Here is a 69853-nt window from a genome sequence, read left to right on the forward strand (position 1 = left end):
TGACGAATGATACGTGGGGGTGAGGGTGACGAAACCGAGGTATGTAGAGTCAATCCAATTGAGAAACAATATGATATGGTGGTGCACAGCACCATCATCCTCGATAGTTTGCTGGATGTGAACACTTGGTTGTTTTTTTTTTTTTTTTCGGAAGTTGTGAACACTTGGTTGTTGATATTGACAATTCATGATGCATATCTTCCAACTCCCAAAGATCAACAATAATCAACACGTGGCTTGACCGAAACTTACTACTAAATTAGTAATAAATTAAATTAAAATAAAGGTGTTCTGTAGTGAAATTTGACTGGACCCCCACAAAGTTAACCCAAATTGAGTAGTCAAACTCGTGGACAATTAAATTTTTATAATTTTTGTAGAGTTTTTTAATAAATTTTAAAAAATTTAAAATATAAAATGTGAAAAAAAAAATTATTAATATAAATTGTAATTTTAGTAGGGACATCTTTATTAATTTTTAAAAAATTAAAATATAAAATGTAAAATGTAAAAAAAAAATAAAAATTAATGAGGCAAATTGTAATTTTAATGGGACATCTTTATAAATTTTTAAAAATTTAAAATATAAAATAAAAATATAAAAAATTCAATGAGGGAATCTGGCCCCACTAATCCTATGTTGAGTCCCCCTACGTATGCTATACGCCTTTAGATATATAAAAATGAAATTACCTATCTAATGAAAAAATATAAACAAGTTTAATAATAATTTAATATCATTTCTTCCTTACATTTAACTAAATAAAATATTTGTATTCTGTTTAAAATTTAGAATGTTAGAACCGTAGACCGAATTGAACCTAATCAAATCATGTAGTTTGATTCAATGAAAATATTCCATTTTGGTTCTAAAAATTAAAAAAGGTTAACTAATATCTAGTTTTGATTTGGGATTCAAAAGTAAGAAACACAAATATTAATAACAAATAAATCATATATCCTAACAAATAAATCATAGATGGTATAATATATTTGTTGAGAGTGAGAATAAATTTAAGAATGGGAGTTTAAAAACGACATAATTAAGTTATAAATAATAAAAAATTTGAATAAAAACATGTGCGGAGGTTAAGCGGCACTTATTAAAAATAAATTGTGTAATTAAGTTGGTATACAATGGATCTCAAGCAAAGTCACACTCCCACTAATTTGTAAGAAAAACAAAAACATGATAAAAGCAAAAAGGAACTTTGAACCATTAATAAAGTTTCAGCATCCTTTCTTCTCATTTCCTTTCCACTCATTTTCCTCGGCAACAAATTTTTATAATCTTCATTTTTTTTTTTTAATCCTTTCATTTCCTCCTCGAAAATGGAGAAGATGATAATATAAAAAATATACACCAAATTAGTCTGCGTGTATCAACCGTGTGTGTATATATTACTATATACATACATATATATATATATATATACACACACCTGTGACGCGTTATGGCTGTACTTCATCTATATATATTCTCCGATATAGCAACAGACTCTCTCTCTAGACTTTAGTATCTCTTCTTACTCACTTCTTCACTCTGGTCTCGCTGATCGGTCGATGAACAGGTGATCCACTGATACATAGAGAGGGAAAGTGAGTGATCGAGAGAGAGAGGAGGTGAAATGGGGAGCTACAGGATATGTGTTTGCTTTACGAGAAAGTTCAAGATCACGGAGGCAGAACCACCGGCGGACGTGAAAGAAGCGTTCAAGAAGTATTCGGAAGGTGGGTCCCACATGACGGCGGAGCAGCTCCGGCGGTTCTTGATGGAGGTCCAAGGCGATGCCGGAGCTACGATCGCCGACTCTGAGCGCATTGTGGAGCAGGTTCTGCATAAACGACATCACATTGCCAAGTTCACTAGGCACTCTTTCACCCTCGACGATTTCCATCACTACCTCTTCTCAGTTGATTTCAATCCCCCAATCGGATCTCAGGTATAGCTTATATATATATAGATACACACACACACACACACACACACACACACTTCAACTAGCTACTTTGTTTGGCTGCTGAGAAATAGTAAGAACAGAAAAGTGAAAAAAATATCATAATTGCCTAATTGACTTGACTTAAAATGTCACAACATTCCAAATTTCCAAGATTCATTACTGGTGATCTATACATACATTTGAAGTTTAGGCATTTCTTTTTCAATGGAAATAGTGGGAAGACTATAAAGTCCTCACATTTCTAATTATTATTCTTCAAAAGTGGAAATAATAGGAAAAAATGGAACTAACAGAAACAGAGTGAGAATGAGTTAATTGTCACCAATTTGACTCGTGCAATTGAGTGTCTGATTTGGGTAAAATGGTTCATCTTCTGTTTTTGGAGTCCTTGAAGCCTTTCATGAGTTTTTCCCTTTTATCTTTTACCAAATCTGGAAGCCAATGTTCCAAAAAAATAAAAATAAAAATAAAATTTAGTATATAAATAAATAAAATAAAATTGGTAGCTGACATTTGTGGTTGCTAGCTTTTGCAATGCTGGTTAAGACACGAGATCTCAGCTTTGAAACTCACATATATGACAAATTTGGTACCTACCAAAAAAAAAATCTGGAATCTGATGCGTAACAAGCTGGCAAAGCCTATAATACCATTTTATTTTTAAATGATCTTTTATATTGTAATGAGAAATTCAGTTTTCTTTGTGAAGCCAATTGGAATTGGACACAGAATTAAATTTTGACAACATAAGCAAAATAGTTGAGAATAGCATAAAGATCGCATTTTGGTTATTTGCTTGTTACATCTATCCCTCCCTAGACCCGTAGTGGCAGGAGCCTCGTGCCACTAGGCCAGCCCTTTTACTTGTTCCCTATGTTTGCACTTTTTATAGTGTTATAGTTCTCTTCTTTGTCAATGCAGAGTGAATTGAACAATATATGGAGACCGTGTTTCCTAACAATAAACAACTTTTCATTTTAGGTTCACCATGATATGAGTGCTCCATTGTCACATTATTTCATATACACCGGACACAATTCTTACTTGACTGGAAACCAGCTCAGTAGTGACTGCAGTGATGTCCCAATCATAAAGGCACTGAAAAGAGGTGTGAGAGTGATAGAGCTTGATTTATGGCCTAATCCCACCAAAGATGATGTGCATGTTCTACATGGAAGGTATGCAAGGTCTCAAAAACATGTAAACTACATAAGTATTATCTTTCAATGAATGCTTTCTTGTTCTTTTTACTCTCTAATTACTTGAGAGATGTATGGAATTGACTAATGACAACTTAGATTATTATGATATGGTGTGTTTTGAAAAATTCACTTAAAATAAACTATGTTTTGTGCTTCAGAGGTTCTACTTTTTGTTCTGAAAATGTCATGACAAGAACAAGCGAGAAGAGATCGTATCTATGTATATTCTTTAAACCAAAATGCCACATTCACTTGACAAGTACTACAATCTGATCTTTATGGAATTATTACATATGTTGTTGTGCCATAGATATTTAAGGTTCCTAATCCCAGTGGATTTTCTATACAAATTATATAGATTAATTAGTAAATTAGCTGCAGTTGACATCTGGACTTGTAATTCACTAACCATCAATGCTAGTCATGAACGCTTTACCAAGCTCTGAAAAAGAGAAAGCAATCGAGAAGTTGTATAGTTTTTATTTTATATTTTTTCCTAAATTAGTTTTTGATAACTTAATTTGTTACCGTACTTACTGAACTCTGATAGGGTTCAATTAATTCTAGTTTTTTTTCTTTAATTCTTTTGGGAGATTTTTTTAAAAATTATGTTTTTGTGAATATAGGACCTTGACAACTCCTGTGGAACTCATAAAATGTTTGAAATCCATCAAAGAACATGCCTTTTCAGCATCTCCATACCCTGTCATAATAACTTTAGAAGACCACCTTACATGTGAGCTTCAGGCTAAAGTAGCTCAGGTGATTCTTCGTTGTCTTTCATGGATTTGAACCACCTTTCTTGATTTGAATTACATATCTTATGCTGGTGCATGCTTTGTTTCCAGATGGTTGATCAAACATTTGGAGAAATGTTGTACAGGCCCGAGTCGGAGTATTTAAAAGTATTCCCATCACCAAAAGATTTAATGAAACGTGTTATTATTTCAACCAAACCTCCAAAAGAGTACCTTGAAGCTAAAAGTTTTGAAGGAAGTAACTCACAGAAGGCAAAGGATTCTGATGAAGATGAATGGGGCAAGGAACCATCGGATCTTACAGCTGATCAAGAAAGCGAGGATAAGGTGAGCTGAAAAATGAAGTTTGTTATGTCTTGGCTTTAATTCCAAAATCCTAATTCTTAGGCGTCTGCTTATTGGTTTTTGCTTTGCTGGATTGCAGAGTGATAGTGAAAAGAGTGACCACAGTCAGGATGATGAAGCCATTGATGACTGTCATATAAATTCACGTCCAGCAGAACCACCTGCATACAAGCAACTAATTGCTATTCATGCTGGAAAACCAAAAGGTGGGTTGAAGGAGGCTCTCAAAGTTGAAAGTGACAAAGTTAGACGCCTTAGTTTGAGTGAACAAGCACTTGAAAAGGCTGCTGAATCTCATGCAATAGATGTAGTAAGGTATATTTCAATGACCATCATACAGTGTACATTACACCTGGATTTATGTACCTATTTTATGGAAAAGTTGGCATATTATGCTTTTGCTGATAATTTTCTGACTATCTCTAATGATGTTCTTTCTCAAAATCTAGGTTCACCCAGAGAAATTTTCTGCGGGTATACCCCAAAGGTACTCGATTTAACTCCTCGAATTACAAGCCACTAATTGGTTGGATGCACGGAGCTCAATTGGTTGCTTTTAATATGCAGGTTTGGTTCTTCACAATTTCCCAACATGTAACGTAATGTTAATATTTTGCATATCAAACTTCTTTTTCTTGTTGCTTTATTATCTTTCTTTTTTTTTTTTTCATTAATTTTATTTTTGTGCTTATAAAATTTTATTCCACTTCACCATCTGCCAAAACTATGCAAAAAGTACTTGTTGCTTGCCTGTGCTAAATTAATAGCATAAGCAATTACATTGGCCTACAGTGTATTTTCTTTTGAGAGGATCTTCACTTTTTCAAAAGTAGATTACCCTAGACTTCCCAAGTTTTAATGCTTATGAGCCATTAAGGATCAATTATAGAATATATTTTCTCATTTTCTTGGTAAGCTAAATGTTCTGGTTGGTTGTTGAAACTGCTTTAAAACTACTAATTGAAACAAAATGATAAACAAATAATAATAATAAATGATAAAAACCCGTGTTAAATGTAATTCTTCTTTTTGTATGGGGTTCTCTTGTCATTTGTTAGTTTCAGGTTACAGAAGTGGGTCAATCCACCATAAGATATAAATCTAAAACTCTCAGGAAACATTTGAAGTGGATCATAAACAGAGCTTGTATTGTATACTGAGGCGGGTTTCCATAAAATCACTCATCTTTTAATTAGTTATTCGAGTGAACTTTTCTTTTTCTTTCTTTCTTTTTCCTATTCCTTTTTTTTTTTTAGAAAGAAGATAAATTTAGTCAGAACAACTGCAGTAGAAAGAAGTGAATTTCTAATTACTATATTTTTTTTTATACTAGGGATCAACGCGAAGCTCATGTCTCTTCATCTTGAGTATGAATAAATTAATTTAATACATTTAGGATTAGGTTCTATTCTGTATGCTATGACTGGTGATATTGTTTTATTTCATGAAAAAAAAAAAAACAAAGGACAAGAATGATGCTCAAAATTTTAGATGGTCAATTATAAGGACTAAAATTTAAAATATGCGGAATGTAATTTTGCAAACTAGGAATTTGTAGAAAAAAGTGGAGCTCTCTGGACAAATAGACTAGATTATTCACAGAGGGAGGGATTGGTGATGATGCTACTAGAATTAAAATTTTATATATTAAATGGAGGATTTTTCTTGTGTGCTGTATGATTAAGGTAAACTTTTAAAAAATAGAAGGTAAATCCTACAAAGCAGTTGTTAGACCAACTATTGTTTAGGTATAAAATGTTGGTGGTTAGATTACAACATAATCATAAAATTAGATTGGTTAAATTGCTTATGTCAAAATGGATTTACATAAGACAAGAAAGGATAGAATTAAAAACGATTATATTCATGAAACAATTGAACTAGCAAATATTAGTGATAAAATGAGGAGATATCGGGTTTAGCATGTGAAGGAGGCAGGGAAAGGGCCCGAAGACCTTTTTTTAGTATTGTTACCACTTTAATGGGGTGTTGGGAGAGGACTAGGGATACATATTTTTGCATTTTATCATTTGATAAAGTGGTAGTTCTTAAATTGTTCGCTCATCAATATGCGCTTTTATCATTGCACTAGGCTATAGCCTACTAGGATAGTGGAAGCAAGCTCAACAATTAACATTAACAAGGGTTAAGCTAGTAATATAAATATAGTATTGCTAAACTGAACTTGTGTCCCTAGTTAAGTAGGATGGACAAAACAAGATTGATTGAGAACGAGGTATGATTGGCACACATGACCTGCACTTTTTATTTTGGGGGGATCAAATTTTTATAATTTTGTTAATGCTTTAATTTAAGGATATTTCAGTACTTAATTATTTTAGGGTTTTTAGAGTTTGTTAATGTTTTGCATATATAAAGGCTATTATGTTATCAAACAAGTCAGTTTTGGATTATTGGCATATTATCATGATTTCAGAATTCCCTCTTCTTGTTCTCCTCCCCCATTATTCTTAGTCTTTCCTTCTTCAAGCCTCATCTCAACTGTTGTGTTCTTATCCCCTTCTTTCATCTCATCTTCTGTCTTCTCATCCCCTTCTTTCTTTCTGTTCTACTCAACATGGTTTCAGAGTATTTTGGTCCTATTTTGGCCTTGCATGAAAGATTCATATAGCTCAACCAATTGGTTGGGTTATGATTTAATTGAATTAAAAAAAAAGAAGAAGAAGAAATTCTCCGTCAATTACAAAAATTAACAATGTGGAAACATTGGTTGCTAGTTGAATAGAGCAGGATGCTATTACTGCACCACTTTTTGTTTTAAAAGTGAGTTCCTATACTTCAAGAAATTCTAAGTTCAAAAGCGATGATATCTCATTTATATATATGTATATATTTTTCTCATTCAAAGTCCGACTTGTCACTGTTCCAATGGCAGGGATATGGTAAGTCACTCTGGTTGATGCATGGGATGTTTAGATCCAACGGGGGGTGTGGTTACGTGAAAAAACCTGAATTTTTTATGAGCATGGTTCCGCACAATCAGGTGTTTGATCCTAAAGCAAAGTCGTCAGTGAAGAAAACTTTAAAGGTGAGAGCAGACCACTAAAGCAAATGTAACTCCACATTTCCCATAATTTACTCTTCACACAATTTCTTGTGGTGACAGGTAAAAGTATATATGGGGGATGGATGGCATTTGGATTTTAAACAAACTCATTTTGATTTGTATTCTCCGCCTGACTTCTACACCAGGGTAAGTCTGCAGTACTTCACTAAATTCTTTCCTTCTCAATTACACTAATTACTTTCGGTGTAAGCTAAATAAATCATGTTTAGATTGTATAACTGGTGTATATATTGATCAACATGGGACATTGAATAAAATAAGCTTTAGGCCATATTGCACGGATATATGGGACATTGACTTAATATCAACTTCTATTCCACTTATCAACTTAATATCTCGAGTCTTGACTTACTAATTCCCCAGATTATTCATCTGGAAAATTTTCTATGCGATTCTAAAAAGTGCCAAAAATGTTTTTTTAAAAGCTATTCATTGTCTTAAATTAAAAATTGTCGCTCAGTCATGATTACCTTCGTGCATGTGAATTGATATTTGTAGTCCGTAGCCAGTCAAATCCTTGCATTTTGATAGAAATGCAATCTGCTCCCCTGTATTAGCCTTCCTGAGCATATTGATCCATGTATTTACTGGTCAATCTGTGGGGCAGGTCGGTATAGCCGGAGTGCCTGCTGATGAGATAATGAAGAAAACAAAGAAACAAGAGGACAATTGGACACCGGTTTGGGGTGAAGAGTTCACATTTCCCTTGACTGTTCCTGAATTGGCTTTACTTCGAATCGAAGTACATGAGTACGACATGTCTGAGAAGGATGATTTTGCTGGCCAAAATTGTTTGCCTGTTTCTGAATTGAGGGAAGGAATCCGAGCAGTCCCCCTCTTTGACCGAAAAGGAGAAAAGTTTAACTCAGTGAGGCTTCTCATGCGGTTTGAGTTGTCTGAAACTTCTTATATTTAACTGCATTTTCATCTATTTATTTGGTTAGGATTTCATGCTGGGGCTGTATATATGTGTTAGTTTTAGAGCTGTTATTTTCATTTGTTGCATGAGATTTTTGTATTCATACCTTGTATTGAAATAAATTTTGTATATTATCTTTTGAAAGGTGGAGCTATGCTCTCCATGTATAATACATTTGCCTCGTTTATTTTTTCTCTCGACTGCGCTATATGTTGACTTATAAGATACTTCTCAGAAAATATAAAGTTTAATAACTGTTAAGTGCTATGAGTGTTTTAGAAGAACCATTGATCAGTTTTTAGCTCGGTTTTCGACATTAATCGAAATCTGGTGATATACTTCAATCACGTATACATAACAACGCCATACTTGGATGTGTATTTCTATTACTACTTTATTAAAGACAAAACTCAAACAGAAGAAGATTTTGATAGAATATTTGCTCAATTAAGTTATAGAGATGGTTAGATACATTTGAAAATGTTGAGACAAGGAAAAAAATTGTTCATATAGAATGTGACTAATTCATAATTGAAAGTGACAAACAAACTGTAACTGAGAAACTTCGTGCCTCAGTCTTACAGCCTTCATTCTTCCTCTATTCATACGAACAATCTCTTTCTATCTTCACTCATTTATACATATATGGGGGGTGTGTGTGTGTTTGAAGAGTGTACACATATGTGTTTGTGTGTGTGTGTCAAGGTATGCTTGTGTTTGAATATTACTCGGAGAATGACACCATGAGAATATATTGTTGTGAGATTTATATATACCCACTCGCAAACGCACGAATCTTTGTAGATAGGGATTACTTGTAAAGGTGTCGTAGCCAGGAGACGTGTTAATGAAGTTTGTCAACAAATTTTTCAAATTCCAAATTAACTTGAAAATAGGATAACCAAAATTTGATGATTTATTCTAGATGAACTAAGTAGAAAAATAAAATAAAGAATAATGATTAAACAAGATATAAAAAATAGGAGAGAGAACTAGGGGCATAACTTTACCACTAACGTCGCACCACCGGTCAATTGCATCAATTTATTGGAGATATATATATATATATATATATATAACATGCATAAGGAATTAATCATGGTTACACGCACATATTAATTTAGCTAGAAGATAATATAAATTAAAGCTAAGTATGAACTATCTTCGATTAGCATAAACCATCTACCTAACTACTTTACTCAAGGGTGTAGTATGGTTTATCTTTTCTAGGTATAATCCATCAAAACCCTAATATTATATTGAGAGAAAAACCATTGTATAACCATCTCATTTACAACTTCAAGAAGTGAATGAGTTGTGTTCAATCACAAGATTCAAATATCAAAGACAAGATATAAAAATATTTGTAATTGAATTAAAACTTTAAAACCGATTTTTATTGAAAAGTCAAGTAAAAATCTTATAGGTTACACAATCATGCCTGAAAATAATTATTCTCCAATAAATGAATACAATCAAACCAGTGGTGCTAAGCTAGGGCTACATCACAACCCTAGCAAAGCGTTTAGCTGAGCATGACTGGAATAGATTTCTTCATGGTTGAGGAAGACGTCTTCACCGCCATGGATTGATCCCTTCTTTCTTCTGAATGCTTCTCTACTGATCTCAGCCTCAAGCTCCTCTGTATGATGCTCACAATGATGTAGAGAACTCCCTTTAAATAAGAAAAGATTAGCCCCAAAGTTCCCTTCATATAGAAGACATATGGAAAATCTGTCAAACAATGACTTCAAAATTCGTACAAACTTCCAGCCCAGTTTTGACAAGGTAAATAGCTGTTTTATGAAATCCTTGTGAAATACAAAATTGTAGATTTTCGAATTTCCTTTAAACCCAATCGAGAATTAAGCTGTTTTGACACTCAAGGAGAAAGATATAGATAAATTACCAAAATGGGTTCAAGTTATCAATTTTGGAGAGAGTTTCCAAGTTGGAGAAGGATTTTTCATTTTCTTTTTCTTTCCATTCTCATCAACTTGTGGCTTCTCTTAGACTCTTTTCTAGGTCTAATTAGACCTGGATCTTCATCATTGCTCGGTCCCACGAATGTGGTCTTCTCAAGCTCTAAATCACTGGTCTTGATTGATATTACAATTAAAGCCCTGAAATAAATAAAAACAATGTAAAATCACAAATAAACTAGTGTGAGTCGTACGCAACGGAATATGAAAGTTTTGATTATTTAAAACAGATCTGTGTCTTTTCCAACTTTGTGTATTTTAGCAATTAATAAATCATGCAATATAAAATAAAACAAAGTAAAGTTGGAGATGACACTAGGATTTTAGCGAGGAAACCCCAGTTGATAAAATACGTCAACTGTTTGTATGAGAAAAATCTCTTGGATTGTGCAGTCCAAAGTAAACCGATCCACTATGCTTAAAACAAAGTACACTGAACTTTGACTCTGGCTCACACCCTATCATTCTACAAAACACCAACTACTGACATTCCTCTGACTTTCTGATTCCCCGTCCAATATTAACTTGACCTCAATCTTATGCTTGATATTTGTAGAAGAGTAGCAGGTAGATTAGACAACACTCCTAGAATGCTCCAACCCTTTCAAAGTGTGATCGCTTTTACATCTGTTTTTCAATCATCTGAATTCTATATAGAAGTAGATATGTTTTCGTCTGATCGATGTAGATACAACTGTATGATCACGATCAGGATTTGAACACCACAACTCTAAACTCTCTATGTGTTTGTGTGTATGTGTTCTAGAAAGATGACAGAAAAATCAACTCTAATTTTCTGCAAAAATAATCTTCTTAAGGCTTTTAAGAATAGTAAATTTATAAATCAAAAGCCGTTTTTAAACCTATGTGTATAGCACGGTTTATATAGAGGTTTGCAAAATCCTATTCCTTCTAAAAATAAAAGAAATTTTGTGTATAGGACTTGGAAGGAAAGTTGAATAAAAAAGGAATTAAACAGAACAAGGAAACTGAAAACCTTTTGCAATCAGGACTCCTTGAACCGGTTCCCAATCTTGGTATCAATTCCCAAAGGACAGAATGAAGTTTTTCAAATCTTAACTTCTAGAACCGGTTTCCAAATTCAGGTACCGATTCCCACTTGACAGAATCCAATTTGAACTTGGATTTTCTGTTTTTCGAACTTCCGGAAAATATACCATATAGGTATTTGTGTCCTAAGTGGGAAACGATGTCCTAATATGTTATTCTTTCCTTTTTGATGATCAACAGTACTTTCCTCTTCTGAACAACCTTCAAATTCCACAGTCGATGTCAAGTCTAATATGGTAACTGAAATTACAACTCGACTAGGACTTGTTTTGTTAACTAAATATACCAATTACAAAAATATATTTCAGAACTACTACTAAGAGAATAAAACATGCAAGTTAAGGGGCTAAAATGTATAACATTCAATACCTAACACATCCCCAAACTTACATATTACTAGTCCTATAGCAATAAAATTAGAGAAACATAAAGTCCATTTTCGTGGGAATCACAATTGTATTTAGCGAATGCAACAAACCTTTTAAACCCTAGGTTACCCCTAGTGGACTAGTGAAGTCTTACAAGGGTTTCTAGAAATGATACCCACAAACATACAAATCAATTCAATCTTTCGGCAATCAACTCATTCTCATATCATCATAATAATCAAGGGGAAAACTATACAAAAGTACTTTAAAAATTATTAACTGACAATACTCCGTATTCCCTATTTTCATACTTCATCCCAATATTTCCCACACAATTTTACAATAAGATTAATGGCAAAAATCAATCCTCAATTTTGTGAAATTGTGAACTAGCAAATCACGTAGTAATATCTTTTCAATTGAGCCCAACTTCTATAACTTAAATTCCTCAAATCCCTTCTCAAGTTATCTTTCTATGACAAACTTTTTTTCTTCTCAAAAACATTATATTGATTGGTCGTGCAATGTCCGGTTTATTAAGCTTTCTAGAAGATTTATGTAACAAGCTTTCAACCAATAACTCCCAAACCTAACAGTCTGAAAGCATTAAGTGTAAAGACACTCCTGAGGACTTAATTATTCAAGTCAACTAGGCTACAAACCTAAACAAACCAAATTAATTTATTTCAATTTCTTCTTCTGTTTTTTTTTTTTTTTTTTTTTTCATCCTTACTCCCCACTTCTTCATGCGAACACTCTATGCTTATGAGACATGAGGCCCGATTACTCCATGAAAGGGTTTGGATTTTTATTTTTTTATATGCCATAGTAATAATCTTCAAAGTTCACCAATTCATATCAATCTATAGTCATCATAATTCAACTAAATATATAAATACCTATAGATAAAATTCTAGTGTGCATGTGAAATCCATCAGGGACTAACAAATACCAGAACTCCTATCATACTAAATAATGGAACCCATATAAGGTAAGGCACAAATATTAGGAATTCAGGACTATCTCAGAAAATAATTTTAAAAATTATTTAAGTGTCTTAATCTCCCAACAATTCTCAAATATATGAATTAAAATCAATATGTCAAAGAAAAAGAATTGATTTTTTTTTTTTTATAAAAAATAAATAAATAAACTAGACTCTAGACTCTATGCCCCCAAACTTGAATTAGACAGTGGCCTCACTAGGCAGAAATCAAAAGTAAGAAAAATAAAAACTATAAAGAAAAGAAAAACAAAGAACAAAATCACTTAGCAGGATATCTAGAAAGGAGGAGGTGGAGCATCGGGATTAAGCCCGTTGTGGATCATAAGCGCTTGCATCATATTTGTAATGTTTCCAAATTTTACCATTTTCTAATTTCTGGAATTTTTTTATTTTTCAAGGGTATTTTCGTCTTTTCTCGTTTTGAGTGTCGGCGACGTAGGGTGTGCCAAGTGTGTCTGAGAGTTGATTGGGACATTTCATTGGGTTCAGGACTCTTTGAAATACAAGGGTTGTCATTTTTGCATTTTTCTATTTTTCTGGCTGGACGGTCCCGTGTAGGATCCGCTACTGGAACTGTTGCGTACAGGGATTTTTAGTTGGGTCCATTCACACCTCATGCATCTTATTTATTATATTTATGTGGATGTGAATTATTAAATATGTATATGTAATTGTGTGGTGTAGAAAGAAAAAAAAATAAAATAAAATAAATGATGGGACTCACATGCATTATAACAAAGGTAATGGCTTAGCCATTACCATTCGGCAAATTCACCACCAGCCTTACTCGTTGGAGAAGAAAAAAAAAAATTCTCTTTTTTTCTACAACTTCTATCTTTGATTACTTTTCAACCGATGGGAAATTTTGAGTGCCGGTTATGGCAATTCGAAAAGCTCGATAAGATCTTCAAGTTTATATAAACAATTTCAGTTTTTGGCCACTCTAAGAATTCTAAAAATTTGGACCCATTTGGGGCTTTTCTACAATTAAGAGGTAGGGGTGCTCTAATTCATATTTTCTTTAATCTTTTTTGAGTTTTCCCCTTTAATTTGATTCTAAGCATGTTTGATTTTAGCAATTTTGCCTATGTTGTTGTGGTGGTATGTAATTAAGATAATGGATGTATTATATGTATTAATTGAACCAATTATTATGATTATATACTTAGTGGTGAAGATATATGCTTAGTATTGATATTTTAAATGCCCCATGATTTTTAATTATTAAGAAAAGTGATGTTGAAATTATGAAAATAGATGTTATGATTTCCCTTAATAATGTGATCATGATGTAGATGAAATGTATGAGATTTATTGTAAATTTTCCTTGAGATATTGCCATGATGCTAGATATATGATGTGTATCTCTATGTGTGTTATGTATAAATAATATATGTGTGTATGATTTGTTGATTGGATATGAAAAACATGTTTTTGTGATTATGTCCTTATTTAATAGGTGTAATTGTAGAAATTTTGTTGACTTAAAGCATGCTATAAATTCATGAGAAAATTCTTCTTTAGTATGGAATGTTGTTAAGGTTTGATGATGTGAAAATTATGGTAAATTGTGAAGTATAAAGCATTCATGCATCCATTGAGAAAGAAAAAGGGGAATTTTTTTTTAAAAAAACCAATGAAATTGTTTTGGGGAAAAGTTTTTTTTGAAAAGTGTTTATGAAAACCTGGACGCCTAGGAGGCGCCTAATAGTCTGTGGTGTTAGTGTGGTCTAGAGAGAGGACTAGGGAGAGACCCCAGTGTGGTTGAGCTAACCAGGCCGGATGCGATACAGTGGAGGTGCCTTGTAGTCGTGGATGGTTAACCAATCCCCCTTTCGTGACGCCTTGGAGGTGACTTGGGTTGGATTATATTAACAGTTTGGAAGTTGAAACGGTATAGTTTCAGAAACGGAAAGTGACATTGCATGGCATGGCACATCATTGGCATACGTGGTGCATTTGGTAATTGGTTGTGATATGTATATTTGTTAATAATACAGTGGTTTTACTCGATTCCCGAGATATAATCTCGTTTTCTTACTTTCTATTCTTTATGTGGATTCACGGGGTCATAAGAGGTGTGTCTTAGACACTTCCTACTGAGCGTTTAGCTCACCCCATCATTTTAACATTTTTTTTTTCAGGTCAAGGGAAGGAAGTGGCAGACGACGTTCATCCACAGGTTTTGATGGGTTAGTGGACTGTTTAACATATTTTACTATGATCTCATTTTATTATTATTATTGTTGTTGTTATTTGTAAACCTTGGGATGACACGTATATTATGTATTGATATAGGAAAGGACGGTAATATTTTTAGTTGACCTCGGGTTTGGGTAAGGACTCAGTTAGCGATTTGGACCCTCGGGTTCGGGTCGTTGCAATATTCATCATTGTCCTCTGATCCTAGCAAATCTCTTGATCTTCAGCCCTAAGTTAGGTATAGTGAATGCCAAGTAGAGAAACAATCCAAGGTATATATATAGGGTATGGAAGGAGGAAGAAAGGAAAGTGGGTATGATGAAGGAATTCTAATGGGTGTAGGAGAGTTGGTTTAGATGGGAAATGGTGGAATGGATTTTAGGAAGATGAAAATTAGTGAAAGGGATGATGCAAGATTGTAATGGGTTTAGGAAGATTTATGGATATATGAATGTATAAAGGTTGGGAGAGGATGTAAAAGTTGGAAAGGTTAAGGAGTGGATAGGAGAGTGGTGAAAGAATTTTTTTTTACTCAGGGCGATGGTCACCCGGGGTCGGGCAAACGATCACCTGGTCCTGTTATCTCCTCTGCTGGGTCGCCACCTGCGTCGATTTTTTTTTTTCCTACCTTCGGCTGAAGGGGGTACTATCGCCTCAAAATTTAAAAAAAGAAAAAAAAATTAATTTTTTATATTTATTTATTTATTGACAAGCTATCCTAGACTATTAAAATAAAAACTAAAATAACCTGTCCTAAATACAAAGAAAAAAATCTAAACTATTCTACAAAATAAAAGCTAAAATAAAAATAAAAATAAACTCACCTAAAACTATCATAATCTACGCTACAAAAAGGAAAATAAAATAAAAATTAATCTACAATGGAAACGATGCCCTCATCTCATGCTAAGTTTAATGTCTCTAGCTAGACGTAAGCCCACTCTCTAGCCCGTATCTAACAACTCGACTGCTTCTTTCATGTTCGGATTTAACCGCCTCTATGCTTCCCATGAAGGTTTGGAGTCTTCTTCCAAGAAAATTTGATGCATACACACAGAGGGATCAATCCCTTTGAGATCAACCACACTCTAGCCAATAACTTCTCGATGAGTGGCCAGTACCTCTAGCAATTTCTCCTCTTGTTCGTAGGATAGATCTGCTGAAATAATTACCGGAAGAGTGTTTTTCAGCCCAAAATATGCATACTTTAGATGAGAGGGCAACTACTTCAGCTCTAGTTCTGATGGAGACTCCAAAGATGTCGTACAGGGTTCACTTGAAAATGGCAGGAGGGGCTCAACAGGGAACTTCCATGGTCGAATGTTGTGCACACTGGCTACATTAAGCATAGTATTCACCTCTTCAACACATTCGTCTATGGCATCAACAAGAAAACAATCACTATTGTCTGAAGGGCATTGACTAACATTGAAAATATTTAAGCAAACTCTCATATTGCCAAAAGATAAATCCATGATGCCAGTCCTACAATTGATGCATGCATTTGCTGTTCCAAAAAAAGAATGACCAAGGATCACTGGAATATGCCTCCTCGGGTTTGGTACCGGCTTGGTATCTAGCACAATAAAATTCACCGGGAAGTAGAATTTATCTACTTTGATGATCACATTTTCAATAATCGCACGAGGCTGCTTGGTTGACCTATCTGCCAATTGGAGAATAACTGAGGTAGACTTCAATTCTCCCAAGCCAAGTTGCAAGTAAACCGAATAAGGAAGAAGGTTTACATTTGTACCCAAATCTAGAAGGGCTCGCTCCACTTGATGATTCCCTATTGTGCATGAAATTATTGGAGCGCCTTGATCTTTGAACTTTGAAGCAGTGCAATGCTGGATTATGGAACTCACTTGCTCAGTTAGTAGTACCTTCTGAAGAACATGACTTTTTAAATACCTCTTCTAAGTACATAGATCTTTCAAAATTTTGGCGTAAGCTGGAATTTACTGAATTGTATCAAGCAATGGGAGATTAAGCTTCACCTGCTTGAATATCTCCATTATGTCCTAAAGTTTGCTTGCCTACTTTGCCACCTTTGATGTTTCTTGTAGTCTATGAAGGAATGGCACAACTGTACGCCTTTGCTCAGGAGATGGCTCAGTAGTTATCTGACCATCTTGTGCTTCTTTATTACACTCCTTATTTTCTTTTAGTTTTCATCATTTTTTGCTTCCTCTTCTTTCACCTTGTTTTCAACTATTTGCCCACTTCTCAGAGTAGTGATTGCTTGCACTTGTTAGTAATGTCATCAATTACCCGCACTCCTCTTGGGTTAGCCACTGGTTGACTAGGAAGCTTGCCATCTTCTTTTCTATTCATGGCTTTAGCTAGTTGGCCAATTTGAATCTTTAACTTGGCAAGGGATTGAGAATGAGATTGCACAAGCTGATTAGTTGGCTCTAACTGCTTTGTTATCATTACCTCGAGCATTGATAAGAATTGTTGAGGTCGACCGAAGGCATGGATAGGAGTGAACCCTGGAGGATTTAAAGTCTAAACTTGAGATTCAAAAATTGCCTTGCACCTGAGGTATTTGATGTGGAGGAGCTAATGTTCCTTTGGCTAGACTTCTCCATGAGAAGTTAGGATGGTTTCTCTAAGCCGGATTGTAAGTGTTTGAAAACATATTGCCTTCTGCAAACTGAGCTGCACTCGGACAAATAGACACATGGTGAGTCGGACTGAAATAGAAAGAACAAACCTCAAAGCCTTAAGCATCAGTTATATGAGGAGTAGAATTTAACTGTGAAGTCATTAATTGTTCAACTCTCTTAGTTAATGCCTCCTACTAGCTCTCGATTTACTTCTGTTTCATTCACGTTTTTTGGTCTTTTTAATATGGTGGGTGGTCTTACTGCAGGAGGTAAGACATGTGTAGAATTATCAGATATATTTTTGAAAAGCTGCCATGCATCCTCTTCACTCTTCAACATAAAGTTTTTGCCACACGATGCATCCACCATATACCTTTGTGCCTCATTTATCCCCTTATGAAAGAAGTTAACCAGCTACCATTTTGGTATGTCGTGATGAGGACACTTTTGAAGGAGGTTTCTGAATCTATCCCAAGCCTCATGAAAAGGCTCCTCAAGCCCTTGAGCAAAATAGGTAATGGCATCTCAATATTGAGCAGTTCTCACCATGGCGAAGTACTTGTTTAAAAACTTCTATATCAACTCTGCCCATGTAGTGACGGAGTTTGCTGGCAAGGAATTAAACCAATCATTCGCCTTGTCCTTCAATGAAAAAGAGAAAAGGTGTAGCTTGAGCACACCATCGTCAAAACTCTGGATCTTTATTGTTCTGCACACCTCTGCAAAGTCATCCAAGTGCCAGTATGGATCTTCTTTTGATAGGTCGTAAAAATAATATAGTAACTGAAAATTACTAGCCTTAATTTCGTAGTGATGGGCTTTCAATTCAGGATACCGAACTGCAGATGAAGAGTTTTATACACCCGGTTCATAATGATCTATTAAACGGCGAATTGCTCCTGCAACAACCCTGTTGTTCTCCCTATCATCCGCCATCTTTTCCTTTTCAAGGCCTCAAAAATCTTTCTTCAAGTGTCTGAGAGTCCTTTCGGTTTCTAGGTCTAACAAAAGCTTAGGGAGTGACAAAGAACGTCTTCCAAACATGTATTGCCACCTGAAATAGTCAATAGAATCAAAATAAAATAAAATCCTAAACTAAGATCCTAATTGAAATTAATTATAGAATTTAATATAATCTGTCAAAAACTAAAACAAGTCCCCAACAATGGCACCAAAAACTTGTTGTGAGATTTATATATACCCACTCGCAAGTGCACGAATCTTTACAGATATAGCTTTCTTGTAAGGGTGTTGTACCGAAGGGACTTGTGTTAATGAAGTTTGTCAACAGATTTCTCAAATTCTAAATTAACTTGAAAATAGGATGACCAAATTTTGATGATTTATTCTAGATGAACTAAGTAGAAAAATAAAATAAAGAACAATGATTAAACAAGATGTAAAATATAGGAGAGAAAGAACTAGGGGCATGACTTCACCATTAACGTAAGACCACTGGTCAATTGCATCAATTTATTGGAGATATATATATAACATGCATAAGGAATTAATCATAGTTACAAGCACATATTAATTCAGCCAGAACATAATATAAATTAAAGCTAAGTATGGACTATCTTCGATTGACATAAACCATCTACCTAACTACTTTACTCTAGGGTATAGTATAGTCTATCTTTTTTAGGCATAATCCATTAAAACCATAGTATTATATTCAGAGAAAAATCATTGTATAACCATCTCATTCATAACTACAATAAGTGAATGAGTTGTGTTCAATCACAAGATTTAAATATCTAAGACAAGATATAAAAATATATATGTGGAAGGAAAAAACCCCCTCCAATGAAGATCATCCACATCATCACACTACAAATTTATATTGTATATATTTGCAAGGGCCCAATCCGTATCAAGCCCAAATTGGGAAAGCCCAATCCGGAACAAGCCTAAGCTGAATTTTCCCTTCTATCAAGATCGCTAACATTGGTCATTCGGCCCATTTATCAAGCCCAGACGATTCAAGATACATACATCCCAAGTTATATGAGAATAAACAAGTCCTACTAGACAAAGGATTCAACAAAGAAAGCAAGTTTTGTGTAAGGAAAGTTTTGCATAGAAAGAATTGTAAAAATGAAAGAATTCTAATTGTAAAGAATGATTGTATATGGAATGAATTAGAGGATAAGTAAGGCGAGTCCTACCATAATTCCACCACCTTATTTCATATAAATAGAGATCTAGACCTCCAATAAAAGCATCGAGCAATATACACTTGTCTTAGAGTATTATAATTGCTTGTTCTGAGTGAGTTGTATTTTTCTTTTTATTTCTTTTAAGTAGAAAGAAATTTTGCACCTATAATATGTAATTGAATTAAAACTTTAAAACCAATTTTTATTGAAAAATCAAGTAAAAATCCTATAGGTTACACAATCATGCATGAAAATAATTATTCTCGAATAAATAAATACAATCAAACCAGTGGTACTAAGCTAGGGCTACATCACAACTTTAGCAAAGCGTTTAGCCGGGCATGACTGGAATGGATTTCTTCATGGTTGAAGAAGACATCTTCACTGATTGATCTCTTCTTTCTTCTGAATGTTTCTCTTCTGATCTCAGCCTCAAGCTCTTTTGTATGATGCTCACAATGATGTAGAGAACTCCCTTTAAATAAAAAAAATATTAGCCCCAAAGTTCCTTTTTTCCATATAGAAGACATATATGAAAAATCTGTCAAACAAGGACTCCAAAATTCATACAAACTTTCAGCCCAGTTTTGATAAGGTAAACAGTTGGTTTATGAAATCCTCGTTAAATACAAAATTGTAGATCTTCGAATTTCCTTTAAACTTTTGCGGGAATTGAGCTGTTTTGACACTCGAGGAGAGAGATATAGACATATTACCAAAACGGGTTCAAGTTACCAATTTTATAAAAAGTTTCTTAGTTGGAGAAAGATTCTTCCTTTTCTTCTTTTTTCCATTCTCATCAACTTGTGGCTTCTCTTGGACTTTTTTCTAAGTCTAATTAGACTTGGATCTTCCTCTTTGCTCGGTCCCACGGATGTGGTCTTCTAAAGCTCGAAATCATTAGTTTTGATTGATATTACAATTAAAGCCCTGAAATAAATAAAAACAATAAAACAATGTAAAATCACAAATAAACTACTACTAAGAGAATAAAATATGCAAGTTATGGGGTTAAAATGTACAACATTAAGCGCCTAACATATATCACTTGCATTGGTTCCTGATCAGAAAGTTCCAAGGAGAGGATATACTATACTGATTTTATTTATTTATTATTATTATTGTTTGTATAAATTCCCGTGTTTATATATATATAAAGTTGCAGCAGTATGATTCAAAGTTAATGGAAAGATCTTATTTTTCCAAATTTTTTAAGGAAATAAATTATATCAAGAAATATCTTGATTTAAGGTGAAAATTTTAGTATTTTGGAATAAAAGTTTGGAGGGTATTTTGGACTTGAACAATAATTATTAATGCATATGTAAGTATTTTACCTAATCCAACTAAAGTGAAAAATGAGTTTTTAAAATAGACAATTTTGTTATTTAAGACTCATAACTCTATATAAGTGTAATTTTTTTTATACTTTATAATCTATACTTTTATCAAGTTTTTAACATTAAAATGTAACTTTTGCAGCAATAACAAGATAGTATAATTGATAAGCAATATTCAAAATTTATTAAGTGATTACCATGACAGCTTGTTTTATATATTGTGAAACTAACATGTATTAATGATTGTATTTCAATTTATAGTATTTATAAAAAATGATCAAAAATTAAAACTTTTATTTATATAAAATATAATTTATTATTATTTTTTTGCCGTATAGTTAGTAATGATTTTATATAGCCTATTGCATTGCAGTACCTTTATTTTGTTTTTTTCTTTTTATTTTAAAAAAAATTTGCATCCATTATCCGTCGGTGTGTATATCTTTCTATTGGGCTAACCTTGTCATTTATAAGCAAAGAGCCCAACAACTATTTTCTCATTAAACACTCCTTTTGTAAATTAAAAATCAAAATTGATGAACCTTAAAAGACCCTTTAAATCTTATAACCGACCAACAGTTACAATTATAAAATGATGGATGAAGTTTTGAGTGGGTCATTACAAATAGTATCAGATCTAATTGGAAGTGTAGCCAACGAGGGCGTTGGGCCCCAAGGGTGGTTGATTATGGCAACCTTGTGGGCGGGTGTGCTATAGACGGGTACAAGAGACGCTGGCAGGCTACTACACTAGGCGAGTTACAAGTGCACAATTTCAATTGGTATGAGGTCTTTTGGAGTAAAACCTAATAACAAAATCATGCAAGCTCGGATTCAAAACAAACAATATCATATCATCTGGTAGAATAGGTCTTTACTGTTACAGTTTTCAACAATATTTTCAACACTCTAAAATCATATTGATAGTTAAAAAAGACACAAAATGGGTGTGGTCCATTCGTCTACTGCCTACTCTCGCATTTTATTGTGTTTTAGAAATTTTATTTTTGAGAGTGAATCAAATAAAGATCAACATAGTAATATTTTCTCAAAAAAGGAAGCGAAAGATATCATCCCTTACACAACAATATTTGAAAGTGTGTTGCAGCATTATAATATGTCATGTGAGTATCTAATATATTAGTTTGATTTAAATTTGTATCTTTTATATAAATTAGTGATGGTGCAACACCTCACTATGTATAATAAATGTTTGGATGCAAGTTCAATTGAGATGATCCAATTCTATTCTATGGTGTGGAAGTATATGATAAACATTTGTTCCACAAAATTTTACACATTGTATTATATGATGACTATAAGAAAATGCAAAATCAATTTTAAGCGGGAAAGGTTGTTTCCAAGAAGTGGGCTATCAGTCAACAACCAATTCAGGTCCAGCCCAATTTCTTGCAAACAATTCCTTCCTGGATCGTATTGTGGTGGTTTATATTAAAACCCTTTTGGCTTTAGGTTTTGGTTAGGTTATAGGAGTAACTTTATACTAAAACCCATCTGTAATCAAATACCATGTTGCAACTACCACATGCCATAAAATAACTAATTAATGGATGGGTTGGATTTGAACAAGTCCATGTTCAACCAAATCTTATTAAATACCATGAGGTTTGGCATATAGTAAGAATACTTTTAAATGTCATAAAATAATTTTTTTTTTTTTTTTTTTTTTTTGGAGTTGCACTTTTGTTGGACAATAAAGAAATGTTTTCGACAGACACTATTAATTTTTCGATCTTATTAGTTTTAAATGAGGTGGGTTTTATGTGGTTTAATAGTCTCGATTGCACAAGTAGGAGGAAGAGAATCCAACGTAAGACACCTCATACAATCAAATTGGACAATTGGGAACGTGGCAATGTTTGATGCCTATATTATCAACAACTTAATCTTCGGACACTTCCAAATTTGCTGAAAATGATAATTGATAGGTTTGCCATGACTTATGAATTTGTGAATGTAATATGGAAAATGATAAAAATACCTAATAGTATTATTATTATTCCGTTTTTTAGAAAGGAATAAAATTTGATAGAAGGGAAAAAAGAAAATATGAATAAGACATTTATAGGAAGAGATTGTGTTTTTTTGTATGGTAGAATGAAAAAGAAAATAATGGAATAATATTTTATCTTGTTTGTTATGAAAAAGAGAAGAAAGCATGTTAATTATAAGAAAAGTTTTGTAATTTAAATTTTGCAATAGCCTTGTCTTGTTTTTTTTGGCGTCTTCTGTTCAAATTTATAGAAACAAAATTTCATAAAAAAAAATAAAAAATAACTCACCCATCCTCTTTTCTCTTCTTTCCTCGTGTCCTCTCTACCAAATCAATCTTTTCTCTCTTATGTCCTCTCTACCAAACCAATCAGTCAATTACCAATCCAAGTCCAGTCAAATTGGATGGAAGGGATAAACCTCCAATTTATTCATTCAGTACCACGCTTATATAAAATTATCTTACCTACCCCACTCCTTTTTTTCTCCTATGATTTTCACCATATCTCTCTCTCTCTCTGTGTCTATATATATATATATATATATATTGATATTAAAATCATCAGGATCACTTTTTTTATTACATATAAATGTAGTCGGTCGCATGAATTTTTTTCTTTCATTATTTTGTATCGCAAGTCATATTTTTATTAATCTAATACATTAATAGTGTTGTATATTTTTCAACACATTATATTTATTTTTTCAACCTATTACATATATTTTTCAATAGGTTACATCATTTTCAACATGATAATTTCAAAGCATTACATCCAGCTGAAAAATGTAAATGTAAATATGTTCAAAATTGATGTAATGGTGTTGAAAATTACCACTACATCAAAATTTATAAGGCAAATTATATTGATATCTCTTGAGGTTTGGACCTAAGTTACACAATTCTTCTGAACAGGTGTTGCTCTCACGCTCCGAACATGCTTTCGCTTTCGCGCTTCATGCGTGCACTCGCTCAAATTCTTACTGCCCATGACTTAATTCTGCTATTTTCATACTCTCACTTTACGTGACTTAAGTTAGAACAAATTAGACATGGTAGACTATTCAACATTTTTTACTCTAATGAGATTTGGTTTGGGCACTAAATGAAACTTTAGCCTTTTTTGTTTTTTTGACAAACTTGTTGACCATAACTTTTAAAAGGACAATTTTATCATTCTCTTATATAAAAGACAATATAATGTATTATTATAATATAAGAATATTAATGACAATTTTTCGACAGTTGGTGAACAAATTTTAGGAAATATTAAAGTAATAAACGTTAAATAGTCTATCTGGTCTAAATATAATGAAAGACCTAAGAAACACAAACACTCTACCTAAAGATGTTGTGGCGGTGTCAAACACATGGGCACATATCAGACACAGTTAGATGTAGTCTGAAATTTAAATTTTTTTTTTTAATACGGTTAGGATTGACAATAATACATTTTGAACACTTTCATAACAAAGTTCATGGGGATAGATTGCCTCTACAAAATCTAATTTACTCAAATTTATACACATACCTAAAATTGTCATCTACAAAATTGTAACAAAGTTCTATATTTTTTTACTGGGTGACACAATATGCAGCATAAAAAAATATTAAATATTTTAAAAATATGATGTTTCGGGGTCAACCCAATCCTTGAATGTGGCAGAATGTACCACCACATTCATAATCGAAGAGTTGCCATTGTTTCGAAATACTACTTTCTCGTGTGGCATGGATTATTTTGTTCACACCTGTCTGAGACTCTGACTTAAACATTTAACTCTCCACGAGTTTGACTACACAATTTGGGTTAACTTTATGTGGGTCCAGTCAAATTTTCACTGAATACCTTTATTTTAATTTAATTTAGGATATTACTAATTTACTACTAAGTTTCAGTCAAGCCACGTGAATCTCGTTGAATATTGTTGATCTTTGGGAGTTGGAAAATATGCATCATCAACAGTCAACAACCAAGTGTTCACATCCAGCAAACTATCGAGGCTGGTGGTGCTGTGCACCACCAGATCATATTGTTTCTAAATCACATTCATCGGATTGACCTGACACACCTCGGTTTCGTCACCCTCACCCCACCTATCATTCGTCAGCATCCAGAATAAAATAAAGCATGAAGGTGATGCCTCATACTGTCGCACACCCACTAATTTGTAAGAAAAACAAAAAAAATCTATATTTTATTTATATTCCTTCTACATTTCAATATTTCGCCTATTAACAACTGACGTGTTAGCATGAACAAATTAATATAAGGTCAATTTTGCCCTTCACAATGGCGAAATGACATTTTTAACCCCATTGACCATTGCATAGTTACAAATCTACCCTTATATTTTTTTCTTCATATTTTTATCTTCAAAAGCACTTCTACCAATGCATATATAGCTTGAGAGAACCCCAAAAAATAAAATAAAAAATGCACTGTTCATCATCTCTAAAAGGCGGAGACAGACCCTCCATCAATGTGAAAACGTGGGCAATGGAAAGTTTTAGAGATCAAACAAGTCCAACCAAAGATGAAGACAAGTACAGAGCTTCAGCGATCCATCGGGTACTGATCAGTTTCAGTGACGGTGACCATGGCTGAGCTTTGACTGAATTGTGCTTCAGGTATACAAATATAGAGATCGTATACAGAGCTTCATTTCAAAAATTGATCGACAACTTAAGGGGATTATCAAAACACAGAGAATTGAACCATGAAAGAGTTTTTTTTTTTTTTTTTGGAATGATGAACCATGAAAGCTTGAGCATTGAAATCAGATAAAGAAAATCGAAGGTCTGAAGGTTAAAATTAGAAGGTTTGAAGGTCATTCTCAACTGAATTCCAGATGTTATTATCAATTGGAACTCAAAATCCTCGAACCCGCAATCGCCAAAGCTCTAAATTCTTACTAGGGTGTTAGTCAATGATCCCCCAATTTCCATGCTGCAAGTGCAATCCCTAGAACAAACCATTAGCGGCTGATATATATATATATATATATATATATATATTTCAACATAACATGCGTTACATATACACAACATATATGTACCCAATACGCCAATTATCACCCACCTTCTCTGGAATGAAATTGTTTTATTTATTTATTTTTTATTATTATTATTTTGTAATTACACTGGTATGTGCAATTGATTAATGGACTGATACCATGAACGTTTAATGTACATATGTAAGTGAATAAGAACAACTGGTCCTTGAATATTGCTGAGCACATTAACAAATGGGTCTTCAAATATCCATGGACATGAAGATTTGGTGGTGTTTATAGGTAGACGGTTGTGCTGGACCGCTGGTGGTTGTTGGGTGGCGATGGTATGAAACTAAAAACACTATTTTATTGAAGAACCTCTCACCAGTTTTGAATTAAAAACACTATGAAATTATTGAGTCACGGACTCAGGGCTTGCTGGTGATGCATACATATATACATATAAGGGTCAGGGTGTATGTTGTTTCAATATTTGGAGGAAGAATGAAGGGCCATGAAACGATATATATATATATATATTCCCCTATTCTGGTAAGAGGTAGTTGTTGTTGTATATAATAAGTAAATGTTGACGTGTATTATAGAGAGATAAAGAGACGAAGGTGAATTAGAGAGAGAAAAAAAAAAAAACGATGTGTTTGTGTGGAAAGAGAGAAATAGTTTGGAGAGAGAGAGAAAAATAGAGGGTGTTTAAGTCTTTTCAAGTTATAAATTTTAATACATAATTTATGGCAGAAAAGTAAATTCACACAATTCTGTTAGGAAATTAGACCGTGATTATTGAGGGGCAGGTGAAATTATGAAACGTAAAAGAAGTGTAAGTAAAAGAAGTGTAAGTGAAATATAAACATACGTCAATGGTGCAGGTAAAATTAACCCAACAAAAAAACATGATAAAAGCAAATTTTACGATCATTCAACTTCTTTTCCTTTCATTTCCTCCTCGAAAATGGAAAAGATGAGAATAGAAAAAAATATACACCAAATTAGTCTGCGTGTATCATACGTGTGTGTATTAGTTTACTTGTGACGCGTTATGGGTGTACTTCATCTATATATATTCTCCGATATTGCAACACACCCTCTCTAGACTTTTCTCTCTCTTCTTACTCACTTCTTCACTCTAGTCCCGGTCCATCAACAGGTGATCCATTGATACATAGAGAGGGAAAGTGAGTGTTCTAGAGAGAGAGTCGGTGAAATGGGGAGCTACAGGATATGTGTTTGCTTTACCAGAAGGTTCAAGATCACGGAGGCAGAACCACCGGCGGACGTGAAAGAAGCGTTCAAGAAGTATTCGGAAGGTGGGTCCCACATGACGGCGGAACAGCTCCGGCAGTTCTTGATGGAGGTCCAAGGCGACGCCGGAGCTACGATCGCCGGCGCTGAGCGCATTGTGGAGCAGGTTCTGCATAAACGACATCACATTGCCAAGTTCACTAGGCACTCTTTCACCCTCGACGATTTCCATCACTACCTCTTCTCAGTTGATTTCAATCCCCCAATCGGATCTCAGGTATAGCGCTCTTATATATATACATATGGGTGTATGTATAGATCACCAGTAATGAATCTTGGAACTGTTGGCCTTTTGGATCCAAATTTGGGATGTTGTGACATTTTAAGTCAAGTCAATTAGGCAATTATGATATTTTTTCACTTTTTTGTTCTTACTATTTCTCAGCAGCCAAACAAAAGTAGCAAGTTGAAGTTTAGGCACTTCTTTTTCAATGGAAATGGAAATAGTAGGAAGACTATAAAGTTCTCACATTTCTAATTATTATTCTTCAAAAGTGGAAATAATCGGAAAAAATGGAACCAACAGAAACAGAGTGAGAATGAGTTAATTGTCACCAATTTGACTCGTGCAATTGAGTGTTTGATTTGGGTAAAATGGTTCGTCTTCTGTTTTTGGAGTCCTTGAAGACTTCCATGAGTTTTTCGTTTTTTTCTTTTACCAAATTTGGAAGCCAGTGTTCCAAAAAAATAAAAATAAAACTAAGTCTTTAAATAGATAAAAAATAAAAATAAAATTGTTAGCTGACATTTGTGTTGCTAGCTTTTGCAATGCAGGTTAAGACATGAGATCTCAGCTTTGAAACTCACATAGTATGACAAATTTGGTACCTACCAAAAAAAATCTGGAATCTGATGCCTTAGAAGCTGGCAAAGCCTATAATACCATTTTATTTTTAAATGATCTTTTATATTGTAATGAGAAATTCAGTTTTCTTTGTGAAGCCAATTGGATTTGGACACAGAATTAAATTTTGACAACATAAGCAAAATAGTTGAGAATAGCATAAAGATCCCATTTTGGTTATTTGCTTGTTACATCTATCCCTCCCTCGACCCCGTAGGGGCAGGAGCCTCATGCACTGGGTTAGCCCTTTTACCTATTCCCTATGTTTGCTATTTTTATAGTGTTATAGTTCTCTTCTTTGTAAATGCAGAGTGAATTGAACAATATATGGAGACCGTGTTTCCTAACAATGAACAAATTTTCATTTTAGGTTCACCATGATATGAGTGCTCCATTGTCACATTATTTCATATACACCGGGCACAATTCTTACTTGACCGGAAACCAGCTCAGTAGTGACTGCAGTGATGTCCCAATCATAAAGGCACTGAAAAGAGGTGTGAGAGTGATAGAGCTTGATTTATGGCCTAATCCCACCAAAGATGATGTGCATGTTCTACATGGAAGGTATGCAAGTTCTCAAAAACATGTAAACTACATAAGTATTATCTTTCAATGAATGCTTTCTTGTTCTTTTTACTCTCTAATTACTTGAGAGATGTATGGAATTGACTAATGACAACTTAGATTATTTTGATATGGTGTGTTTTGAAAAATTCACTTAAAAAAAAACTATGTTTTGTGCTTCAGAGGTTCTACTTTTTGTTCTGAACATGTCATGACAAGAACAAGCGAGAAGAGATCGCATCTATGCATATTCTTTAAACCAAAATGCCACATTCACTTGACAAGTACTACAATCTGATCTTTATGGAATTATTACATATGTTGTTGTGGCATAGATATTTAAGGTTCCTAATCCCAGTGGATTTTCTATACAAATTATATAGGTTAAGTAGTAAATTAGCTGCAGTTGACATCTGGACTTGTAATTCACTAACCATCAATACTAGTCATGAACACTTTACCAAGCTCTGAAAAAGGGAAAGCAATCGAGAAGTCATATAGTTTTTATTTAATATTTTTTCCTAAATTAGTTTTTGATAATTTAATTTGTTACAGTACTTGCTGAACTCTGTTAGGGTTCAATTAATTCTAGTTTTTTTTTTTTTTTTTTTTTTAATTCTTTTGGGGGATTTTTAAAAATTATGTTTTTGTGAATATAGGACCTTGACAACTCCTGTGGAACTCATAAAATGTTTGAAATCCATCAAAGATCATGCCTTTTCAGCCTCTCCGTTCCCTGTCATAATAACTTTAGAAGACCACCTTACATGTGAACTTCAGGCTAAAGTAGCTCAGGTGATTCTTCGTTGTCTTTCTTGAATTTTAACCACCTTTCTTGATTTGAATTACATATCTTATGCTCGTGCATGCTTTGTTTCCAGATGGTTGATCAAACATTTGGAGAAATGTTGTACAGGCCCGAGTCGGAGTATTTAAAAGTATTCCCATCACCAAAAGATTTAATGAAACGTGTTATTATTTCAACCAAACCTCCAAAAGAGTACCTTGAAGCTAAAAGTTTTGAAGGAAGTAACTCACAGAAGGCAAAGGATTCTGATGAAGATGAATGGGGCAAGGAACCATCGGATCTTACAGCTGATCAAGAAAGCAATGAAAAGGTGAGCTGAAAAATGAAATTTGTCATGTCTTGGCTTTTATTCCAAAATCCTAATTCTTAGGCGTCTGCTTATTGGTTTTTGCTTTGCTGGATTGCAGAGTGATAGTGAAAAGAGTGACCACAGTCAGGATGATGAAGCCAATAATGATTGTCGTATAAATTCGCGTCCAGCAGAACCACCTGCATACAAGCGTCTAATTGCTATTCATGCTGGAAAACCAAAAGGTGGGTTGAAGGAGGCTCTCAAAGTTGAAATTGACAAAGTTAGACGCCTTAGTTTGAGTGAACAGGCACTTGAAAAGGCTGCTGAATCTCATGCAATGGATGTATTAAGGTATATGCCAATCACCATCATACAGTGTATATTACACCTGGAATTATGTACCTATTTTATGGAAAAGGTTTGCATATTATGCTTTTGCTGATAATTTTCTGACTCTCTCATGATGTTCTTTCTCAAAATCTAGGTTCACCCAGGACAATTTTCTGCGGGTATACCCCAAAGGTACTCGATTTAACTCCTCGAATTACAAGCCATTAATTGGTTGGATGCACGGAGCTCAAATGGTTGCTTTTAATATGCAGGTTTGGTTCTTCACAATTTCCCAACATGTAACATAATGTTAATATTTTGCATATCAAACTTCTTTTTATTGTTGCTTTATTATCTTCTTTTTTTTTTTCATTAATTTTATGCAAAAAGTACTTTTTGCCTGCCTGTGTTTAATTAATAGCATAAGCAATCACATTGGCCTACAATGTATTTTCTTTTGAGAGGATCTTCACTTTTTCAAAAGTAGATTACCCTAGACTTCCCAAGTTTTAATGCTTATGAGTCACTTAGGACCGATTATAGAATATATTTTCTCATTTTCTTGGCAAGCTAAATTTGCTGGTTGGTTGTTGAAACTGCTCTCAAACTACTGATTGAAACAAAATGATGAAAAAAATAAAAGATAAAAACCTGTGTTGAATGTAATTCTTTTTTTTGAATGTGATTCTCTCGTCATTTGTTAGTTTCAGGTTACAGAAGTGAGTCAATTCACTAACCATCAATACTAGTCATGAACACTTGCATGAAAGATTCATATAGCTCAACCAATTGGTTGGGTTATGATTTAATTGAATTAAAAGGAAAACGAAAAAAGAAAAGACGATAATTCTCCATCAATTACAAAAATTAATAATGTGGAAACATTGGTTGCTAGTTGAATAGAGCAGGATGCTATTACTGCACCACTTTTTGTTTTAAAAGTGAGTTCCTATACTTCAAGAAATTCTAAGTTCAAAAGCGATGATATCTCATGTATATATATGTATATATTTTTCTCATTCAAAGACCGACTTGTCACTGTTCCAATGGCAGGGATATGGTAGGTCACTCTGGTTGATGCATGGGATGTTTAGATCCAACGGCGGGTGTGGTTACGTGAAAAAACCTGATTTTTTTTATGACCAGGTGTTTGATCCTAAAGAAAAGTTGCCAGTGAAGAAAACTTTAAAGGTGAGAGCAGACCACTAAAGCAAATGTAACTCCACATTTCCCATAATTTACTCTTCACACGTCTTTTTGTGGTGACAGGTAAAAGTATATATGGGGGATGGATGGCATTTGGATTTTAAACAAACTCATTTTGATTTGTATTCCCCGCCTGACTTCTACACCAGGGTAAGTCTGCAGTACTTCACTAAATTCTTTCCTTCTCAATTACACTAATTACTTTGTGTGAGCTAAATAAATCATGTTTAGATTGTATAGCTGGTGTATATATTTGATCGACATGGGAAATTGCATAAAATAAGCTTAGGCCATATTGCACGGATATATGGGACATTGACTTAATATCAATTTATATTCCACTTATCAACTTAATATCTTGACTTACTAATTCCCAGACTATTCATCTGGAAATTTTTCTATGTGATTCTAAAAAAGTGCCAAAAATATGTATTTAAAAGGCTATTCATTGTCTTAAATTAAAAATCCTCGCTCAGTCATGAATCATGATTGCCTTCGTGCATGTGAATTGATATTTGTAGTCCGTAGCTGTCAAATCCTTGCATTTTGATAGAAATGCAGTCTGCTCCCCCGTATTAGCCTTCCTGAGCATATTGATGCATGTATTTACTGGTCAATCTGTGGGGCAGGTCGGTATAGCTGGAGTGCCTGCTGATGAGATAATGAAGAAAACAAAGAAAAAAGAGGACGATTGGACACCTGTTTGGGGCGAAGAGTTCACATTTCCCTTGACTGTTCCTGAATTGGCTTTACTTCGAATCGAAGTACACGAGTATGACATGTCTGAGAAGGATGATTTTGCTGGCCAAAATTGTTTGCCTGTTTCTGAATTGAGGGAAGGAATCCGAGCAGTCCCCCTCTTTGACCGAAAAGGAGAAAAGTTTAACTCAGTGAGGCTTCTCATGCGGTTTGAGTTTGTCTGAAACTTCTTATATTTAACTGCATTTTCATCTATTTATTTGGTTGGACTTCCCCAGGATTTCGTGCTGGGGCTGTATATATTTTGCGTCTTTTAGAGCTGTTATTTTCATTTGTTGCATGAGATTTTTGTATTCATACCTTGTATTGAAATAAATTTTGTATACTATATTTTGAAAAGTGGAGGTATGCTCCATGTATAACACATTTGCCTCGTTTATTATTTCTCTCGACTTCGCTATATGTTGACTTATAAGATACTTCTCAGAAAATATAAAGTTCAGTAACTGTTAAATCAGTGGTATGGGTGTTTTAGAAGAACCATTGATCAGTTATTAGTTCGGTTTTCGACTTTAATCGAAATCTGGTGATATACTTCAGTCACTTCTGTTAAATGTACTTCAAACAAAATTATACATCACAAGGCCATACTGGATGTGTATTTCTATTACTACTTTATTACAGACAAACCTCAAACAGAAGAAGATTTTGATAGAATATTTGACGAATTAAATTATAGAGATGGTTTGATACATTCGAAAGTGTTGAGACAAGGAAAAAAAATTGTTCCTATACAATGTGACAAATTCATAATTGAAAGTGACAAACAAACTGTCACTGAGAAACTACGTGCCTCAGTCCTACAACCATCATTCTTACTCTATCCATACGAAAAATCTCTTTCTATCTTCACTCCTATATACATATACGTGTTTGTGTGTGTGTGTCAAGGTATGCCTGTGATTGAAGATTACTCAGAGAATGACACCATTAGTATGTGTGTGTGTGTGTGTGTGTGAAAAGGTATGCTTGTGTTTGAAGATTACTCAGAGAACGACACCATGAGTATATATCACTTGCATTGGTTCCTGATCAGAAGGTTCCAAGGGGAGGATATACTGCAACAAGAGAGGAAGTCAGAACATCGTCAATATCATTATTTGATCAATTCTGCTATATATATATATATATATATATATTTTCTGCAATATTTTTAAAATTGTCGCATATATAGGCCAATGCTTAAACTTTTAATTGAATTTTAGATGTTGTGAATACTAACATATACATGTCAATGAGTATTAATTGCTGGCATTGTCTACCAAATTAATTTTGTAAGGTAAAAATATAAAATGCATATTATGATGATTACCAAACTTGTGTTGAACAACAAATCAATGGCAACAAGCCAATCTATCACTATGACTGACCTAGCTTTCTTAGATGTGATGTGATAATAAAATGTAGACTAAGCAGCTGGAAATTGAAATTTATATCATGGTTTCGGTCTCTCTCTTATGTTTGCGATAAGAAAATGGTAAAAGCTCCAAATAGATATTATTATTTTAATGTGTCTATTTTTAATTTGAACACCATTAAGTGAGAGAGCTCACGCAGAAAGAGGAGGTTGTTTTTTTTTTGTATTTGTATTTGTAAGAAACTTTTGAGTTGTTATCTTATAAAGTATACTTGATAAAGAGATAATTGTTGGTTACGAAGTCAAGGGGCTCTAAAAGTCGATCAGGCACGTTTTCTTCTGGACCCTACAAATGGAAGTAACCACAATTACTTTAATAAAGACAGCTTATCTTGGCTTAATTATCCATTATAGGATCTTGGAAGTCGTATCACGTGCATATGTGTGTGTGTGTGTATATATATTATCACGAGTGTAAACTACTATTTAAATCTTTGAATCCCAGTTCACCAATATTTGTTTTAAGGGTACTATTTCCTACCTATCAAACAACTTTTGTAATGACATGTATTTAAGTATGAGGAAAGCCATTTTGTTCCAAGTAGTAGGTTCATCTTTTTATTGCAAATAATATCTGAAGTAATGACCTCTTTTCCACTCTCACCTTGAGCTATATGACCTAGTTGGTGAGCATTCATAAACTGCACTCTGTTTATGTCACACTATATTTAATTCTGTCCTAATTCCTAAAAATGCTATATCCATTTATGTTACAGAGCATCTAGTAGTATTTGTCTTAATTGTCTTATAATTTTATCAAACAGAACACTCTGTAATGTCTAATAGTATTTGTCCTAAGTGTCTTATAATTTTATCAAACAGAACACCTGTAACGCGTTTAATCTTTGTCATGGTAAAATCTCGATTACTCTAAAAAATAGCCCTAATTTTGCGTACCCTAAGTAAATCTTTTTGACTTTTTTTTTTATTAACGAATAAAAAATGATGTGTCATAATAATATTGTGCCAATATATGTCCTGCCCACTCAAAGTGACGGGAGTGAAGCGTTAGGTATTTGTAACTCCGTGTGTTTTACTGAATTATGTTTAGGAAATGCTTGTCATGGCACATCCACTAGTAAAAGTTGGAATCATTTTATGTTCTTCTCTCCATGAGCATATTGTTCAACCCTCCTCTCTACTTTTAAAATGCGTAGGACACCTTTGGACAGACTGTCCTATAAAGGCTATTGCTTCACTCTCTCTAGGACAGGTTGTCACACATTGAAAATGGAACATGGAATGGACTTGCTTCGTCCGTCAACTTTTAGCAGTGGTTTTGTACTCAACTATCATCTCACAGCGCTCACCGGATGATTCGTTGTTTTAGACATATCTATTCTAGGGCTCTTAGAATATTAATGTCTTCATCAACTGTCGAATGGGCCAATGTTAGTTCGTCTGTATGATGGCTGTTTGGGCCCTGAAATTTGGGTTTTATTGTATAATTTTCTATTAATATAACATTTACCTTCCAAAAATATATATATATATATATTTTACAAGGCTTCATAATTTTTGTAGATCAAGTCATTATTGATACACATGGAACCTTTCATTGCCACTTCTTCTATGTTACCTGTTTAGCAAAACATGATCAAATAGTTTGCCCCTCACAATCACAAATGTATCAATTTGTGCATTTATCCATTGAATGAGCTGTGGGTATCACCTCATTTATCAGACCCGACGGAATAGCTATTAATTGGCCCCAAAGAACAGGTAAATGAATACTTTTAAAAAGCTTAAACACGTATAGGTAGAAAATTAAATGATAAAAAATAGAATCCTCTTCTTATAGAGAAAGAATTAGGGAATTTACCCAATGAGAAGGGAAAAAAGTAATGGAAAAATCTGAAAGAATTTCATAAATTCCTCTATTGGGAGGAAATTTCACTGGGTAGCAATCGGGAATGTGTTGTTACCGGAGATGCTACCATGACTGTCCTCACAAAGGTCCAGTGCCCTCTCCAAATTAGCCACAATGTCACTCATAGTAGGCCTCTCTTTACCCTCCAAGTTCACACAATGCATGGCAGTGTATGCCACCAGCTCAACCGCCTCGATTTCGTTCATCGCCGGTGGTCCTATTCTCTCATCCAACACACTCTGTAGCTCCCCTGTCGATATCCGGGGCACTGCATATTCCACCACCCCCATAGGACCCGACCCGTCGTCCTTGAATACAGCTCTCTTCCCTGTCAAGAGCTCCAACAGTACCACTCCTAAACCATAAACATCACTCTTCACTGTCAAAATGTTGAGTACATAGTATTCAGGATCGATGTATCCAACTGTCCCTACTGCCTTGCTTGACATGGTTTCCTGATCAGACTCGGGACCCTTTAGAGACAATCCGAAATCAGACACTTTTGCTGTCCAGTTCGCGCCCAGAAGTATGTTTGAGGACTTGATGTCTCTGTGAATTATGGGTGGCACTGCATAATTGTGGAGATACTCAACTCCCCTGGCCGCGTCTAACGCGATTTTGATCCTCATTTTCCAAGAATTCAAAATGCTGCTACTGATTTGGACGTTGTTCTTGCTATGCAGATGATCATGTAGTGATCCATTGCTCATGTACTCGTACACTAGAAGCCTCTCATCTTTTTCTTGGCAAAATCCCAAAAGCTCGACCAAGTGTTTGTGATGAAGGCGTGACAGTAACAACAATTCAGAATCAAATGCAATTTCTTTCTCACGAAATTTCTCTGTTTTTACACCAATTTCTCCCCTTTTAATGGCCACTTCGCGCCCATCAGCAAGCTTACCTTTATAAACCGTGCCGAAACTCCCACCACCAATCTTGTTTTCTAATGAAAAATTGTTAGTTGCGGCAGCAAGATCTGATAGTGAAAATTTATCTGCTTTTTCCATGTGCCTCGAAGAAGTCCCACTCCTTTGGCGGCTCAGTTTCAGCGACCTATCTCGCTTGACAGAGGCTGATCTTGAAGGCGGAGCGTCAAAACGATTGCTGGACATGGAGGCAGTGCCGGCATTGGCCCTAGCAACAGTGGGTTGAGCAGCATTATGAACTTTTGGCTGCAAGAAACCACAAACAACACCCCACAAGCAGTACACAGCAGTGCAAATACCTGCAAAAGACCCCACACACCCAACAATGCCAAACACCAAAAACATCCTCTTTCTGCCCTTTGATGGCGGGAATACTGGCTGTGCTGATGGCGACATTGGGGGAAGCAATGCCGGAATTGGAAGCTCAACCTCGCATGACTTGCATATACGCCCAGAACCAGCACAAAGACCATCCGAATCCGGATACACACCACACATGCTACATGAAGCTTGAACACACGGTCCCGGAATCACCATTGGCAATGGAACGACAGTCCCTAAACTAAACCCATTAGACCACCCTAATCCCCAACAAAACAGAGATAAGCTCGTCGTCTTCAATCCACATATAAAATCCATACCAGCCACAATTGACTCAAAAGAACCATATCTCCAAAAATCTCTAGCAAATTCTGATCTTTTCAATCCTCCTCCCCAACAAATCACAACCCCATTTTTCCTCAGAATTGCACAACTCTGATTTACACCCAATGCGACACCTGAGTACTCGAAAGCCGAATGAGAAGGAACATCAAGCTGTCCATTATTATTTCTTCCTTTACAGATCAAAGTCCCAGACTTTGTCACGCCACAAGCATGAGACTCACCAGCAACCAAACTCAACATTGTGAAATTCCCAAATTGTCTTTGAATCTCAGCTCCAATTTTACTACCACCCCAACAAATGACTCTACTGTTGTTCGTCACTATCCCACAAGAGAACCCTCCACCGGAGGTGATCGTACTGAACTTCGACGCCACCTCCGGTGACGGAAATCTCCAGCATAAGGCCAAACTAGTGATGGCCTCAATTGCACAAATTTGAGTGTCTCCGACCGTTAATTCAGTTAACCGGCGGTGGGTACTGTGATAAATTCGCTTAGGTTGAAAAGTGGCTGTGTCCCAGCAGAGAAGGCTGAGGCCGCCGGATATAAGGCCACAGAGCAGGTCGCGGCCCCCGGAGATGGATTCATAGGAGATGTTTGGTTCGATAGAAAATGTTTTACCGGCATTGTAGCATTGAATTGTCTGGATGGGCTCGCCGGAGATTATGCCACAGACGGTGGTGGAGTTGCGGCCGTAGCTGACGGCGATAGTGGAGCTGCAACCGAGACCAGTGACGGACGGAGGCGGAGAGCCGGCGGCGATGAGGATGATGATAGCGATGGCGATGGTGGGGTATGAGGAGAAAGGTGTCTTCATGTGAAACATTGGGATTGCAAGGAGTGGAGGGTGTTTGTGCTTTTGTTCTTCATTGGATGAGAGAGAGAGTAGAGAGAGAAAGTACACATAAAAAGACAATGATGAAGATAGTGAGGTGAAAGGGAGTCGCAGGTGCGGAGAGTGTGGTCCAGTTAACGTGATGTTTCTAAATTAGGAGTGCAATTTAAGAATTTGACAATAACTTGAGCTCAACTCTAACTTATTAAAAATACTCAATTATTACTCACCTTCCCATTTCATATAAATCAGAAGGTAGCATCATCAATACCAATTTAAGAGTTTGACAATAACTTGAGCTAACCCTAATTTATTGATAACACTCAATTATTAGTCACCTTCCCAAAGTCCCACATATTCGATTGCATTCTATATAAATCAGAACCCAACATTCTCAATACCAATTTTTTCTCACTTACATCATACTATCTCATGTGTCCAACCGTTCGTTATAATCATTTTCCAATTATAAAATTTAGAGGGTTAAATGTATGCAATTTTTGTTGTCAACGGCATAATGGCGTTGACAGAAATCTGAAAAGTAAATTCATGAAGTCTCATTTCGAACCACTCCTAACTTAAATAATGCTTGTATTGTGAAGTCGATACACGTGCTCTAAGAATATATATATATGTGTGTAATTTTTGTTCTACATGTAAATGTGAATGAGGGTTTTTTTTTTTTTTTTTTAACTTGTGACTTTCAAATTCAAATAAAATAATTTATTGCTGCATTAACCTATCACTTGTCACTTTAGGTCACAAGCAAAATGAATAATCATGTGAGGAATAAGTTGTTACAATAACCCCATCATTTGCTGTCCATTTATTTTCATATAAATTAATTGAATTGTGGTTGCTTTTTGTTATATATTTTTCTCAAATTCTTATACTCTTTTTTTAAAAACATTTTAAATGATGTTTAGTAATCTCCTTTTCTTTTCTTTTTTTAACTGAACTAGACTTGGTATTTCTACGAATCATATGCAACCTAAATTGAAAGAAATGTTGGTATCAGATTATTTTATTTTTAATTTTCCGAGCAAGAACGAGCTTACAACAAAGGAAAGTGACAAAAAAACATGAGCCAAGCTGGACAATATTTCATGTTCATAGTTTTTAATCTGTGTGGGTTTGAATGTGAAAGATTGTCCAAAGCTCCACATAGATAAGGACATGTTTGCATCACTTCTTAAACAACCGTGTTTAATTTCGGATTAAAAAAGCCAATTATTATCACTAAAAAACAAGAGTACTCGTCCATATCACCATATCGTCAACCATTATTTGGTTCACGAGAAAGTGGCTAATTTGGAATGACGTGAAGAATCTACTTGCTAATGATATTTACAGCTAAGTATACTTACTCTCCATAATTTGATTTGATGGACATCACACACACATATACACAGGTGTGTGTGTGTATGTAATTGACTACAAGTGAAAATGAAACTCTTAAAAGTCTCAAGTCTCAAGTACTCGACCATAAAAATGAGAATACCAAAAGATACTGCAGCTGGCCATCCTTGTAGCATTCCTCTTCTTACAATAGTCCAACATAGTGATGTCGGACCTCTTAAAATATTTTGTAATTTATCATTATACATATGTAGTTTGTCCGTCTCACATACCCTCGCCCCCAGGTAATTACTAATTTTTTTTTTTTTTAAAAGGTTTTTGCCGAGTAAATTTTTGAATTTCTTTAAGAGAAAAGAGCAAATTATTGTAGGCTCAAGATAATATGTGCAATTGTGGGACACCCACCCTACCTTGGAGGATTGGGATACAAAAATTTGACAAATGTTCCTTTTCCTAAAATTTGTTGTCCTAAAAGTTAAGAAGCACGGACACCCCTTTCAAAAATTCCGTATCAGACACGTGTCCGATACTTTTGTGAAGTGCTCAGAAATTATTTTTTATTAGACACGGGATAAACACATGTGGGACACGCGAAGGACACGTACCGGACATGCAAAGGACACCGTCCGGACACAGTGGGGTATATTTTGTAATTTTTTTTAAGAAAAATGAGGTACTTAATGTAATTTTAGAAGTTTAACTCTTTTGACTCTTTTGTTCGAAATTCTGAACTTCTATTTTTATTAAATTTTATGATTCAATGTTTATTTTTTTATTTTATTCATTCATCTTAGTACTGGAATTAATAAACTTTTAGACCGTAACAAGAAAAACAGAGAAAAATCAGAACAATTATATTTGTGGATGTGTGTAAAATGTGAACTGTAAAGTTGTTGATAACTTTGCTTTATTCTTAATTATTTGAAGTATTTCTTTTATTGCAATATTTTTTTAGGGAGGTTAGATTTATGGTATTGTGGATTTTGAATATATATATACTAGTAAAATGCACGTGCGATGCACGTGTTGAATGTTTTGTAACTTATGATATATTCGTTGTATGATATTGTTGGATATTAAATGAGTTTTTATCAACAATGTTTAGAGTGTATTAATTGTCATCTCAATGAATTTCTAAACTATAACTCTTTGAAAATAAAAGTATTCATATGAATAATATTTAGAAAGTAATAATTGTCACATCAAAAGAAACAAAATAAGGGTTTTCCATTAATAAATGAATGAAAATTATAAACATTTAAAAATATATATGAAAATTAAAATTCTATAATTTACAAAACATTCATAAATATATACTATATAAAAATTCTATATATTATAAAATTCGAAAGGGTACCAACAACGTATAGATTGTAATAATTGTCACCTCAAAAGAAACAAAATATATTATAAAATCCAAAACTATAACTGTTTGAAAATAAAAGTATTCCTAAATTATTTATTTCTCAATCTTTATCTTTTTTGCATATCTCATTTCTTCAAGAAATAAATCGTTGTCAAGTGTCAATTTTTTTAATTCCTCTACCGCAAAATAAGTTTTCATGACTTGTTGAATATTGTCTATCTTCACCAAAAAAAGAAAAGATTTTCTTTTGCAGCTTGTCACTTTGCTGCTAAATTCATCCATGTCTTGCAAAAAAAAGATATATAATTTAGAGTTATTGAGAAATTCAAGTAAATATTTTTTTTTTAATTTAATTAAAATTTTATGAATAAGGGTGGGAAATTACCTCAATTTGTAATTGTAGTAAATCATCTAGTGAACAATTTATTAATGTTTGGCAATCATTGAACACCGTTAGGGTTGCAAGTGTTGCAATATGCTCCATATTTCGCACTTTAATTATCACCATGAATCTGCACATGAGTAAAGACAAATAATTATGTATTTGTAATATTATTAAACCATTGAAATAAATACAAAATAAGGTTTTAGGATACAATAATACTTTTGAATGCATTTTGGGTCTGTTGTGTTGCATCGAGGACAGTATACTCTATTTTTTTCAACTTTTATTTTCTTGTTGCATTTCTCATAGGCGTCGTACCACGGTTCGCGGTCATTAACGACATTTTCAATTGTTGTTTCGAAACAATAATTTGTTTTCTGCAGGTTATGCAACAAAATATAACTTCTCAATATATAAATTGAATAAAAAAAAAATGTGATATACAATTAAGAAAGATTAAGAAACATACTAAAATTTAATACCTCAAAGGACATTGTAGATTTTCCTATTATGCCTTCAAGTTTGACTTTTTCAACACCATTGAATTATTGATCTTTTGTACTGGAAATCAAATTTCTTATATCTTTGTTATTTATGTTCTCTTTGGACCTGTCCACATATAAATTATCTTGTAAAATAATTAAATAAATAAAACAGAAAAACATGTTTTCTTTCTACAAATAGTGTATATTTTGCACCAAGAAGTCTGCAATATAAAAATATAAAAACAAATATTATCTGGCATATATGTTTAGTTATGTATAAACATGCTCAAAGAAAAAGATTACATATAGTTTTATGAATATATATATAATGTAAAAGAAGTTGGAATAAATAACGAACCAATGTCTTAATGCTTTGACACTTTCAATATCCATATTGATTTGCAATGTAGATCATTTTTGCGTTTGAAGAGACAGACCTGGAATATAACATTATTATTTGTAAAAGTTTGTAATTATAGATTTACTTAATAATATATAATGTAAATAATATCGATTTGTATAATAATTTACCTTTGTAAGTGTTGATTGCCACATGTGTAACTGTGATAATAGATCTTTCTTATTTTAGATCAAATATGGTACTTAATTTAAATATGTTTGTTCTCAAGTGTGGAAAGAATTATTTGGTCCATTATTTGGGTTTGGTTTAGGTTTTGAATCCCTTCCTGCTGCAATTGTGACTATTATTATATTTTGTGTGAGTAGTATAGTATAATTTGAATTTATTATATTTTGTGTGACTAGTAGTATATTGCAAAATTTAGTACTACACTTGATCTTAGCCAAAAGGCCGAGAAGGTATGATTATTATTTCTTTAACTCTATAGTTTTATACGAGGCTTTCATGTAATCCTTTTTACTTAAAATCAATGTAGGACTTTGTAATTTGAATTAAACTCTTTTTATATTTTGTTAATTTGAATTAAATTTAATTTTATTAGGTAATTTTGAGTTTTATAGAATTTTTATCGTAAGATATAATAATTAATGAGAGCTATTTATTGTGAATTAAACTCTTTTATATTAACTTTGAGTTTTATAGAAATTATATCAATTAATAAATAAATACTGAAACTCTTTGGACAAAGGCCGAGAAAGTAGTACTATACTTGATTTTAGCCAAAAGACTAAGAAAAGTTAACCAAAAGGCCGACCCAAAAAAATTTAGTATTACACTTGATCTTAGCCAAAAGGTCGAGAATGTGCGGTTATTATTTCTTTAACTCTATAACTTTATAAGAGGTTTTCATGTAATCCTTTTTACTTAAAACCAATGTGGGACTTTGTAATTTGAATTAAACTCTTTTTATATTTTGTTAATTTGAATTTTATTAGGTAATTTTGAGTTTTATAGAATTTATATCAATTAATAAATAAATACTTATTTTGTTAATTTGAATTAATTTTAATTTTATTAGGTAATTTTGAGTTTTATAGAATTTATATCGTGGGATATAACAATTAATGAAAGCTCTTTTTTGTGAATTAAACTTTTTTATATTTTGTTAATTTGAATTTTATTAGGTAATTTTGAGTTTTATAGAATTTATATCAATTAATAAATAAATACCGAAACTCTTTGCACAAAGGCTGAGAAAAGTAATACTACACTTTATCTTAGCCAAAAGACCAAGAAAGGTTTTCTAAAAGGCCGACCCAAAAAAATTTAGTACTACACTTGATCTTAGCCAAAAGACCGAGAAGGTGTGATTATTATTTCTTTAGCTCTATAGTTTTATAAGAGACTTTCATGTAATTTTTACTTAAACAAATGTGGGACTTTCTAATTTGAATTAAATTCTTTTTATATTTTGTTAATTTTAATTAATTTTAATTTTATTAGGTAATTTTAAGTTTTATAGAAATTTTATAGTGGGAGATAATAATTAATGAAAGCTCTTTATTGTGAATTAAACTCTTTTATATTAATTTTGAGTTTTATAGAATTTATATCAATTATTTGGTGTGATTATTATTTCTTTAACTCTATAGTTGTAACACCCCCACATTTTCCACGCATAAGTTGATCAGGCTTATACACGAAAAACGAGGGATATCAAAAACAATTGGCAATATACAAGCATGGAATACAAAATGATGGAAATAAAAGAATTTAGACAGGAAAGAAACATTAAATAATACAACATCCATCCATCCTTTATTTAATACAGTACTTCATTACAACTTGGAAATCCTACGTCAGGGATCCCTAAATATAACCCTGAGAGTTCAACGTCAAAAGTAAATAAAAACTGAAACTGAAGTATTACATAAAACTTCTACCCTGCACTGGATCGTAAGAGTAGATGAGTTCGGATGATGGTCCCACACTGCTAACCTCAGCCTTGAAACGGATACTGACCGTATCCTGAAATAACAACAATGGTGGGTCAACCCCACGAGCAAGTCCTCTCTACTATGACCCAAATCAGAGAATCAAATAAATTAATCATTATGAATCGGATGAGTACTATATCTGTATACATCCTACGGGAACTATCCGATGTATAACATGACCTCAACCAGAATAGACGGTGATCACTTAGACTCACACTAGGTGGTCAAGTGTCGCCTTTCCCTACCCGGGAAATCAGCTATTATACATGGTGCACGGTACTGACAACACAGACTATAACGAACTTGATGAGCGCCGAATAATGTATATTCAAGCGCCCTAAATTACATTAACAAAGTCCAGTTATTAATTATTTTATGTAGATTAACTCCAATTCTATGTTTTTATGCATTTTCAGGTTCATTGGCCAAAATGGAACAAGAATAAGGCCTTGTGGAGTCTTGAGCAACAAAAGGGTGCCAATGCTGAATTCTGGCAGCAGTAGAGCCTGGTCTTTGCTTGCCATTTTGACCTTCCAAACTCGAGATCTGGACTTCCTTCATAACATGAAAGATTTAGAGCTCTGAATCAGCTTTCCAAAGCTTCAAGTGGTTCATCATTCGGAGTTCGGAGCAGAGAGTTATGATCTTCACAACAGAGGTGCGCAGAACTGCCTGGCAGCACTGATGTACTGCCTTTCTCCCCATTTTCGACCAACCAGACTTGAGATTTGGGTCTTCATCAAAACATGAAGTTTTTAAAGCACTGAATCAGCTCTCCAAAGCTTCAAACAGATCGTCATTCGGAGTTCGGGGCACAAAGTTATAGCAGTTTTCCCAAAATAGGTCAGCACTGAGCAAGAGGAGCATGTTACACATTGCACTAAGTTAGAGTGCTCGAAGTCACCAAGCGTGCGCTCGAAAATCAGGCAGAATGCCCTTCGGAAATGGCTCATTTCAGCCCACTTGCACATTGGATTCCTCAATGCCATCTTCCCTCTTTATGAAGTGGTTGGAGGTGTCCCTTGGAGGAGAGAGGGTATGGTTGGAGCATAAAAGGCTACCCAAAGGCCACATATATGATTAAGCTTCATTTTGCAAGATTAGAGGAGAGAGAAGAGAGCAAGGAGGGTGTGTTCTTGAAGCCAAAGGAAGGGAGCTCGAAAATGGCTTATTCTTCCAATCTTCCTTCTTCCATTTTTGTATCCATGGATAACTAAACCTCCATCTAGGGAGGTGATGAAGCTCTCTCTTGTAAGCATGCTTTAATTTCATCTAATTTGGGGAATGATTCATGTACATGGTAGTTTCATGATTTAGAGCACTTACACTTGTTGTAATGGATTTCAATGCCTATAAATGATCATGTTGAGTTCTTATCTTGTCTTAGATTTTATCCTCTCATGATTATATAACTTGCATCTTCATAGTGAGAATGGAAATGAAATTGTGAAATGGGTTTAAAGGCATGTTGTATGAGAAATTTGTTAATCCATAGCTTAAGACTTCCTTTTGATGGATTAATCTTGTATCTTGACTTCATGTGCTATTACCATAGTGATTAAGGGGTTTGATGGTCCCTAGCTTAGTGAGCATGTTATGGCTACACCTAATCTAGGTAGTTCTAGCATGTGGCTCTTTGAGGGATTATACTTAAATCTTGATCCTATGATTTTCTTGAGGATAATGTAGCAATCTAGTATTACTACATATCATTGCCATGTAGTGAAATTGTTTCCCAAGTTAATAGAAATTTAGTATGTTTATAGGATTGGTGGTGAATTCACTTCCCTAGACCTCCTTTTCTAGACTTCTTCTTCTTAAATTCCTTGCATTTATTTCTTTAAGCACATTTCAATTCTAGTGACTAAGTGACAAACCAACAAAACTCTATATACCCCCTCATCATTCTAAAAGTAATCTAGACTCTTAGGTTGCCATAGACTAGCGCAGTCCCAGTGGTTCGACTTACCCGACCAATAGCCCTATTTTACAATGATTCGTGCTATTGCGAAGGTTGATGTATAGTTGATCAACCGATCAATTTTTGGCGCCGTTGCCGGGGACTACAAACGGTTTAGCAACCGAAGTTTCTAGGGTTAAATTTAGTTTGATTGTGAATATTGTGTCTTGTGAATATTCCTTGTGTGTTTTGACCACCTTTGTGTTTTAAGTGTTGTAAGATTCTAGGGACTCGAAGCTCGCCGTGGGAATGCTAGCAAATTGTAAGTCTAGAGGACCCCAGGTAAGTCTCGTGACTTCTAGTTTCGAGTTGTGAATATTGTGCATGTGTTAAATTTAGTTTTAGTTTAGTTGTGACGCCCTTGTTGAGGCTCTTATCCTGTTTAAATTTTGTGTTAAAGCATCGGTCCTTGTCGTGGCCATTTACATTTTCCGTCTTGATAATTGAGGAGAAAGGGAACATCGTATGTGGAGTTGTGGTTGATGAATTGCTTTGTTGAGTATATGCTTTATTGTTGATGTTCGGTCGTAGGTCACTTTCCTTACCCACAATCGATTCGCCCATTGATATCAATTCTCTTGAAAGAACTCTTAGACGGAACCTTAGGGAACCCACTCTTGCAAGGGACCTTGAAACTGAATTCAATATAATGGGGGATAACGTAGGAAATCCGGGGAATGAAAGGGCTGAAATTCCTAATATCGAGCCAATGACTCTTAGAGATCATTTCATCCCTACCACCTATGCTTCTCCATCTTGCATAGTGATGCCAAACATCGATGCAGCTCAATATGAGATCAAGTCTAGTACCATTCAAATGCTTCCATCATTTCATGGCTTTGATAATGAAGATCCATACAAGCATCTTGATGAGTTCCTTGAAATCTGTTCAACCATCCGGTTGAGAGGTTTTCCGGACAATGCACTTCATCTCCATCTCTTCCCATTCTCCCTAAAAGATAGGGCAAAATATTGGTTGAACTCCCTCGCTCCCAACTCTATTACTTCTTGGGCTCAATTGCAACAAGAATTTCTTAAGAAGTATTATCCGGTGAGTAAAACCAACCAAATGAGGCGTTCCATTCTAAGCTTTTCTCAAGTTGATGGAGAACAACTCCACGAGACTTGGGAAAGGTTACAAGATCTTCTTCGGAAGTGTCCTCATCATTTGATCCCAAAATGGCAATTAGTGCAAGCTTTCTATGCCGGCTTGACCGAAACCCATAGATTCATGGTTGATTCTTCTTGTGGTGGGATGTTCATGTCCAAGAATGCGGATGAGGCTTGGACCTTACTTGAGAATTTGAGTGAAAATTCACTTCAACACAATTCTCGTAGGGCTCCGACCGCAATCACTCCAAGCAACACCAACCCTTGTCAACCAAAGTCAATAAGGGAGGAATCATCTCAAGTGGATGCCATCGCTCATAAATTCTATCAATTGATGGCACCACATCTTCCTCCTTCATTGTCTCAAAATTTGGCAAGTTCAGTTTGTGCTTCATGTACTAGTCCATTCCATCTCTCGGAAGATTGCCCCACAACGGAGCAATTTCCTAGTCCCAACCAAGAGCAAGCTAATGCCATGTTCTCGCGGCCCGGGAACAATCCATATTCCAACACCTACAATCCGGGTTGGCGTGATCATCCGAATTTCTCATGGCGGCAACAAGCCCCACAGAATTCCCAATTCCAAAACCAAGGGCGGCAAAATCAGCCCTCTTCTCAATATCAAGGTAGACCTTTCCAAGCCTCTTCAAGCTACCGTCCTCCTTACAATCCAAATGTCTCCAATCAACCTCCTGTGTGTCCAACTGACGAGATAGTAGCTGCAAACAAGCAAATGATGGAATCATTAAATAAGCAAATAATGGATGCCAACAAGCAACTCTTGACATCCTTGCAACCTACTCTCCAAATGGTCCACTCTCATACTCAATCCATAGCTAATCTCGAAAATCAAGTGGGCCAAATAGCTAACTCGGTGAATCAATTGCTTCAAAAGGACAAGGGCAAGCTTCCCTCTCAACCTTTTGAAAATCCTAGAGGAATGCATGTGATTGACGAAACCCCTCCTCCGAGTGGGCCGACTCATGAACAAGTTCAAGCTATCACCACCCTTCGGAGTGGTAGAGTGGTGGACAACAAGGTCGATGGAGACAAAAGTGAAGAAGTTTCGCCGTTGAAAAATCCAAATTCAAGCTCTTCTAATCCAAATTCTTGTCCCAATACCATTCACGGATATCCCACACATGTCTCCCCAAATGTGGAAACTACTTATGAGCCAAAAGCTCCGTTTCCTCAACGTCTTCAAGAGTCGACACACTTTGGGAACAAGAATTGTAAAATTCAAGACATGTGGGAAGTCTTCAAGCAAGTGAAGATTAACTTGCCCCTGTTGGATGCTATCAAGCAAATCCCTCCCTATGCAAAATTTCTCAAAGATTTGTGCACTCAAAAGCGCACTTCTAAAAATCATTTGCCAAAAAAAGTGAGGTTGACTGAAAATGTTAGTGCTATTATTCAGCACAGCACTCCCCCGAAGTATAAGGATCCGGGTGCCCCCACAATCTCGTGCGTCATTGGTGACAGCAAAATCGAGAGGGCCCTCCTTGACTTAGGAGCTAGTGTGAATTTAATTCCATACTCGGTCTACCTACAACTTGGTTTGGGCGATCTTAAGCCGACTTCCGTGGTTTTGCAACTTGCCGATAGATCGGTCAAGCATCCACGAGGTATTCTTGAGGACGTCATCATCAAAGTGGACAAATTCTACTTCCCGGTAGATTTTGTGGTTCTTGATACGGAACCAGTCCATGACCCAAAAAAGCACATTCCCGTGATCCTTGGTAGACCATTTTTGGCTACGGCTAATGCATCAATTAATTGCAGAACCGGGGTGATGGACATTGCTTTTGGAAACATGCAAGTCAAACTCCACATCTTTCATGCCACTCAACATCCCTCCAATGAGGATGATTGTTTTCTTGTGGATGTCATTGATGAAGTGGTCGAAGAATCTCTCCCCTTCATCCTAAGCAAAGATCCCCTTGAAACTTGCATGTCTCATTTTGACTTCTCAAACTTTGATGTTGATCAAGCCATTCAAGAAGTCAATTCCTTGCTTGATATTAATGCTATCATGGATGTACCTCCTTGGAAAATTCCAAAAGAACCACTTCCCCAACTTTCCACCACTCCTCCGGTCCCATCATTGTTATCTCCGCCACAACTTGAGCTTAAGCCGCTCCCGGCCCATCTCAAGTATGTGTTCCTTGGTCCAAAGCAAACCCTTCCGGTCATTATTGCCTCGGACCTTCAAAAAGACCAAGAGACCAACCTTTTAGCGGTGCTCCAAGAGCATAAAGAAGCTATTGGTTGGACAGTGGCAGATTTGAAAGGAATTGACCCCTCCATTTGTATGCACCGCATTCATATGGAGGATGACGCCAAGCCTACTAGAGAGGTCCAGCGCCGGTTAAATCCAAACATGAAGGAAGTGGTCATGAAAGAGGTGATCAAATTGCTAGATGCGGGAATCATCTATCCTATCTCTGATAGCAAGTGGGTGAGCCCCACACAAGTTGTCCCCAAGAAATCCGGGCTCACCGTTGTTGAAAATTCAGCGGGCGAGCTCGTGCCACAACGAACCACCACCGGGTGGCGTGTGTGCATTGACTATCGTAAACTCAACTCATCAACTAGGAAGGATCATTTCCCGCTCCCATTTATTGATCAAATCCTTGAAAGGTTAGCCGGCCAAAGCTTCTATTGTTTTCTTGATGGTTATTCCGGCTATAACCAAGTGGCCATCGCCCCCCAAGATCAAGAGAAAACAACATTCACATGTCCCTTTGGTACTTTTGCCTATCGACGCATGCCTTTTGGTCTATGCAATGCACCGGCAACGTTCCAAAGGTGCATGATGTCCATATTCTCCGATATGGTTGAAAGGTTCTTGGAAGTTTTCATGGATGACTTTTCCGTATTTGGCTCCTCCTTTGACTCGTGTCTCAAAAATTTATCTCTTGTGCTCCAAAGATGCAAAGAGACGAATCTCATTCTAAGTTGGGAGAAAAGCCATTTTATGGTCCAAGAAGGCATTGTTTTAGGACATGTCATTTCTAAGCGGGGAATCGAGGTAGACAAGGCAAAAGTTGAGTTAATCTCTAATCTTCCTCCTCCGAATTCCGTCCGTCAAATCCGTTCTTTTCTTGGCCATGCCGGATTCTATCGTCGCTTCATCAAAAATTTTAGCAAAATCTCACGGCCCTTGTGTAATCTCTTAGCCAAGGATGTTCCGTTCAATTTTGATGACGCTTGCATGGAAGCTTTCATCAAACTTCGCATTCTCCTCTCCTCTGCCCCGATCATGAAACCCCCTAATTGGTCTCTTCCCTTTGAGATCATGTGTGATGCATCCGATTATGCATTAGGGGCGGTTTTGGGCCAACGTGTGGATAAACTTCCGCATGTCATTTATTATGCTAGCAAAACTCTCTGTGATGCCCAATTGAACTACACCACCACTGAAAAAGAATTGCTAGCTGTGGTGTACGCCTTGGATAAATTTCGCTCCTATCTTCTTGGCTCCAAGGTCATCGTCTTTTCAGATCATGCCGCCCTTAGGCATTTGTTAGCGAAAAAAGAGACAAAACCCCGCTTGATTCGATGGATCCTCTTACTTCAAGAGTTTGACATGGACATCCGGGACAAAAAAGGGACCGACAATGTGGTCGCCGATCATCTCTCTCGCTTACTTATTGAGAAATCTTCGGAATTTGCAGCCATCCGTGATTCCTTTCCGGATGAGCAACTTCTTCAAGTTTCACATTCTACTCTTCCGTGGTTTGCGGATATTGTCAATTATCTTGCGGTTGGCAAAATTCCAGCTCATTGGTCCAAACAAGAGAGGGACCGGTTTTTCTCCCAAGTCAAGCATTTCTTTTGGGAAGATCCGGAATTATTCAAGTATTGCCCGGACCAAATCATCCGGCGATGTATTCCTGAAACCGAGGCCACAAGCATTTTAAATTTTTGCCATACTCTTGCTTGTGGAGGCCATTTCAGTGCCAAAAAGACCGCTAACAAAATCCTTCAAAGCGGATTCTTTTGGCCTACCTTGTTCCGGGATGCATACAATTTTTGCAAATCGTGTGAACGATGTCAAAAACTTGGATCCATGTCCCGAAGAGACATGATGCCCCTCACCAACATTTTAATTGTTGAAATTTTTGATGTGTGGGGGATTGACTTCATGGGACCATTTCCATCTTCTTATGGCTATGAGTACATCCTTGTAGCGGTGGATTATGTGTCTAAATGGGTTGAAGCCGCGGCTACCAAAACCGATGATCATAAAGTCGTGATCCATTTCATTCAATCTCACATCTTTAGTCGTTTTGGTACACCCCGAGCAATCATTAGTGATGGCGGATCTCATTTCCGAAATCGTTATCTCAAATCCGTCCTTGCTAAGTATTCAGTCATTCATAAGGTTGCTACACCTTACCACCCTCAAACGAGTGGTCAAGTAGAGATTTCTAACCGGGAGATTAAGCACATTCTAGAAAAAACGGTTAGACCGGATCGCAAAGATTGGTCATTACGGCTAAACGATGCACTTTGGGCTTACCGGACAGCTTATAAGACACCCATTGGCATGTCACCATATCGACTTGTCTTTGGCAAAGCATGTCATCTCCCGGTAGAATTAGAGCACCGTGCTTATTGGGCCGTAAAAAGGTTCAATTTTGATCTCAAACAAGCCGGCTCTAATCGTGCGTTGCAATTGAATGAACTTGAGGAATTGCGTAATGACGCGTATGAAAATGCAAAAATTTACAAGGCAAAGACTAAAGCTTTCCATGACAAGCACATCGTCAAAAAGTCTTTTGCCCCGGGACAGAAGGTCTGGCTTTTCAATTCCCGCTTGAAACTCTTTCCCGGTAAACTCCGGTCAAGATGGGATGGTCCATACATTGTCACTACCGTCTTTCCTCATGGAGCAATCGAACTTCATGATCCTGCAAGTGGATCACTCTTCAAGGTAAATGGCCAAAGGCTTAAGCCTTGCATTGACAGCACAATTCTAACCCGAAAAGTTGAGGAAGTCCCCTTGACGGATCCCATTTATGAAGAATAGTGCCTGCTCTAGCTTGGTCTAGCTATCGACATTAAATTTAGCAAAGCAAGGGAAGAAATTCTTTCGATGTTCCAAGCTTCCCTACCTTCTTAAATTGCTCGTGCCTTGAAATTTTCTGGGAAATGGTTTCGATAAGCCAAAAATTTGATTTTTCTAAAATGGTCTTCAGTTGTGTTTCGCAATTTTAGACTGGCCTCTTAGACCTTCTTAACTCTAATTTTCATTCCCGGAAATTTCTATCGCTTTTGAACAATTTCATAGGACCTATGGCATGCAACTCATGTGCACAACCTCTCCTTTTCAATGCATTGTTGAATCATGGTTCCTCAAAAATTTTCATGCATTAGAGAGAAGCTGCAAGGTTTGAAAAATTTTCATCCAGGCATTAGAAATGTTGAGCAATTTGACAATTTTTCCACAAATTTTCTATCCATGCATTGGAGAGGTGTTACATTTTGAAAAAATTTCCAATTTGATCCATGCATTAGAAAGAAGTTGAAAAGTTTTCCAACTTTTTCTAAAAATCCATCCATGCATTGGATTGGAATAATGTGTCAAGTTTCAAATTTTCCATGCATGCCTTGAATTTAGGACTGACATGCAAATTTTCAAAAATTCTCTATGCTTAAAATTTTCATTTTTGAGAATTCTATCCCTTTTGCATCATGTTGAAATGTTTTAAGTTTGAAATTTTCATTTTTGAGAATTCTATCCCTTTTGCATCATGTTGCCAAAAGCTTGAAAATTTTCTTAAACTCATCCATGCATTGTGTGCAGTGCAAAGTTAAAAAAAAAAAAAAAAAAAAAAAAAAAAAAAAAAAAAAAAAAAAAAATTTCATCCATGCATTGGAATGGAATGAATTTGCAACGTTTAAAAAATTTTTCTTCAGAAATTGCATTCAAGCTTTGTGTGATGTTGTAAAAGTTGTAAATTTTTCCATGCAATTTAAATTCATGCATGCATCAGTAAAGAAAAACATTTCCATGAAAAATTTCCAGAAAAATTTTTTCCATGCATTTTTTTCCATCCATGCAAGCTCATGCATGGCCATGCAACAGCCTTCAAGCTCCATTCAAGGTTCAAGCACCACAAATCATGAGCCTGCTGCCTTCATTTAGAGCATTCTAGCTCCCAGTTGGAGTGCTCTAAGCTTTTTAGCCCATCTTCCGCAGCTGCATGCTACTGCCTCAGAATCGAGCACTCGTAGCCCAAGCTTCGAGTGCTCGAAGCTTCACCATTTTCTTGGCCAACTCACTGCTCTCATTTCGAGCACTCGAGCTTCCTCTTCCGAGTGCTCGAACTCCCTATGCAACCCACTCGAGCCTGCTGTCTCCATGCAGAGCACTCGCCCTCCCCCTTGCGAGTGCTCGAAGACTCCATCCCACTCAGCAAACCTCTCAACCTCCACCACCCTGCGTGCATGCCACCCCTCTCACCTCATCACCCCTCCCACAACCACCCTTCCCACCCTAACCAACATCATCCCACCTCTCTGCAACCCATAGAACCATGCACAACACCTTGCACCACCTCACCACCTCGCACACATAGAACCATGCAAGCAGCAACTCCAACCTCAACTCCTATCTCTCTCCTCAACCCAACGCACCACAACCCAAACCATCCACCTCCTCTCGGCATCTCTGCAGACAACCCCATCCACCCACCATCTCTCTCTAAACCATACCTCACCACCATTCAAAACCCACCAACCATGTTCAGCTTTCAGCTCACTCAATCCCAAGCCCTCGCAGCCATCCCATGCAAACCACACCCTGCATGCAAACCCTCAACTCTATCTCACACCATGCACACCAACCTTCCTCTCTCTCTCTCTTCCCAAACCAAACCATACATCCCCACCATGCATGCATGCATGCACGTCCATGCATGCATGCCACCTCTCAAACCCACATTCTCTCTCTCTCAACAACACACCCTCCAACACCCTGCACCCCTACCACCTCTCGGCCTCCACCCCTCACCACCCTCCTACCAACCATCCCAACCAACCTTCACAACCAACCTCAAACCCTCACACTGCTCAAACTTCGAGCACTCGAAGACCCAGCCTCGAGTGCTCGAACTCCCCTTCACACACCCGAGCCCCTCACCCAACTCTCTGCCCCCATTTCGAGCACTCGAAGTGGGCCTTCGAGTGCTCGAACCAAGCCTCTCTCTCTCTCTCTTTTAAAACCAAACCCCCTCACTCTCACTCACCCCTCTCGGCACCATCCCCACAACCACCTTACTCCCCTTGCATGCAAGCCCCATGCATGCACCTCAATCTTCCCTCATCTCCCATCATCCACCCTTACCATCTCTAGGTTTCTCACTTTCCAACACCCACAATGCATGAACCACCCCATGCATGCCCCTCTCGGTTTTCTCTCTTCAACCTCACCCACCTCAACCATTTTCTCCACCCACATCATCAACACCTAAACCAACCCACCCCTTCTCTCTCTCATTCCCACCACCCCATCATCTCACTTCCCTCTTCCTGCCTTTTTTCTTGCTCTCGGATACACTGAAATTCAGGTCTGTGTCCTCTTCATTTGTTTTTCTTTTCCTTTGTTCATTCATGGTGTTTTACACGGAGGATGGGCTAGTAATGTTGGAGTTTGGTTTTGTTGATGATTTGTTGTTGCTTTGCCAATGCTAGTGCTTGTTTCCTTGTTAAAAATTTTGGGTTTGCTCCTCCATCCCACTCACTTTCCTCTTCTCCTTTTTGTGGTGCACGCCAGGTGTTCGCTGAAATTCCTCAACCAAGTCCACCTCTCTAAATGTCTCGTGCCGGTCCTTCTCGCCCTCCTCGACCCTCTTCAGGTGCCCGTGCTGTCACTCGTGAGCGACCACGTGATCCTTGGGATCGCAAACAACTCAACTACGAACTCTCATTTCCGCTCACGGATGCCTTTGACATTCTACCCACAACTTCGTGGGCTGTCGCCGAATTGACTAACCGGCGTCTGCAGCACATTTGCGCACCCCTTGCCAGGGTTGCCTACCCCCGTGTAGTGCGCCTCTTCTACCAGAATCTCCAGTGCCCTGAAGAGCCACCCATTTCTCTCACTACATCCATTGACGGCACCGCCTATGCTTTCACTATGACTGACATCATTCAGGTTTCTGGTTGCCCCATTGAGTGCCCCGATGACATTGTCAATCGTGAGAATCTCCCTTTATATGAGGAGCCGGATACATTAACTGTGGCGCAGATTGCCGCTGCCATTTGCCCTATTGACGATCCTACTCGGCCCCGGTCTTTTATCCGCAAAACCAATCTTCCGGAACGCCTATGGTTCATTGACACTGTCTTCAAGCACAATGTTTGCCCTTTGGTGCACAGCACCGAGCGTCGGGGCCTCTTTCTGCAAGCCTTATATGCCATGGACCAAGGCCAATGGTTCTCCATCCCAGAGCTCATTTGGTCCACCTTTATGAAGTTTTGGCATGATGCTCATAATGCACGGGCTCCGCGAGTTGAAAATCGGAAATTGCCTTTGCCGTTTTTCATCACTCGACTCCTTCAGCACAAGGGTTTCGTTGTTCCTCCCCACGAACCAAGAGGCGACAAAATCAAAATTTTTACCCAGCGCCGGTGGATCAATGTTCTGAGCCATTCTAGTACCCCTCCGCCTCCTGCCCCCCTGTTCATCCACGCTCCACCTCCTCCTCCTTCTGAGGCAGTTTCCACCGCCGCAGCCACTGCGACGATAGAGCCTTCGGTCGACTCTCACCAGGACCAGGCTTTCATCCGAGCTTCCATTGCCGGTATTCATGCGCGACTAGATCGTTTTGAGCATTCTTTGTCCGCGTGCACTCAGGCTCTGTGTGAGTCTTCTTCACGTGCTGAGGAAGATCGTCGTCTTGCTGCTGAAGACCGCCGTGTCGCCGCTGAGGACCGTCGTTTGGCTTCCGCTGAACGGCGTAAGACTCAATCTCTCCTCCATTCCATCCTCGCCCGTTTACCTTCTGGCCAGTAGCTTGTTGCGCGTGTGGACCTTCTCTTTTGTTTCATCTGTACCTATTTCTCTTGTATATTTTGTTTTCCTTTTAAACTGTAAGAATTTGCTATGTATAGGTTACTCTGGTCGACATGATCCCTGTACAGTTCTTTTTGTCATCATGTAAACTCTTTATGCAATGCAAGTTCTTTATGTTCTGTTAATTTTCGATACATTCGTTTTCTGTCTTTATGCTTGTGCTATTAATATGTTTGTGGTTGTTTCTTTTGGTTCTTCATATTGCTTTCCAGGTTGCGCAGTCCGGTTCAAGTTTGGGGGTTTTTGTCTCCAAATGCCATTCCCTCCCCCGGGTATTGTTGTTCCTTTTGTACTCGTTGTCATTTTTGTCTCTCACTTGCATCCATGTCCACATTGAGGACACTGTGTCGTTTAAGTTTGGGGGTGCATCAAGCATTCTTGGCATATTTTTGGTTCCATAATTTTTGCTAAAGCAATGATAGTATAACTTGACACTTGTCGGAGATGAAACATATGTTTAATACCTTGTGTATAGAAGCAATTGAAAAATTTTGAAAATAAAGAAAAATTTGAGTTGAAATGATCATGTAAATACAATGTAGTCTGTATAAATGCCTCAATTAGATTCTTGCTGGATTTACACTCTTATAAGCTTCACAATGCACAGATGCACATTGGAAACTTAACTGTGAGGCATGCAACTTGATTGACCTTGACCTTGGCCTAGTTAATCTGATTTGATGAACCTGATAGATGGATACCTTTGGCATGTTTATTCAAAAAAAAAAAAAAAAAAAAAAAAAAAAAAAAAAAAAAAAAAAAAAAAAAAAAAATAATAATAATAATAATAATAATGACCAGTTGACGTTCGTAGCCTTTCCAGCTCGAGCTATTAAGCCCTAGGAGTGTCTCTACACTTAGCACCCTAAAGCCATCTGGTTTGGGAGTTGTTGGCCTAACGCTTGCTACAAGGGTTGGTTAGAAAGCTTAAGGGACTTAAACATTGCACGGTCATTCAAAAAAAAATTAAACTAGTAATAAACATGGTTCGTTGGAGTTCGTAGCCTTTCCAGCTCGAGCTATTAAGCCCTAGGAGTGTCTCTACACTTAGCACCCTAAAGCCATCTGGTTTGGGAGTTGTTGGCCTAACGCTTGCTACAAGGGTTGGTTAGAAAGCTTAAGGGACTTCAGCATTGCACAACCATTCTATGTTTCGCTTATGTGTTGAAATAAATTGTTAACAAGCAACAAAAGTTGTCTTGAAAATAAAATCATGCCTTAGGGACTTCATGTAAAAGGGAATTCATTGACTTGAAAACTTGTACCTTGGAATTGGAAAAGAAAGTAAAAGCCGCACGTTGAGAATCCAATTCACTTTCACTGAAGCTAGAGTTGATTTCCATTCAAGAGATGATAATTGAGTTATTTATATAGACTTTGATGTTGATGCATGTATGTGGAAATGTATTTAGCCAATTTTTGTATCAATGCTTCATATATGCAAGGTAGTTTTCCCAATGACCCCATCTCTAGTTTTTGTCTGTTTCAAGTTGTATTTGAGCTATGTATCTATCTCATTTTACCATGGAGGATATTTTTTGTAGTAGCATGCCCATGGTTGTCTTTTCTTTATGTTTTTCATTGTAGTTTTGCTAAGGGACTAGCAAAATGTAAGTTTGGGGGTGTGATGAGCGCCGAATAATGTATATTCAAGCGCCCTAAATTACATTAACAAAGTCCAGTTATTAATTATTTTATGTAGATTAACTCCAATTCTATGTTTTTATGCATTTTCAGGTTCATTGGCCAAAATGGAACAAGAATAAGGCCTTGTGGAGTCTTGAGCAACAAAAGGGTGCCAATGCTGAATTCTGGCAGCAGTAGAGCCTGGTCTTTGCTTGCCATTTTGACCTTCCAAACTCGAGATCTGGACTTCCTTCATAACATGAAAGATTTAGAGCTCTGAATCAGCTTTCCAAAGCTTCAAGTGGTTCATCATTCGGAGTTCGGAGCAGAGAGTTATGATCTTCACAACAGAGGTGCGCAGAACTGCCTGGCAGCACTGATGTACTGCCTTTCTCCCCATTTTCGACCAACCAGACTTGAGATTTGGGTCTTCATCAAAACATGAAGTTTTTAAAGCACTGAATCAGCTCTCCAAAGCTTCAAACAGATCGTCATTCGGAGTTCGGGGCACAAAGTTATAGCAGTTTTCCCAAAATAGGTCAGCACTGAGCAAGAGGAGCATGTTACACATTGCACTAAGTTAGAGTGCTCGAAGTCACCAAGCGTGCGCTCGAAAATCAGGCAGAATGCCCTTCGGAAATGGCTCATTTCAGCCCACTTGCACATTGGATTCCTCAATGCCATCTTCCCTCTTTATGAAGTGGTTGGAGGTGTCCCTTGGAGGAGAGAGGGTATGGTTGGAGCATAAAAGGCTACCCAAAGGCCACATATATGATTAAGCTTCATTTTGCAAGATTAGAGGAGAGAGAAGAGAGCAAGGAGGGTGTGTTCTTGAAGCCAAAGGAAGGGAGCTCGAAAATGGCTTATTCTTCCAATCTTCCTTCTTCCATTTTTGTATCCATGGATAACTAAACCTCCATCTAGGGAGGTGATGAAGCTCTCTCTTGTAAGCATGCTTTAATTTCATCTAATTTGGGGAATGATTCATGTACATGGTAGTTTCATGATTTAGAGCACTTACACTTGTTGTAATGGATTTCAATGCCTATAAATGATCATGTTGAGTTCTTATCTTGTCTTAGATTTTATCCTCTCATGATTATATAACTTGCATCTTCATAGTGAGAATGGAAATGAAATTGTGAAATGGGTTTAAAGGCATGTTGTATGAGAAATTTGTTAATCCATAGCTTAAGACTTCCTTTTGATGGATTAATCTTGTATCTTGACTTCATGTGCTATTACCATAGTGATTAAGGGGTTTGATGGTCCCTAGCTTAGTGAGCATGTTATGGCTACACCTAATCTAGGTAGTTCTAGCATGTGGCTCTTTGAGGGATTATACTTAAATCTTGATCCTATGATTTTCTTGAGGATAATGTAGCAATCTAGTATTACTACATATCATTGCCATGTAGTGAAATTGTTTCCCAAGTTAATAGAAATTTAGTATGTTTATAGGATTGGTGGTGAATTCACTTCCCTAGACCTCCTTTTCTAGACTTCTTCTTCTTAAATTCCTTGCATTTATTTCTTTAAGCACATTTCAATTCTAGTGACTAAGTGACAAACCAACAAAACTCTATATACCCCCTCATCATTCTAAAAGTAATCTAGACTCTTAGGTTGCCATAGACTAGCGCAGTCCCAGTGGTTCGACTTACCCGACCAATAGCCCTATTTTACAATGATTCGTGCTATTGCGAAGGTTGATGTATAGTTGATCAACCGATCAGAACTACACAGTGATAACACCTCGCAAAGTACTGATGAATATACTGAGCATATAAATTAGGCTACACATGCCAACAATATTAATAAATATACCGAGAATGTCAATTTAGGCAACACATGCCAATAATATTAATAAATATACCGAGTATGTCAATTAGGCAACACATGCCAATAATATTAAATCACATACTCCGACAGCCACACATCTGTCTATCGCAACGAATGCATAAGGTATAAATGAGTCTAAACTTATTAGTCAGCTCACATGGTTCTATATGGCAACACATCCATATAATATAAATGCGACATAATAAACAGTCCATTTATTCCCTGCAATGCACACAGCATAATAATCATGGTTTATATACGATTAACAGTATAAACATCCCATAAGATATCATGGATAATTTATCTGACTAAAACCATGGCCTTATTTAATTTAACAGTAATGTTTGATACCATTTAATACGATAATCACACTATTTATATTTAACAATGTCGTTAAATAAACCACATTAGTATCCGTACTGAGAACGAGCCAATAAATGCTTAGAAAAGATTAATCGGTCATAAGAATAAGTAACGGGTGTTAAAATAATAATTTCGTGGCCCGTTAAACCCGTAATTACCAACACAGTACCTAAAAATCCAAGTTTAAGGTTCTGGAATTTACAAAACAGGCCCTAGGGGTATTCTGGTAATTTCCAGCAGCTGTAGGGACCCCACACGCGCCTCCCAGAGCCTCCCCACGCGCAGCCCAACCTTCCCCACTCTCCCACGCGCGTCTGGCATCAGCCACGCGCTCCCACGCGCGTCTGGAGAGTCCCACGCGCGCGCACGCGCTGCCACGCGCGCGTTGATGGCTTCCTGCTGACGTGGCGTCCTCCGGTTGGTTGGCTGCATCACCTTTCCTACATGCGCGTCACACCGGATCATCTCACCCTATCTTCCCTCCATCCAACGCCCACAGATCCGGGTGTACCGCGGTATCATGGACCGCGATGCACCGGATAAATCAGACTCCACTAATGGCCAGGATGCGCGCGTACACCCTCCTATGGTGCGCCGCGTCGCACCGGATCACTCCGGTCGTCTCCCCCACTGCCGGCGACCGGAAAACTCGCCGGAAGGTCGCCGGAAATTGCAGAAAATGCTCGGAAAAATCTAGAAAATTCTAGAAAAATCCCCAAAGTCTTATTTGATTATTTTTAGCCATTATTAATTTCATAGGACATTTAATAAATATATACCATCCTATATAATTAAAATTCCATTTAATTAATAAAATAAAATTAATTATTTATTAACCTCCTAACCTTGGCTCTATGCATAAAAATAAGCTAAACAATTAATTTATTAATTCAAAGGGGAAAAGTAGATAATAACTTGCCTTTTTGGATTTAAAATAAATCCGCCGGTCTGCGCGTAGTCGGGTAAAATTGCCTACACCGGTCCAAGCTTCTTTCTCTTTCTCTTTTCCTTTCACTCTTATAAAATAGCTCTCTAGAATTTATACTTTGCTTCTAACTCCCTTTATTTTCTTCTAAGGCAATCTAGTTAATTTATATACAAAATATATAATATAAATATTACAAATATCTTATTTTTTCATCAACTAACCATCCTCCCAACCATAAGGCTTCAATTCCAACCATAACCATTGATGCAATCCTATCCTAATCTCTAATTTCATCATGACTTTGGTTTAATACTATTATTATTATTATAACTATTATTATTATTATTACTAATATTATTATTAATAAACTTTTATAATTATTATATTATTATTATTATTATTATTATTATTAAACTAATATAATTATTATTATTACAAAATAATACATTATATCATCATAATACTATATAACACAAATAATACTTTAATTAACTAATATTGATTAATATAAGCATAACCAACAAATAAAAGTATTAATAATAATACATGCATAATTAAATGAATAAATTTACTATTTTAACATACACAATTAATTTACATGCACAATTAAATGAACTTAATATAATAATGTAGTATGCACAAATAAATAAAATTAATTAACCTAACACAAGATTAATTTAAATACATTCTTTAAAATTACGGGGAATTACAATAGTTTTATAAGAGACTTTCATGTAATCTTTTTTACTTAAAATCAATGTGGAATTTTGTAATTTGAATTAAACTCTTTTTATATTTTGTTAATTTTAATTAATTTTAATTTTATTAGGTAATTTTGAGTTTTATAGAATTTATATCAATTAATAAATAAATACTGAAATACTAAAACAATGAAACTTTTATAAGAAACTTTCATGTAATCATTTTTAATTAAAACCAATATGGGACTTTATAATTTGAATTAAACTCTTTTTATATTTTGTTAATTTGAATTAATTTTAATTTTATTAGGTAATTTTGAATTTTATAGAATTTATATCAATTAATAAATAAATACTGAAATACTGAAAGGCTTTCATGTAATCATTTTTACTTAAAACCAATGTGGGACTTGGTAATTTGGATTAAACTCTTTTTATATTTTGTTAATTTGAATTAATTTGAATTTTATTAGGTAATTTTGAGTTTTATAGAATTTATATCGTGGGATATAATAATTAATGAGAGCTCTATATTGTGAATTAAACTCTTTTATATTTTGTTAATTTGAATTAATTTGAATTTTATTAGGTGATTTTGAATTTTATAGAATTTATATCAATTAATAAATAAATACTGAAACTCTTTGCACAAAGGCCGAAAAAGTAGTATTACACTTAATCTTAGCTAGAAGACCAAGAAATCTTAGCCAAAAGGCCAACTCAAAAAAATTTAGTACTACACTTGATCTTAGCCAAAAGGCCGAAAAGGTGTGATTTTTATTTCTTTAACTCTATAGTTTTATAAGAAGCTTTCATGTAATCCTTTTTATTTAAAACCAATGTGGGACTTTGTAGTTTGAATTAAACTCTTTTTATATTTTATTAATTTGAATTAATTTTAATTTTATTAGGTAATTTTGAGTGTTATAGAATTTATATCAATTAATAAATAAATACTCAAATACTGAAACACTTTGCACATTTAGATATAAAATTTATATTGTGGGATATAATAATTAATGAGAGCTCTTTATTGTGAATTAAATTCTTTTATATTTATATCAATTAATAAATAAATACTAAAACTCTTTGCACAAAGGTCAAAAAAGTCCCAAAAAAATTTAGTACTACACTTGATCTTAGCTAAAAGGCCGAGAAGGTGCGATTATTATTTCTTTAGCTCTATAGTTTTATAAAAGGCTTTCATGTAATTATTTTTACTTAAAACCAATGTGGGACTTTGTAATTTGAATTAAACTCTTTTTATATTTTGTTAATTTGAATTAATTTTAATTTTATTAGGTAATTTTGAGTTTTATAGAATTTATATCAATTAATAAATAAATACTGAAAAATTAAAAAAATAAAAAATACTGAAACACTGAAACATTTTGCACATTTAATAATAGTATAGATATGTTAATTTTATAAGGGTATCCCCGCCATGTGCGTGTCCTATTTTGTCGTGTCACCATATTCGTATCGTGTTATACCCGTGTCCGTTTCCGTGCTTCATAGCTTAAAAGCAATCACAGCACGCAGGATGTCTACGGTGACATGATGTGGTGCCTTTATTTACAGGATCAATCCAAATTTTTGAGAATTAGGATTTGAGTTCGGATCTATAATTCTATAATTTCAAAATTTTAATTTCATACAACTGAACATAGCAATAATGATTCAGTTTGTAAATGGCATCAAATCAAGGAATAAAGCCCTAATAATAGATGGTTCTTTCCTAAGAGATCCATGTCGTTAGGTTTAGCAAGTGAAAATATTTTTGGAATTGTGTAAAGGATAAGAAATTTTTTTTGGTCAATTATTTAATTAAATATCAAATAATCTTAACTACAATTAGAGTTGTTAACAAATATAAATTCCACTATTCAGTATTTGTTCAATCTCTAGTCTGGACTCTGGAGTCTTAACTTTAGCCCAAATGATCTTGCCAACTTTTTAAGCACGTGCCTAGTTCAGTGTTTTGCCACAACCATACGTCCACATACTCTATTATTTCAGCTGTATTTTTGGACTTCTTAGCAATTTATTTTGAGCCATTTGAACTATAAAATCCAAGTCGCGAAGTTTATCCGACCAAATCCACCGATTAGCAAGACCAAATTCGTAGATTCAAAAAAGTATGAGCGTCAATTCGCTCCTCGAGTGATGGAACAAACTTTGGTCTAGATGAATTATGCACTAAAATCAAGAGTCACATCTTCCATAAAATTTAATCATGTTAGGGGTTAGGGTCCTCTGCTGTAAACGGGTCATGTCGTACTCATACTGTAGTATAAATAATTTTATTTAAGGTATGTTTATTAAAAAGATAATTGAAGATTGAAACGGAACAACCAACGACGTTAATGGTAAATTATTTATACTACAGCATGGGTACAGCACGACCTGTTTACAGCAGAGGATCTTAGTCCGTTAGATTAACACGTGTTAAGGAATTTCTTAATCAAGTAATTTGTGTGTCAAGTTCTGATCGGCCAGAATTTATGTAAAATAAAATTCCAAAAAAGGGCCTGAGATAGAGACAGCGAGTCTCTCTGTAGGTCACTATGGTGGACCCCACACAACCCCCCTATCTATCGAATTAGGCCGATTCCGGACCAGAAAAGCAAAGCCCAACATCTTGATTAAAATACCAGACATGACTTAATACCATGCCATTTTGTCATGAAATAGTTCATTCTGTGATTTGCTACTTACTGGACTGGTGGTACATAATGTGATTGAATTTTGAATATGGGTCTGGTTTGGGCTGGTTCAATTTTAGTTTTTGTGATAGCTACACAACTGATCCAATTAGGTACAGGGACTATATATATATCTTACAATGCTTTCAGGTTGAACCAACCAAAATATTCTTACAGTAATAATAATTAATTAACTCATTGCAACTTACAAAATATATTTTTTTTCTAGTTAACTTACAAAATTGTAATTGTTTTTTTTATTTTTTATTTAATAGTAAATTACATAGATCAAGATAAAAAAAAAATTAGAATTTTGAATGACAGTTGCTGGCTTGAATTTGGACCGTCTTTCCCCAGAACAAAAAAAAAATAGAAATAATTTACTGTTAAAAGATACAATCACCAATCTATTTTTTTAATTTTGAGTTTTATTGAATTTATATCGTGGGATATAATAATTAATGACAGCTCTTTATTGTGAATTAAATTCTTTTATATTTTGTTAATTTGAATTAATTTGAATTTTATTAGGTAATTTTGAGTTTTATAGAATTTATATCAATTAATAAATAAATACTGAAACTCTTTACACAAAGGCCGAGAAAGTAGTACTACACTTGATCTTAGCTAAAACACCAAAAAATGTTAGCCAAAAGGCCAACCCATAAAAATTTAGTACTACACTTGATCTTAGCCGCCGAAAAGGTGTGATTTTTATTTCTTTAGCTTTATAATTTTATAAAAGGCTTTCATGTAATTCTTTTTATTTAAAACTAATGTGGGACTTTGTAATTTGAATTAAACTCTTTTTATATTTTGTTAATTTGAATTTTATTAGGTAATTTTTGTTTTATGAAATTTATATCAATTAATAAATAAATACTGAAATACTGAAACACTTTGCACATATAGATATAGAATTTATATCGTGGGATATAATAATTAATGAGAGCTCTTTATTGTGAATTAAACTCTTTTATATTTATATCAATTAATAAATAAATACTGAAACTTTTTGCACAAAGGTCGAGAAAGTAGTACTACACTTGATCTTAGCCAAAAGTCTAAGAAAGATTAGCTAAAAAGGCCGACCCAAAAAAATTTAGTATTACACTTGATCTTAGTTAAAAGGCCGAGAAAGTGTGATTATTATTTTTTTAGATCTATAGTTTTACAAGAGATTTTCATGTAATCATTTTTACTTAAAACAAATGTGGGACTTTGTAATTTAAATTAAACTCTTTTTATATTTTGTTAATTTGAATTAATTTTAATTTTATTAGGTAATTTTGAGTTTTATAGAATTTATATCAATTAATAAATAAATACTAAAAAATTTAAAAAATAAAAAATACTGAAACACTGAAACATTTTGCACATTTAATAATATTATAGATATGTTAATTTTATAGGGATATTCCTGTCGTGTCCGTGTCCTATTTTGTCGTGTCACCATATCCGTATCGTGTTATACCCGTGTCCGTATCCGTGCTTCATAGCCTAAAATCAATCACAGCACGCAGGATGTCTACGGTACGCAGGATGTCTACGGTGACATGATGTGGTGCTTTTATTTACAGGATCAATCCAAATTTTTGAGAATTAGGATTTGAGTTCGGATCTATAATTTTATAATTTCAAAATTTTAATTTCATGCAACTGAACATAACAATAATGATTCAGTTTGTAAATGACATCAAATCAAGGAATAAAGCCCTAATAATAGATGGTTCTTTCCTAAGAGATCCATGTCGTTAGGTTTAGCAAGTGAAAATATTTTTGGAATTGTGTAAAGTATAAGAAATTTTTTTTGGTCAATTATTTAATTAAATATCAAATAATCTTAACTACAATTAGAGTTGTAAACAAATATAAATTCCACTATTCAGTATTTGTTCAATCTCTAGTCTGGACTCTGGAGTCTTAACTTTAGCCCAAATGATCTTGCAAACTTTTTAAGCACGTGCCTAGTTCAGTGTTTTGCCACAACCATACGTCCACATACTCTATTATTTCAGCTGTATTTTTGGAGTTCTTAGCAATTTATTGTGAGCCATTTGAACTATAAAATCCAAGTCGCGAAGTTTATCCGACCAAATCCACCGATTAGCAAGACCAAATTCGTAGATTCAAAAAAGTATGAGCGTCAATTCGCTCCTTGAGTGATGGAACAAACTTTGGTCTAGATGAATTATGCACTAAAATTAAGAGTCACATCCTCCATAAAATTTAATCATGTTAGGGGTTAGGGTCTTCGGCTGTAAACGGGTCATGTTGTATTCATACTGTAATATAAATAATTTTATTTAAGGTACGTTTATTAAAAAGATAATTGAATATTGAAACGGAACAACCAACGACGTTAATGGTAAATTATTTATACTACAGCATGGGTACAGCACGACCTGTTTACAGTAGAGGATCTTAGTCCGTTAGATTAAAACGTGTTAAGGAATTTCTTAATCAAGTAATTTGTGTGTCAAGTTCTGATAGGCCGGGATTTATGTAAAATAAAATTCCAAAAAAGGGCCTGAGATAGAGACAGCGAGTCTCTCTGTAGGTCACTATGGTGGACCCCACACAACCCCCATATCTATCGAATTAGGCCGATTCCGGACCAGAAAAGCAAAGCCCAACATCTTGATTAAAATACTAGACATGACTTAATACCATGCCATTTTGTCATGAAATAGTTCATTCTATGATTTGCTACTTACTGGACTGGTGGTACATAATGTGATTGAATTTTGAATATGGGTCTGGTTTGGGCTGGTTCAATTTTAGATTTTGTGATACCTACACAACTGATCCAATTAGGTACAGGGATTATATAATTTATATATATATCTTACAATGCTTTCAGGTTGAACCAACCAAAATATTCTCACAGTAATAATAATTAATTAACTCTTTGCAACTTACAAAATATATATTTTTTTCTAGTTAACTTACAAAATAGTAATTGTTTTTTTATTTTTTATTTAATAGTAAGTTACACAGATCAAGATAAAAAAATTTTAGAATTTTCGATGACAGTTGCTGGCTTGAATTTCCAGAACAAAAAAAAAATAGAAATAATTTAATATTAAAAGATACAATCACCAATCTATTTTTTTTTTTTTTTTCGGTAAATAACAATCACCGATCTATAATATTAAAATATAAATAAATAAACAGATGCTTAAGTCCATGATAAATTGAACAGTTTTTTTTTGGAAAGTGATAAATTGAACAGTTGATATTGCAATGACTAACCAGATAAAACACACCAATATTGCATTGAAAATGACTACACAGTAGGTGTTACATTAAATTACGATACATATGAAATAGTTATGAAGACTCGTGCATTTATTGCATTGGATCTTTCCATATATGTATATATATTGGGTTTATTGATTGAGTACTAGAGGACCAGACACATGGATAACTGGTTTGCCTCCAAATGTGCCATTGATATGAACTTGATGAGGGGAATAAATACAACATTGACAGTGATGCAAGAACTTTTTTTAGGGTAACAAAAAGCAAACATTCTTTTTAGAAATGGTGAACAAAAATAGAATATATTAGAATATATTATATGTTTATTATACGGTGGGATGGATGCTTAGTAGTTTTCAACTGAGTGAGTGGAAAGTTGAATATGTTCATCAAAGAGTCCCAAAAGGTGGTGGCATTCCATCACACAGGGAAGTGCCCTCTATCTTTTGATTTGATAATATATATATCTATATATATACATATATAGATATATATCAATTGGTCCCCCAACACACCGACGCATTAATTCTTTTCAATTTCGCTCTCTATGTGTCTCACATTCATGTCCTTTTCCACTCCAAAATATGCCCATTAGATCATCACAAATTTTGGTATCTTATCGTTCTATTCTATTCATACATATATACATACATATACATATGTATATATATATATATATATAACAAGGACTTTTTACCCTTTTGTTGTGTTATGTTATTACGTGTATATCATGATTTATTTCTTCTTAGTATTCATTGACATTTTTTATACGTATACTTCTTACCAAATTGTATAGCCATATTCGAGCATATTCAAGATTTAATTGAGAAATTATTTTGTTGAGTTGACATATTGGAATTTTTGTGTTTAGAGTTGTGGTAGGTCCTTGGAAAGTGACTGCCATAATATAATTTTAGGCAAAACTTATGTAAGTCTCGGTTGAATGCATTCAACGGTGATGATGCATTCAAGTATAATTTCGATTCTCCATTTTTAAATGACCAATCGTTTTTCTTGTGTTTGGAATGAATGATAATAATGCAAAGCAAATGATGTTGAGTTATATGGAGCAATTGGACCATCAAAATTCCGGGAAAGTGACCGCCATAATATAATTTTAGGTAAAACTTATATAAGTCTCGGTTGAATGCATTCAACAGTGATGGTGTATTCAGGTATACTTTCGGTTCTCCATTTTTGAATGGCCAATCGTTTTTCTTGTGTTTGGAATGAATGATAATAATGCAAAGTAAATGATGTTGAGTTATATGTTGGACCATCAAAATTCCAATTCAAAGTCACCGAAAAGTAATAGGAACTTTCAATTTTAAGGGTTTTGGGCTCACATTGTTCTACTTTTGTTGACTTTATTTTAATATTTCTATCTGCTAGTAGTTTTTCTTGATCTCCTAAAGTTTTATAATTTTTTTGTTTTTGTTTTTGTTTCAACGGGTTAAAGGATTAGAAACCCGCCTTTTATATAAAAATTATGCACAAAACACCCCTCTTTATCTTATCATGTGTCATATAACCCATTTGAAAAAAATCTGCAAGTTGCCTTTTAATATCTTCTTATAGTCAATTTTGATCAACAATTTTTATAAATATCCTTAAATACCTTTTTTATTTTTCACAAAGAGAGAGTTCTTTTATTATTATATTTTGTCTTAATTAAGTATTTTAGTCTTTAAATTGAAAAAATGTCTTTATTGGCTCAATTTGAAATATACAAGATATGTTTTTGAACATCAGGAGTCCTTTTTTCTTTTTTTTCTTTTTTTTTTCTCCACATTTTGTTTATCACATAAGTTTTTTTCCCACTTAAACTGTGTTTTTAATTTTTTTTTTTTATACTATAAATAGTTGTAACACTAATATTTTTGGATAGTTTATTATTAATAACAATAATTTTTGTTGTGAATGATTACGATTGGTCACATGATTATAAAATTCATATGCACCACTTTAGGCTCTGTTTGGTAAAGCTGTGGTTTTTATTTTTTTGTGATTTTATTTATATGAAAATGACAAGTTTTAAACAGTTATGTTGTCATTTCTGTCGAACCAAAACACATTTGGTAAAGTACATCTTTTAAAAAGTGGAAAGAGAAAATATGTTTGGTAAATTTATTTTTTATTTAAAATTGACTCTTTTATTTACAATTCGACTATAATTGAAAAATAATAAAATAATATTTTAATTACTATTCAACTATAATTAAAAAATAATAAAATTTCAAAAGTTTTAAACCTATAAAACATATTGTGATTAGCATGTAGTTTGCGTTAAATAAATAAATAAAAAAAAAAAAAAAATTAGCATATAGTTTCAAAAGTTACTGTCTAAACAATAATATACCGAAAAAGAATCAACATGCATATAAATAAAAGTTATCTAATCATTTTGGTTCATTTCTATTCTCAATCATATCGAATAAATTTATCCCATGGTGAACT

At 35.1% G+C, this 69853-nt stretch overlaps 3 protein-coding genes and 1 pseudogene across 3 annotated transcripts; 2 read left to right on the forward strand and 2 right to left on the reverse strand.

Annotated features, from left to right (window-relative positions):
- Nucleotides 1-1206: 1206 nt before the first annotated feature.
- On the forward strand, nt 1207-8467 carry LOC132307196 (phosphoinositide phospholipase C 4-like). The gene is made up of 9 exons (XM_059804886.1): nt 1207-1943; nt 2943-3139; nt 3790-3925; nt 4012-4248; nt 4346-4581; nt 4716-4833; nt 7163-7315; nt 7394-7480; nt 7962-8467. The coding sequence occupies exons 1-9, from the start codon at nt 1629-1631 to the stop codon at nt 8268-8270; spliced, it is 1788 nt and encodes a 595-aa protein (XP_059660869.1). The 5' UTR covers nt 1207-1628; the 3' UTR covers nt 8271-8467.
- An 18526-nt stretch (nt 8468-26993) lies between these two features.
- Nucleotides 26994-32546, forward strand: LOC132307198 (phosphoinositide phospholipase C 4-like). Its single transcript, XM_059804888.1, has 9 exons — nt 26994-27557; nt 28555-28751; nt 29411-29546; nt 29633-29869; nt 29967-30202; nt 30336-30453; nt 31235-31372; nt 31451-31537; nt 32017-32546. Exons 1-9 carry the CDS (start codon nt 27243-27245, stop codon nt 32308-32310), a joined length of 1758 nt encoding a protein of 585 aa, XP_059660871.1. The 5' UTR covers nt 26994-27242; the 3' UTR covers nt 32311-32546.
- A 2789-nt stretch (nt 32547-35335) lies between these two features.
- LOC132307197 (putative serine/threonine-protein kinase-like protein CCR3) lies at nt 35336-37914 on the reverse strand. Its single transcript, XM_059804887.1, has one exon. The coding sequence runs from the start codon at nt 37848-37850 to the stop codon at nt 35457-35459; it is 2394 nt and encodes a 797-aa protein (XP_059660870.1). The 5' UTR covers nt 37851-37914; the 3' UTR covers nt 35336-35456.
- Nucleotides 37915-42174: 4260 nt separating this feature from the next.
- LOC132310544 (U2 spliceosomal RNA) lies at nt 42175-42277 on the reverse strand (annotated as a pseudogene).
- Nucleotides 42278-69853: the final 27576 nt, after the last annotated feature.

Source organism: Cornus florida, unplaced genomic scaffold (assembly GCF_030987335.1).
Source record: "Cornus florida cultivar Cherokee Brave unplaced genomic scaffold, ASM3098733v1 CherokeeBrave_3.0.0_Hap2_Chr05, whole genome shotgun sequence".
NCBI lineage: Eukaryota > Viridiplantae > Streptophyta > Magnoliopsida > Cornales > Cornaceae > Cornus > Cornus florida.

Coding starts and splice junctions, on each gene's coding strand:
- LOC132307196 (XM_059804886.1), top strand. CDS start 1,629: ATGGGGAGCTACAGGATATGTGTTTGCTTTACGAGAAAGTTCAAGATC. Junction 4,582..4,715: donor CATGCAATAGATGTAGTAAG/GTATATTTCAAT, acceptor CTCAAAATCTAG/GTTCACCCAGAGAAATTTTC. Junction 7,481..7,961: donor CGCCTGACTTCTACACCAGG/GTAAGTCTGCAG, acceptor TCTGTGGGGCAG/GTCGGTATAGCCGGAGTGCC.
- LOC132307198 (XM_059804888.1), top strand. CDS start 27,243: ATGGGGAGCTACAGGATATGTGTTTGCTTTACCAGAAGGTTCAAGATC. Junction 27,558..28,554: donor ATCCCCCAATCGGATCTCAG/GTATAGCGCTCT, acceptor TTTTCATTTTAG/GTTCACCATGATATGAGTGC. Junction 31,373..31,450: donor CAGTGAAGAAAACTTTAAAG/GTGAGAGCAGAC, acceptor TTGTGGTGACAG/GTAAAAGTATATATGGGGGA.
- LOC132307197 (XM_059804887.1), bottom strand. CDS start 37,850: ATGTTTCACATGAAGACACCTTTCTCCTCATACCCCACCATCGCCATC.